Source organism: Amia ocellicauda, unplaced genomic scaffold (assembly GCF_036373705.1).
Source record: "Amia ocellicauda isolate fAmiCal2 unplaced genomic scaffold, fAmiCal2.hap1 HAP1_SCAFFOLD_46, whole genome shotgun sequence".
Taxonomy (NCBI): Eukaryota; Metazoa; Chordata; class Actinopteri; order Amiiformes; family Amiidae; genus Amia; species Amia ocellicauda.
The window spans coordinates 92689-161342 of record NW_027102982.1 but is presented as its reverse complement, the minus strand read 5'-3'; the positions used below and the strand labels follow the sequence as shown (position 1 = coordinate 161342).

The 68654-nt window shown below is 43.4% G+C and overlaps 4 non-coding genes and 51 pseudogenes across 4 annotated transcripts; all 55 read left to right on the top strand.

The window, feature by feature from the left end:
* The first annotated feature begins 25066 nt into the window (after positions 1-25066).
* LOC136736609 (uncharacterized) lies at positions 25067-25185 on the top strand (annotated as a pseudogene).
* Positions 25186-25403: 218 nt separating this feature from the next.
* LOC136736372 (uncharacterized) lies at positions 25404-25522 on the top strand (annotated as a pseudogene).
* A 219-nt stretch (positions 25523-25741) lies between these two features.
* On the top strand, positions 25742-25859 carry LOC136736546 (uncharacterized; annotated as a pseudogene).
* Positions 25860-26075: 216 nt separating this feature from the next.
* Positions 26076-26194, top strand: LOC136736412 (uncharacterized; annotated as a pseudogene).
* A 216-nt stretch (positions 26195-26410) lies between these two features.
* LOC136736608 (uncharacterized) lies at positions 26411-26529 on the top strand (annotated as a pseudogene).
* A 214-nt stretch (positions 26530-26743) lies between these two features.
* On the top strand, positions 26744-26862 carry LOC136736371 (uncharacterized; annotated as a pseudogene).
* A 219-nt stretch (positions 26863-27081) lies between these two features.
* LOC136736545 (uncharacterized) lies at positions 27082-27199 on the top strand (annotated as a pseudogene).
* A 216-nt stretch (positions 27200-27415) lies between these two features.
* LOC136736409 (uncharacterized) lies at positions 27416-27534 on the top strand (annotated as a pseudogene).
* Positions 27535-28092: 558 nt separating this feature from the next.
* Positions 28093-28211, top strand: LOC136736383 (uncharacterized; annotated as a pseudogene).
* Positions 28212-28421: 210 nt separating this feature from the next.
* LOC136736340 (uncharacterized) lies at positions 28422-28540 on the top strand (annotated as a pseudogene).
* A 211-nt stretch (positions 28541-28751) lies between these two features.
* LOC136736567 (uncharacterized) lies at positions 28752-28870 on the top strand (annotated as a pseudogene).
* Positions 28871-29098: 228 nt separating this feature from the next.
* LOC136736381 (uncharacterized) lies at positions 29099-29218 on the top strand (annotated as a pseudogene).
* Positions 29219-29427: 209 nt separating this feature from the next.
* LOC136736300 (uncharacterized) lies at positions 29428-29546 on the top strand (annotated as a pseudogene).
* Positions 29547-29760: 214 nt separating this feature from the next.
* Positions 29761-29879, top strand: LOC136736335 (uncharacterized; annotated as a pseudogene).
* A 226-nt stretch (positions 29880-30105) lies between these two features.
* LOC136736301 (uncharacterized) lies at positions 30106-30224 on the top strand (annotated as a pseudogene).
* Positions 30225-30434: 210 nt separating this feature from the next.
* Positions 30435-30553, top strand: LOC136736509 (uncharacterized; annotated as a pseudogene).
* A 219-nt stretch (positions 30554-30772) lies between these two features.
* LOC136736365 (uncharacterized) lies at positions 30773-30891 on the top strand (annotated as a pseudogene).
* A 216-nt stretch (positions 30892-31107) lies between these two features.
* Positions 31108-31226, top strand: LOC136736628 (uncharacterized; annotated as a pseudogene).
* Positions 31227-31445: 219 nt separating this feature from the next.
* Positions 31446-31565, top strand: LOC136736334 (uncharacterized; annotated as a pseudogene).
* A 209-nt stretch (positions 31566-31774) lies between these two features.
* LOC136736329 (uncharacterized) lies at positions 31775-31893 on the top strand (annotated as a pseudogene).
* Positions 31894-32106: 213 nt separating this feature from the next.
* On the top strand, positions 32107-32225 carry LOC136736114 (5S ribosomal RNA). Its single transcript, XR_010811553.1, has one exon. It is a non-coding gene; the product is annotated as a 5S ribosomal RNA (ribosomal RNA).
* Positions 32226-32434: 209 nt separating this feature from the next.
* LOC136736386 (uncharacterized) lies at positions 32435-32553 on the top strand (annotated as a pseudogene).
* Positions 32554-32769: 216 nt separating this feature from the next.
* Positions 32770-32888, top strand: LOC136736083 (uncharacterized; annotated as a pseudogene).
* A 210-nt stretch (positions 32889-33098) lies between these two features.
* LOC136736343 (5S ribosomal RNA) lies at positions 33099-33217 on the top strand. The gene has a single exon (XR_010811661.1). It is a non-coding gene; the product is annotated as a 5S ribosomal RNA (ribosomal RNA).
* Positions 33218-33426: 209 nt separating this feature from the next.
* On the top strand, positions 33427-33545 carry LOC136736385 (uncharacterized; annotated as a pseudogene).
* Positions 33546-33761: 216 nt separating this feature from the next.
* LOC136736082 (uncharacterized) lies at positions 33762-33880 on the top strand (annotated as a pseudogene).
* A 210-nt stretch (positions 33881-34090) lies between these two features.
* LOC136736472 (uncharacterized) lies at positions 34091-34209 on the top strand (annotated as a pseudogene).
* A 555-nt stretch (positions 34210-34764) lies between these two features.
* On the top strand, positions 34765-34883 carry LOC136736312 (uncharacterized; annotated as a pseudogene).
* A 216-nt stretch (positions 34884-35099) lies between these two features.
* On the top strand, positions 35100-35218 carry LOC136736441 (uncharacterized; annotated as a pseudogene).
* Positions 35219-35435: 217 nt separating this feature from the next.
* LOC136736294 (uncharacterized) lies at positions 35436-35554 on the top strand (annotated as a pseudogene).
* A 210-nt stretch (positions 35555-35764) lies between these two features.
* On the top strand, positions 35765-35883 carry LOC136736249 (uncharacterized; annotated as a pseudogene).
* Positions 35884-36091: 208 nt separating this feature from the next.
* Positions 36092-36210, top strand: LOC136736390 (uncharacterized; annotated as a pseudogene).
* A 210-nt stretch (positions 36211-36420) lies between these two features.
* LOC136736471 (uncharacterized) lies at positions 36421-36539 on the top strand (annotated as a pseudogene).
* Positions 36540-36748: 209 nt separating this feature from the next.
* LOC136736486 (uncharacterized) lies at positions 36749-36867 on the top strand (annotated as a pseudogene).
* A 209-nt stretch (positions 36868-37076) lies between these two features.
* On the top strand, positions 37077-37195 carry LOC136736437 (uncharacterized; annotated as a pseudogene).
* Positions 37196-37404: 209 nt separating this feature from the next.
* Positions 37405-37523, top strand: LOC136736311 (uncharacterized; annotated as a pseudogene).
* Positions 37524-37739: 216 nt separating this feature from the next.
* Positions 37740-37858, top strand: LOC136736510 (uncharacterized; annotated as a pseudogene).
* A 218-nt stretch (positions 37859-38076) lies between these two features.
* On the top strand, positions 38077-38195 carry LOC136736293 (uncharacterized; annotated as a pseudogene).
* A 210-nt stretch (positions 38196-38405) lies between these two features.
* Positions 38406-38524, top strand: LOC136736247 (uncharacterized; annotated as a pseudogene).
* Positions 38525-38732: 208 nt separating this feature from the next.
* On the top strand, positions 38733-38851 carry LOC136736403 (uncharacterized; annotated as a pseudogene).
* A 216-nt stretch (positions 38852-39067) lies between these two features.
* On the top strand, positions 39068-39186 carry LOC136736089 (uncharacterized; annotated as a pseudogene).
* Positions 39187-39396: 210 nt separating this feature from the next.
* LOC136736436 (uncharacterized) lies at positions 39397-39515 on the top strand (annotated as a pseudogene).
* Positions 39516-40069: 554 nt separating this feature from the next.
* On the top strand, positions 40070-40188 carry LOC136736373 (uncharacterized; annotated as a pseudogene).
* Positions 40189-40400: 212 nt separating this feature from the next.
* Positions 40401-40519, top strand: LOC136736088 (5S ribosomal RNA). Its single transcript, XR_010811536.1, has one exon. It is a non-coding gene; the product is annotated as a 5S ribosomal RNA (ribosomal RNA).
* Positions 40520-40728: 209 nt separating this feature from the next.
* Positions 40729-40847, top strand: LOC136736384 (uncharacterized; annotated as a pseudogene).
* Positions 40848-41063: 216 nt separating this feature from the next.
* Positions 41064-41182, top strand: LOC136736081 (uncharacterized; annotated as a pseudogene).
* Positions 41183-41392: 210 nt separating this feature from the next.
* On the top strand, positions 41393-41511 carry LOC136736435 (uncharacterized; annotated as a pseudogene).
* Positions 41512-41720: 209 nt separating this feature from the next.
* Positions 41721-41839, top strand: LOC136736310 (uncharacterized; annotated as a pseudogene).
* A 216-nt stretch (positions 41840-42055) lies between these two features.
* Positions 42056-42174, top strand: LOC136736562 (uncharacterized; annotated as a pseudogene).
* Positions 42175-42393: 219 nt separating this feature from the next.
* Positions 42394-42512, top strand: LOC136736292 (uncharacterized; annotated as a pseudogene).
* A 210-nt stretch (positions 42513-42722) lies between these two features.
* LOC136736246 (uncharacterized) lies at positions 42723-42841 on the top strand (annotated as a pseudogene).
* A 208-nt stretch (positions 42842-43049) lies between these two features.
* LOC136736402 (uncharacterized) lies at positions 43050-43168 on the top strand (annotated as a pseudogene).
* A 216-nt stretch (positions 43169-43384) lies between these two features.
* Positions 43385-43503, top strand: LOC136736087 (uncharacterized; annotated as a pseudogene).
* A 210-nt stretch (positions 43504-43713) lies between these two features.
* On the top strand, positions 43714-43832 carry LOC136736433 (uncharacterized; annotated as a pseudogene).
* A 3913-nt stretch (positions 43833-47745) lies between these two features.
* LOC136736110 (U5 spliceosomal RNA) lies at positions 47746-47860 on the top strand. Its single transcript, XR_010811549.1, has one exon. It is a non-coding gene; the product is annotated as a U5 spliceosomal RNA (small nuclear RNA).
* Positions 47861-68654: the final 20794 nt, after the last annotated feature.

The window sequence follows — 68654 nt, the reverse complement described above, 5'->3', positions numbered from 1 at the left end:
CCCTCATTAACATGCAAATCAATTTATAACTTTTTTGAAATGCGTTTTTCTGGATTTTCTTGTTGTTATTCTGTCTCTCACTGCTAAAATACACCTACCATTAAAATTATAGACTGATCATTTCTTTGTCAGTGGGCAAACGTACAAAATCAGCAGGGGATCAAATACTTTTTTCCCTCACTGTATGTATGTATGTATGTATGTATGTAAGTGTGTGTGTGTCTGTCTCTGTGTGAAAGTGTGTGTGTGTGTCTGTCTGTGAAAGTGATTGTGTGTGAAAGTGTGTGTGTCTGTCTGTCTGTCTGTGAAAGTGTGTGTGTGTGTGTGTGTGTGTGTGTGTGTGTGCGTGTGTCTGTCTGTGAAAGTGTGTGTTTGTGTGTGTATGGGTGTGACAGTGTGTATGAGTGTCTGTCATGTAACTCGCACATCTGTGAGGGCACCATTTTTGCAGAAAGAGATGTACACATTTTGGAGCAACATATGCTGCCATCCAGACATCATCTTTTCCAGGGACGTACCTGCATTTTTCAGCAGGATAACGCCAAACCACATTCTGCCCAGATTTCAAGCGCATGGTTGCATAGGCAGAGAGTGCGGGTGCTAGCATGGCCTGCCTGCAGTCCTGACCTGTCTCCGAATTGAGAATGTGTGGCGCACTATGAAGTGCAAATTAAGACAACGAAGGCCCTGTGCAGTTGCGCAGCTGAGGAAATGCATAATGGATGAATGGGGGAAAATCCCGCTTGCTAAACTTAACCAAGTGGTGTCTTCAGTGCCCAAGTGCTTAATAAGTGTTATTAAAAGAAAAGGTGATGTTACATAGTGGTAAACAGTCGACTGTCCCAACTTTCTTGGTTTCTTTTCACTGCTAATGAGATGCTGTAGAGTGAGTTAGTTATATTGCTTTCAGGAGCTCTAATCGTATTGATGAGTTCATGCAGCATTTGTAATTGAATTTCAAAAAGAAATCTTTGCTGTCTGGCCTGTGTGTATGAGATGTACTCTGTCAATCTTTGGCTAACAACTGAAACATTGGTAGAACAGAAATGGCAACATAAAAAAGAAAAGTACATTTTAAAAGAGCACATTAAATAGGATGAATATACAGTTTTTTACAATCACTTTGTCACTAATTTCAGAACCTTGATGTCATTTTTCAAAACTCTAGACACAAAACTCAAAACGGTCATCACTTGTAACACAGGCTGTCCAATGTTCAAAACATTGCATTGTGCATTCATATCTTTAAAGAAACCTAGCACTTGCAGACTTGTTGGTTCAAATAACTCATTTATCATGAAATACCATAGTAACATAGTAACACAGAAGATACCGATAGTTTCACTGTGTAGTTGTTCGTACAATCATTAAATATTGTAGTACAAAATATGTGATACATGTTTCATTATGGTACTACACATAAATACATCACTGTAAAAGGACTAGTAGAGAGAATACTACAGATTTGATTGAATCATTGTAGCTGCCTCAGTCATGGTCATGCCATGATTTACAACATGTTCTACAACTATTTCTCGGATTTCACTGGACACTATTTGCTGTTGCTGCCGCTGTCTGGTCCGTGGCCTTGTCCTCTACCACGTTCCCCCAACACCTCTCAAATGAGGCCCATGGCTGCCTCTCTGGTGAGGCCTAAGCCCTCCTCTATGACGAGGCCCACGACCACCTCTCAGAAGGGGTGCATGTCCCCTTCCATTCCTTTGACCACCACGTCTTCCTCCTCCCACTGCTTGACCTCTATTGTGACCTGGATGACCTGCCGGCTCCATGTTATCACTGTGTTGCTCGGGTGGATAGCACTCATTTCACTCGATACTCGTACCACAATGTGAAATCAATCATCAATAACCAGTTGGCAGTATTGGAAAAGCAATTACAAGGGCCTGCATACATACAGTAATGTCAAATCTGATGTGGAAGAACAATCATCTTCAACCAGGTTGGAGCGTTAGTTGCAATGCCTTTAATACATGCAGCGTGGAGAGGAACAGTGACTCAAGAAGATCCCAAAGTCGCTCTGCCTTCATTTTAACAGTCAGAGCTTTTATACACAAAAATCAAAGAGCTGGTTATAATCAGAAAGTCATTACTATGTTATCTTAAAAGTTAGCTAAGCAGAATTTATATCATTATAGGACAGAGTTCATAGATCAACACATGGATTAGGGAGCAGGCACTTCAATCATACTGTTTGACATTGTCTCCAAGATTCTCATCGTAAATAACAAACAGAAATCAAACTACCTTCTGGCCTGACCTTCTAGCTTGACCTTATCTTTCTTAAGTATACAAGAGAGAAAAACAGGTATTAGAGAAAGAATTTCTAACTTTCCTTCCACACTGAAAACATGGTGTGGAAAAGTGCTACATGATGATGAATGATGATGAAATATTACATCCATAGATAATGTAGTCCAACTGGTTCATGCTCCTCGGTTATTGGTGTCAATGGATCTCATTATCCTGAAACTTTCATGATCGAAACATGGAATACTGTTCGTCAGTTTCCATAAAACTATGAATTAAGAGTAATGCAACAGTCACTTATCATTTTGAGCAGCTGTATCAATTGATAGTTAGATCTTTGTAATGAAATGAATAGACAGTGATCTCAGATGTAATGTGTGAATTGCATTTTGAAATGGTAATACTTTGACGTTAAGTTGTATCATTTTAGTTCAATGAACAAATGATCTGAGGTTGATGTGTATTGTATCCAAGCAATTGAAAAATGTGCATTTTGATCATCGGGTGTGAGTTTAGTGTCTAGAGTTTTGAAAAATGACATCAAGGTTCTGAAATGAGTGCCAAAGTGATTGTAAAAAAGTGTAATATCAGGGGACAGTGGCTATTACTGATCTGGCCTTCCGTGGCCTCTGTATTAATGTAACAGGTCACATTGTATGTGTACACTGATACTTGATAGTATAATATAGTACAAGTAAAAAACATACATAGGTATCATAGAAGTATTTTGCAGAAATGATTAAGGATACTTATCAAAATGGAGAGGAAATGCTAAATCCAGTCTCCCCAGGCTGAGCTTCTATTGCTACACCTGCTAAGTGGCTGCTGGCCCCACTATATGGATAGAGCCACACCAAGTACAAGAGTCTCCCCATTGCTATTTATATCTCCCTATCCAGTCTTCTATACGTGTCAGGTATACAAGTGTGTGTGTGTGTGTGTGTGTGTCTGTCTGTCTGTCTGTCTGTGAAAGTGTGTGTGTGTGTGTGTGTGTGTGTGTGTGAAAGTGTGTGTGAGTGTCTGTCTGTCTGTCTGTCATGTAACTTGCACATCTGTTAGGGCACCATTAATGCAGAGATGTACACATATTGTTTATTTTCCATATATATGTATGTATGTATGTATGCATGTCCAATTGCTTTGACAATACAAATGCACTGAATTGAGACAGAGAGAGAGAGAGAGAGAGAGAGAGAGAGGTGCTAAGGCACATTTGTAACATAAATTAGGGAACATTTGAAACATGCTTAGGGAACATTCATAAGAACATAAGAACATAAGAACATAAGAAAGTTTACAAACGAGAGGAGGCCATTCGACCCATCATGCTCGTTTGGTGTCCATTAATATCTAAGTGATCCATGGATCCTATCCAGTCTATTTTTAAATGTTCCCAAACTTTCAGCTTCTACCACTTTCCATCTTGAATGCCTTGAAGCCCAATTTCCATTTGTTGTCCCCTGGTGCGTGTGTCCCTGCTGATCTGGAAAAGCTCCTCTGGTTTGAGGAACCTTTCATGATTTTGAAGACTTGGATCAAGTCCCCACGTAATCTCCTCTGTTCCAGGGTGAAAAGGTTCAGTTCCCTCAGTCTCTCCGAGTAGGACTTTCCCTTCAGACCTGGAATAAGTCTGGTTGCTCTCCTCTGAACTGTCTCTAAAGCAGCAATATCCTTCTTGAAGTGTGGTGCCCAGAACTGTACACAGTATTCCAGATGAGGTCTAGCGCATTGTACAGTCTTAACATTACTTCCCTTGTTTTAAATTCTACACTTTTGACGATATACCCTAGCATTCTGTATGCCTTTTGTATTGCTTCCCCACATTGTTTGGATGGAGAAAGTGAATCCACATAGATTCCTAGGTCTTTCTCATGCATTACTTCATCTAGATCTGTACCTCCCATAGTGTAATTATAGTGGACATTTTTGTTTTACTGCATGTATTACCTTGCACTTGTCCACATTGAATTTCATTTGCCAGGTGTCAGCCCACAACTGAATTTATCTAAGTTCCTCTGAATAGCATGTGCTGCCAAGATTGTATCTGCTAAGCCACCTATTTTAGTATCATCTGCAAATTTGACAAGGTTGCTAAGTATCCCAGAGTCCAGATCATTAATATAGATTAGAAAAAGCAAAGGCCCTAGTACTGATCCCTGTGGAACTCCACTAACAACCTCACTCCAGTTAGAAGTGACTCCTCTAATCTGTTTCCTATACATCAACCAGTTCATAATCCATCTACTTACATTACCCTGAATGCCTACAGCTTCCAATTTGAGGATCAGTCTTTGGTGTGGAACCTTATCAAAAGCTTTTTGGAAATCTAAGTATATCATATCATATGCTTTCACGTGATCTACAGCTGCAGTTGCATGTTCAAAAAAATGTATTAAGTTAGTAAGACATGATCTGCCTCGTCTAAACCCATGTTGACTATCTCCAAGAATATGGTTTTCATTGAGATGCTCCTCTATTTTCTGTCTAATCATTTTTTCCAACATTTTACAGGTGATGCAGGTGAGACTGATTGGTCTGTAATTTCCTGGCTCAGTTTTGTCCCCTTTCTTGTGGATTGGTATGAAATTTGCTGTCTTCCAGTCAGTGGGAACATCCCCTGTTCTAAGTGTCATTTGAAATAATCGAGTTAACGGCCTATACATAATTTCCCTCATTTCTTTAAGTACTGTTGGAAATATCCCATCTGGCCCAGGTGATTTGTTTGATTTTAATTCTGCTAGTCCCTTTAGTACCTCCTCCTCATTTATCCTGATCTCTCTTAGGGTTTGACTGGATTGATTGTCAACCTGTGGCATGTCATCTGTTTTTTCTTTTGTAAAAACCTCTGTGAAATACTCATTTAGAATATTTGCCACATCTTGTTCGTTTTCCAAGATACCTCCATTTTTGCCCTTTATCTGTTTCACCTCCTCCTTAATTGACCGCTTGCTGTTGTAATTTTGAAAAAAGCTCATTGCATTGGTTGTAGCTCCAAGAGCTATGTTTCTTTCTATTTCCCTCTTTGCTTTCCTGATCCCTCTCTTAAGATCTCTTTGCAGCTCAACATATTCTATGTATTTTGTTTCATCACCATCCCTTTTGTATGTGCTATACAACATTTTCTTCCTCTTTATATTTTTTTGCATGCCTCTGGTTTGTATGTATGTATGTATGTATGTATGTGTGGAAGGAAAGTTAGAAATTCTTTGTTCTTCTTGTATACTTAAGAAAGATAAGGTCAAGCTAGAAGGTCAGGAGGCCATAAGGTAGTTTGATTTCTCTTTGTTATTTACAATGAGAACCTTGGAGACAATGTCAAACAGAATGACCTACGTGCCTGTTCCCTAATACCATGTATAGACCTATGAACTCTGTTCGATAATGATATATGTTCTGCTTAGTTAGCCTTTAAGATAACATAGTAATGACTTTCTAGCATGTATGTATGTATGTATATATATATATATATATATATATGTATGAATGTATGTATGTCCAATTGCTTTTGACAATACAAATGAATTGAGAGGGAGAGAGAGAGAGAGAGAGACAGACAGACAGACTGACAAACAGAAAAACAGACACACACACAAACACACACACACACACAGCCAGCCAGCCCGCCAGCCAGCCAGCCAGCCAGCCAGCCAGCCAGCTCAGTGATGACATCACGAGCCTCTCTCAGCTGACTGCTATGACATCACAGAGCACGTACATTCCGTTGCTTGCCGTCTGTCAACCACTCAGTCACTGCCAGCCAGACTGGCTGGCTGGCTGGATGTGGGGGCTGCTTGCTGCTGCTGCGTACCTTAGCAAGCTTATTTGCTTGACCGGCCTTCCTACTCCTCTGCCCACATGCCCACCTATGCCTCTACTCCAAGATACTTATACAATAGAAAAACTATGGTAATAATAATATAGCCCAAGACAAAAAATATTAATCTTTCTAGACTGTATTAAAGTTCAGCACTTCGGAAAAATAGAATTATTTTGTATTTCAATAAAACAAAAATTATTACTGGTATCCACACACCCAACCAATGTAAATGTCACGGACGGTGTTAATTAGCTCCTTAATCACCATTACTTATTATATTTATATTTCACTTCACTTTATGCAATATGGCTTGTGTATTTTGTTTGGTTCTATATTGCCATTATTTTGTGTGTTGATTATCTTTCACTTTATTGTTTAATTTGTTATTCACTTAGTATTATTTTGATTGTTTGCACGCGTGCCTTATTATTTTTGTTTCTTCTTTCTTTCACAACTCACCTGGGTCCACCTGCACTCTTCACACGCGTCCCCACTTAATCACCCTGCCCTGGGAGAGGAGAGGATTATCTGCTGTAGTCCACTTTCCAATGTGGGAGGTCTCTGCGGCTCATATCTCATTCAATTATTTATTCATTTATCCTACATCAAGTTTATTTATTTTCCCACGTTTCATTCAATCACCATCAGAAGCTCTCTGTGCTAAAAGTGGCAGCACATTTGTCTCACACACATCAAACTCACCTTTTCCTGCTTCCCAAGCCTTATCAACTTACTCAGACCCTCGTCAACTTACTCAAACCCTCTTCAACTTTGGTTAACATTGCTCTGCATTCTAACAGCTATTCTTTCTCCTATTCTTAATTTCTTACAAGAAATGTATTCAGGTTTTTTTATCAATATGTTTTATTTATATTTATACAGATGTCACTCCATTATTCGTTTATTGAAGTCATATATGTACCTAACAAAATATTAGCCAATAGGCCATTGATCTCAATAATGATTCCCATAATCCTAGGACACCTTCTCTTTTACTCTTCCTTTCCATTCTTACTTTTCTCCTGTAAAGCATTTTATATTACTTGAGCTTACTTATTCTATAGTTGTAATCTTATACTTCTGCGGTATCTTACCCTTTTCCTACATCACTCATCTTAAAACCATGGTCTACTTTGACTTTCATTTCAGGTATTATATGCTAGGCACCAATAACCAAACATTTTCTGAAAGACTGTAACATGTCACCAGACTGTTTACATTCTCCTGCTTTCACAGGCTGTCAGGGCTGCACCAGGCTCTCTTCTAGCCTTTCGTTTCCTTGAATTTGACTTTTGACAGAGCTTGTCCATAACATGATGTTTAACAAACAAATTCTGGTTCTTCTTGTGGAGACACCATGACTATTTATGTATTACTATTATTATCCATCTGTTTATTCAATGTATATTTTGGATTACTTTTCTTATAATAGTCTTTCTTTCTGATTTCTGATGCTTGAGGCACTCTGTATAGAGCCAAAGATCCTCATGAATATGATAAATCTGTTGTTACATTTTTAAATATAATTCTAAAATGATTGCCAAAACATAGACATTTACCTTATATCACCTTCAAACTATACATATTCATAAACACACAAAGCACATACACATTGATATCTAAAGATAATTCAGATATCCGATCTGTGGCATGTTTTATTGACCCTGCAGTGTCTCAAACAGCCCTTATAACTTATTATTTAAGCTTATGATTATTTAGAATAAAATGTCAAATAATCCCACTCGATTATTTCATTATTTCACTATCTCAGTTTTCTTGATCCATTGTGAAAAAGTTCTGTTATTTCCTCCTCATCTGTAGAGGCTACATTAGCCCACTCCCCGGTCTGATATTCTCGTAGTAACTGTATCCAAATGTTGGGCGGACATTTAGCCTTCACGATGATGTGTACATCGTGCGGGTGAAGGAGGTGAATAACCATCTTTTCATCTAGAATATCCCAAAAAGTTGTGTTACCCTGGTTTGGTTTTAATTTTGGGAGGGACACCCATATCATTTCTTTTTCTCCTGGGGAGAAGGGGACATGGGTTTTAGTCGTATAGACTATTGATTGACCTTCCTCTTTACTCTGTCTAGTTTTGACTTGCATGGGTGCAGCTGGGACCGTTTTCAGAGCGGTCAGATCTGGATACAATGTATTATTATAACCAAAATCAGTGATTGATTTATATTCCGGATTATATGGGGGAGGAGCGCTAGCAAAACCTCCTTTTTCATATTCCCATGCTTTGCGATCTAAATCATCCCAATCGGGCATGTCGTCCTAGGAGTGATCTGTGTTCGCGACGCGCTCCTAACATGGCAGCACATCGCGCACCTACACCTTCACCTTTTCTGACCACTTTTCTTGCCCTTCTAATTTGCCTTGTAGTTCTATTAATTCTATCGTATTTTTCACAACTTCTTCTCTCAATTCACATTACTGTTTATGATGATCTTCCATTTCTGTTATTTTCTTTTCTTGATTCTCACCAACCTGACACAATATCACAATTCCTTTCTCTGTCTTATCTGGTTGTTGTTGCTTCCACCAGTCCCGGTGCTCCTTCGGAGACCAGTCTTTCTCCCAACTTCCTTCCAACATTTTCTTCTCTACATTCTGTTTTTTTATTTCTCAAAAAACCAATAATGCTGGTGTCACTCACTGTGACGATTTATCTGAAATATTACATTATTATATATTATATTATGTATATATATTATAGCCGGTGGCTGGGGATGTGGCCGGGGGCTGGGGGGTTTGCTCCTGGTCTCGAGGTGGGGGTGTGTGGGGTTTCGGCCCAGGGTTGTGTCCTTGAGGACCTTTGAGATGATCCTCACACCCGTCTTGTTGAGGTGGACGTGGTCATACAGGTGATGTGGCTGGATGTCTCAGTGGTGTGCCAGGTGGACGTTGGGGAGGAGGGCACATCTTCGGGACACTTCTGCGTTGATGGCCTGGATGATGTGCAGGGGCACGTCTGTGCGGGGCAGCAGTGTGGAGATGGAAATTTTGGCAGTTGGGAATTCCTCTGTGGCTTTCGTTGCTACCTGTCTCAGGGCTGAGGCCACATCGCCCCTGCGGGCACTCAGGTCGTTAGTGCCGGTGTGGATGAGGATGTGTTTGACTTGGCAAAGCCTCCTCTTGGAGAGCAGCTCCAGGGCTCTCTGTGCTGTGGAGCACCAAAGCTTTTTCACTTTTCGCCCAGGGAAGAGGCGCCTCTCAACCAGGATCTTCCCATTGGATTCGCTCAGAATGACCACCTCTGCGTTGACCTGCCACTCCGGGTTTGCGTCGGGAGTGGTGGGGGCAGCGGGTGTGTTTTGGGGGAGTGGCGTTTCAGGGGGTTGTGTATTAGTGGCAGGTCTGGTGATAGTGGGTGTGTCAGGAGTGGTGGGAGTGTGGGTGGATCAGTGGGTGCGTCAGGGGTTGGAGGTGTTGTGGGGTCAGTGCAGTGCAGTCTCTGTGCTCCAGTGATGTGTAGCTCCTCTCTTAGCTCCTCCAGCTGGCTCTGCAGGCTCCTCAGCTAGCTGTGCTGGGGTGTCCAGGTCAGCTCCTCCCTCGCTCTGCGCAGCTCCGTCCTCAGGGTTTGGCTCTGCTCCTCCAGGTCTCTCACTGCTGCTCTCAGCTCATGGATCTCAGCCTTGTGCTGCATCTTTAGTCTGTGCATCTCATCCCGGAGCTGATCACACAAGGAGGTCTGGGCCAGGGTGCTCAAGGTCTGCTCCCTGAACTCCGCAAACTCCAGCTCCAGCACTGATAGGCATTCCTTTAGTGTTTTAATGTTGCTGGAGAGTTTTGGGGAGACAGGGGGGCAGTCTGTGGGAGATGGGGCACTGTCTGGCTCCGTGTGGCTGGGGGCAGACTGCAGGGTGGCCGGCTCTGGCTCTTGTTTCTCTACCTCAGTCTGCTGCTTTGAGGTGTGGAAGCCGAGAGCTAATTGGTCCAGGCTGCTCTCGCTGCCCTGCACCATGATGGTCCCGTTGTGGTATACATTAAAAGTGAGCATCACACTGTCTGTGTCTTTCTCTACCAGCACTGAGATCTGCCTGCCTCTGCTAATGCCCCTCTTGTTGTTATTGGGGTATGTCTGGCACAGGGTTTTGTGAAAGGCGGTGTAGAACAGTAGATTGTTCTTGACCCTGTTTTCTCCTTTACCGGTGTAGTCTAGGATGAGGGTCTCAGGAGATGCTCTCATCACAGCTTGTTTGTAGTCCTTCTTAGCCTGTGCAGAGCGAATGTCTTCAGGGTATCGGATTTCAAAAGGCAGCTCTGCAGTCAGACTGCTGTTCGATAGATTTCTATCAGTCTCAGTGGCAGTTGGGCTCTCTCCTACTGTCACTCTATTCAAATCGGAGCTCTGCATTTTCATTGGCTGAGTCAACTACTGAGAATGCTTATTTATTTTATTAATACATATTTTTTTGTTTAATTATTTGTCTCTTACCTCCAATTCTTGTCTTCAGCTTTTCTTTTCTGACTTTTCTTCCTGAACTGTCTCTCTGCTTTCTTCTTTTTGTGTTTCTCTTAAAATTATTATTTTTTGAATACTTTTTCTTCTGAATTTCTATTCCATGTCTTCTGTGTATGTTTATAGTGCTATATATTCATTTGTAAATGACAAATTAAATCCGCTTATGTATAAAAACAAATGTTTTTTAGGAGCTCATATTCCTCTCTCTCTCTCTCTCTCTCTCTCTCTCTCTCTTTCTCTCTCTCCCTCTCAATTCAATTCATTTGTATTGTCAAAGCAATTGGACATACATACATATACATACATACATACATACATACATACATACATACATACATACATACATACATACATCTACACGGAAAATAAATAATAGAATTATGAATCACAATAAGATGTAATGAAGTACAGAAAATGAAAATGTAAAAAAATGTGATCTTTAATACATACAAATAAAGAAAATAGGTTTACTATTTCCAGATTCCTTTTTTGAAATACAATGACATGCATAACAAACAAGTATTTACATTATATTTACAGCCGGTGCTCGTGTGTCACTGTGTCCCTCAGGCTGTGGTAGGCGCTGACATATTGGGCAGCCAGGGTGGCTGTGTGTCCCTCCCCCAGGAGGACTGGCGTTTTTCTTTTTTCTCAGTTTTGTCACAGGTTGGGTGGGCATCCATTATGTTGTTACAGAATTTGTCCCTTATTTTGGGCTAAAGCTTTCCGTGGAGGGGAACGTGGATCAGTTTGTACCATTTTTGGGAGAATCTGCCTTGTTGGGGCGGAGCTGTGATCCAGGTGAACAGCAGATCGGGCATAGGTGGGCATGTGGGCAGAGGAGTTGGAAGGCCGGTCAAGCAAATAAGCTTGCTAAGGTACGCAGCAGCAGCAAGCATCCCCCACATCCAGCCAGCCAGCCAGTCTGGCTGGCGGTGACTGAGTGGTTGTCAGACGGCAAGCAACGGAATGTACGTGCTCTGTGATGTCATAGCAGTCAGCTGAGAGAGGCTCGTGATGTCATCGCTGAGCTGGCTGGCTGGCTGGCTCTGTGTGTGTGTGTGTATGTCTGTGTGTGTGTGTGTGTGTCTGTTTGTCTGTTTTTCAGTCTGTCTGTCTCTCTCTCTCTCTCTCTCTCTCTCTCTCTCTCTCCCTCTCAATTCAATTCATTTGTATTGTCAAAGCAATTGGACATACATACATGCATAAATGCTAGAAAGTCATTACTATGTTATCTTAAAGGCTAACTAAGCAGAACATATATCATTATAGAACAGAGTCCATAGGTCTACACATGGTTTTAGGGAACAGGCACGTAGGTCATACCGTTTGACATTGTTTCCAAGGTTCTCATCGTAAATAACAAACAGAAATCAAACTAGCTTCTGGCCTGACCTTCTAGCTTGACTCTATCTTTCCGCCTTATATACTTGGTGAATAATTGAGGAAGTAGCACCAAGTGACCACATTAGGCTGCCTGAGGGTTTCTGGGGAGTGTAGTTGTCTAGGGTCGGTTTTCTTCCCTAGAGTGCAGACCTTGCAGCAGACCTGGCCTGACATGTCTGCCATGTATGACCCTGCCCCTTGGTTTGTCCCACATCCTCCCCCCCAGCTGCGACCCCATAGGTCGAGCGACAGCCGCAAAAAAGCATGCACCCGGGACAGCCCATCAACATTCCCCATGGCCTTCCCTGGCCTGTGCTGCAGGGTGAAATGAAAATGTTGGAGACTCAAAAACCACCTCATCACACGGGCATTCCTGTCTTTCGAACGATGCATCCAAGTGAGGGGGGCATGGTCAGTGATCAGGGTGAAGTGCCTGCCCAACAAATAGTATCGAAGACTGTCCAAAGCCCACTTCACTGCCAAACATTCTTCTTCAACTACCAAATAATTTATTTCATTGGATTCCAACTTTCTGCTAAGGAACAACACCGGGTGTTCGTGATCACCCATTCTTTGGGACAAAACCACTCCGATCCCCACCTCAGAGGCGTCCGTCTGGACTATAAATTCTTTCTGAAAGTCAGGTACCATTAAAACGGGGTTGCGGCAGAGCGCCTCCTGTAGGCTCCGGAAAGCCCGGTTTGCTGTATCACCCCATCTAACCATATTGGGTTCTGTAGCCTTAGTCATATCAGTCAGAGGGGCCGCTAAGGTAGCATAGTTGGGAATAAACCTCCGGTAATACCCAGTTAACCCTAAAAATGCCCTAACCTGCTTTTTATTGACAGGCCTAGGCCAAGAGTTTATGGCTTCAACCTTGGATATTTGGGGTTTCACCATACCCCTCCCTACTGTATAGCCCAAGTATTTGGCCTCTTCCAACCCCAAATTGCATTTGGTTGGATTAGCCATCAGGCCTGCTGCATGTATTGAATCCAATACCGCTTGGAGCTGAGACAAATGTGATTCCCAATCTGGACTGTGAATGACCACATCATCTAAATATGCTGCCGCATACGTCCTGTGTGGTCTAAGTATGTGGTCCATCAACCTTTGAAAGGTGGCAGGAGCACCATGCAGGCCAAAGGGCATCACTGTGTAGTGAAACAGACCATCTGGGGTTGCAAAGGCTGTTTTTTCTTTGGCACCCGGGGTCAAGGGAATCTGCCAGTAGCCCTTGGCTAAGTCAATAGTTGAAATATAGCGAGCATTCCCAATATTCTCTAACAATTCATCTACTCGGGGCATTGGGTATGCATCAAACTTTGAAATTTCATTAACCTTTCTAAAATCATTACAGAATCTCCAGGAGCCATCAGGTTTGGAAACCATGACTATAGGGCTGGACCACTCACTGTGGGATTCTTCAATAACCCCTGCCTCCAGCATTTCCTTAACCTCATTTCTAATAGTGTTCCTGCGAGCTTCTGGTACCCTGTAAGGCCTCATATTTACCTTCTTTCCTGGGAGAGACACAATGTTGTGAGAGACTAAATGGGTACGCCCCGGTATGCCTGAGAAAACTTCCCTATTACGTATTATCAAGTCGTTCACCTCCTTCAACTGGTCAGGTGACAAGGCAGCTGCAATATTCACCTTCGGTGTCCCTAGTGGCTGAGGGGGGTAAGTCAACATCAACACTTCCCTGTCCTTCCAGGCTTTTATTAAGTTGACATGATATATTTGTTCTGGGGGTCGGCGGCCGGGTTGCTGAACCTTATAGTTCACTTCCCGTATTCGCTCTATAATCTCATAAGGTCCCATCCACGTAGCCAGAAATTTACATTCTACAGTGGGAACCAACACCAACACCCTATCACCAGGCTGGAACACCCTCAGTGTAGCCTGACGATTATAGGCGAATTGTTGGTGTTCCTGTGCCTGCCTTAGGTGCTCTCTCACAATGGGAGTGACTGTGGCTATTCTCTCTTGCATAGCATTGATGTGCTCGACTACACTCCGGAAAGGAGTGGACTCGTGTTCCCACGTTTCACGGGCTATGTCTAATATCCCCCTGGGGTGCCTCCCATATAACAGTTCAAAAGGCGAAAAGCCCAGGGAAGCCTGTGGGACTTCCCTAATGGCAGACATCAAGTAGGGCAGCATGAATTCCCAATTTTTCCCATCCTTATCGATTACCTTTCTTAGCATGGACTTCAGGGTCCTATTAAATCTCTCAACCAACCCATCTGTTTGTGGGTGGTAGACTGATGTTCTCAACTGCTTAACCTGCAACAATTTACACAGATCGGTCATAACCTTAGACATAAAGGGTGTGCCCTGATCTGTTAATATCTCCCTCGGTATCCCCACCCTACTACACATCAACATTAGCTCTTTTGCAATACCTTTTGAAGCCATGGTCCGCAGTGGAATGGCTTCTGGGTACCTGGTGGCATAATCCAAAATAACCAGTATATACTGATGCCCTCTGGCTGATTTCGGGAGAGGTCCCACCACATCCATAGCTATCCTAGCAAAGGGGGTCTCTATGATGGGCAAAGGGACCAGTGGGCTTCTGAAGGCTGGTTTAGGAGCATGTAGTTGACATTCAGGACATGAGCTACAATGTTCTGTCACGTCTGCATGTACGCCTGGCCAGTAAAACCTCCTCAGGAGTCTATCCTTGGTTTTGTCCATCCCCAGATGTCCCCCCAGGATATGCCCATGTGCCAGATTGAGAACTGTTCGTCTGAATGGGGTGGGAACTAGCAATTGCTCCACAATGTCCACCCCTATCTTATTTACACGGTACAATAGGTCATTTTTTACCATAAAATAAGGATAAGCTGTTGGCGGGTCTGCAGTAGTCATAGGGGTCCCATTTACTACCTTCACATTTTCTTTAGCATAGTGTAGAGTGAGATCTCGCACCTGTGCGCTGCCAAAATCAGTGGGGAGTCCCTCTAACACTGACACTTCTACATTGTCAGCTTCAGGGGTCTCTATGAATGGATTCTCACCCACCCTGCTAGTGCTGGGTTCCTCACCCTCCATAGGGTCATCTACGTCACTACATTCCACCCCTATGTTTTCAGTTTAATTTTCCCCAACCAAAACCTTCACTGTCGACTCAACTGGAACCAGGTCTACTTTTAGCTCTAGTTGTGGGATCGAGGCAACTTCTGGCTTACAGTTTTCAGTGTGCATTTCCAATTTACTATGTTTTCTATCTAGTTTTCCAAAATTAGGAAAATATCGTCCCAGTATCACATCATATGGCATGTTGGGTACCACACCGACTTCGTAATCTAGTTTCCCGGCCTCTGTCTGTATGTTTACAAGGGCTGTGGGATAGGGGCGTGTGTCACCATGTGTGCATGTGATACTGAGCTCCTGATGTCTATCCAGCTTGTTGGTCGCTACAAATTTTTCTGTGACCAGTGTAACCATACTGCCAGAGTCGAGTAGAGCAGCCACTTCTTTCTCATCGACTATCACTGTACACATGTGTTTTGGATTAGGTACTCCGCCTATGAAAACATCCGTCCCAACAGGGCAGGCATAAAATACCGGTTTCTCTTTCCCCATATCACACACATTACATTGCATTGGTTCCTCTCTACCTGGGCAGTGGGCCGCAATATGTCCTACTTTGTCACAATTGTAGCAGACAATTGGTTGTGATGGTGACCCCCTATAACCCTTAGTCTCGGCTTTAGGCCCCACCTTTGCCCCCCCCAGTCTTGCTCTTTTCTTCCAATCCAGCGCGTCATGTTTCCCAGAGTACTTTGGAACCATCTTACCCGGTCCGCTGGTTCGTCATGGCCTGGGGAACGAGTTTTTAACCTCCGGTACGTGCTCTGCTGCTCCGGCTGTATAGAACCGCTCTACAATGGACACCAAGGTGTCAGCGGACAGCACCTCATTCTGGCCAACCCAGCGTCGAACGTCCTTGGGCAAACAGCGTTGGTAGTTGTCAAGGACTATGGCCTCCACCACCTCGGCTGATGAATGGACCTCTGGCTGTAGCCATTTCCTGGCCAGATGGATCAGATCAAACATCTGCGTTCGGATTGGTTGTCCTGGTTGGTAGGCCCACTGCTGAAACCGATGTGCCCTCACTGCGGTGGTCACGCCCAATCGGGTCATTATCTCCGCTTTCAATTTATCATAGTCCTGGGCGTCCTTCAGCTCCAGATCAAAGTACGCTTTCTGTGCATCCCCTGCCAGATAAGGTGCCACAAGCCCTGCCCAGGAATCTTTTGGCCATCCCTCTCTCTGCTGTCCTCTCAAAGGTCATAAGGAAGGCCTCAACATCGTCCTGTTTTGTCATTTTCTGCAGAAAGTGATTGGTGCGGGGAGTGGAATGGGTTGCAGCCCCCTGTGGCCCAATCCTGGTTGCAAGTGCTTCAACACTCTCTTTCAGCTCTTTAGTCACCTTTTCCTGCTCTTCTCTAAACATTTTATTTGTATCATGCTGGACCTGCAGTGCTTCCTGATGCATCCGCATAGCATCCTGGTGAGCCACCTGCTGCACCCTGGTCGCTTCCTGTTGGGCTATTACAGCCTGTAGTTTTTTTTTTTTTGGATAAAAAAATTCACTCAGCCAGTCTGGGTTTCATGAGGTGCTGCCCGCATTCTACACCAAATGTGACAAAACGCCTTGGCTGTACACATGTGCGGGTCTTCTCTGTGATCTTCTTAGGAGTAAAAACCAGTCATGACCCAGGGAGGAGGTTGCAAATACAGGGCTGTGCCTGTATGTTTACTTCAAACAAAACAAATCTGAAAACAAAACCTAACTCACACTGGAGTTGTAACTAATCTTACATAATCATTCTATTTTAAACAAAGTCTGGAATAAATAAGTCTTGGCTTTCTCCTTATGAGCTACCTCTGTTTTCCAGATAACTCACCCTATTGTCTCTCACTTCTCTCTCTCTCAGGCCCGCCTTATATACCTGGTGAATAATTGAGGAAGTAACACCAAGTGACCACATTAGGTGCTAGAATGGCTGCCTGAGGGTTTCTGGGGAGTGTAGTTGCCTAGGGTCGGTATTCTACCCTAGAGTACACACCTTGCAGCAGACCTGGCCTGACATATCTGCCATGTATGACCCTGCCCCTTGGTTTGTCACAATACATACATACATACATATACACGGAAAATAAATAATAGAATTATGAATCACAATAAGATGTAATGAAGTACAGAAAAAGAAAATGTAATAAAATGTGATCTTTAATACATACAAATAAAGAAAATAGGTATACCATTTCCAGATTCCTTTTTTGAAATACAAAGACATGCATTACAAACGAGTATTTACATTATATTTACAGCCGGTGCTCGTGTGTCACTGTGTCCCTCAGGCTGTGGTTGGCGCTGACATATTGGGCAGAATGTGTCCCTTATTTTGGGCTAAAGCTTTCCGTGGAGGGGAACGTGGATCAGTTTGTACCATTTTTGGGAGGATCTGCCTTGTTGGGGCGGAGCTGTGATCCAGGTGAACAGCAGATCGGGCTTAGGTGGGCATTTGGGCATAGGAGTAGGAAGGCCGGTCAGGCAAATTAGCTTGCTAAGATACGCAGCAGCAGCAAGCAGCCCCCCCATCCAGCCAGCCAGCCAGTCTGGCTGGCAGTGACTGAGTGGTTGACAGACGGCAAGCAACGGAATGTACGTGCTCTGTGATGTCATAGCAGTCAGCTGAGAGAGGCTCGTGATGTCATGGCTGAGCTGGCTGGCTGTCTGGCTGGCTGGCTCTGTGTGTGTGTGTGTGTGTGTGTGTGTGTGTGCGTGTGTCTGTCTGTCTGTCAATTCATTTCAATTCAATTCAAAGGTGCTTTATTGGCATGATCTATCACAATATTGCCAAAGCAGATACAAATGTTCTATCAATCAAGACAAAACATTGCAATACAAGATTCAGTGGAACAAATATAGTACACATTGAAATAAAATTAAGTAGGATATAAACCATATTTGTTGTTTGTATCAAAATTTGTGTCATGATATCAGAAAAATCACTGTTTTTATTTTGTTTTGCAAATGGAGTGCCACAGGCTGGTGTCTACACACTGTCTCGCAGGCTGTGGCAGGTGGATACATATTGCGCTGCTAAGAAGGCAGTGCGCTCCTCCTCTCCCAGCAGGACGGGGAGTTTGCAGCAATCGGGGATCATGCTGAACTCAGGGATATGCATTTTTAATATTTTAAAGTATGTCTCCCTGATTTTTGTGTATTTAGGGCAGGACAGCAGGAAATGCGCCTGTGTTTCGACCTCCCCTAGGTCACACTGGCTGCACAGCCGCTCTTCTCTGGCAACCCAGAATTTTCTGTAGCGGCCTTTTTCAATGGCGAGGCTGTGGTCACTGAGCCTGTATTTAGTTAGATTTTGTCTCTCTTTTATATTTTGGATTTTTAAGTATTCAGCCAATGTAATGTTTCTATTCAGGGCCCGGTAGCATTCCAATTTGTTTTGTAATTCTAATTCGTGTCTCTAATCTTTTGTGTATTTGCTTTTCAGGTACATGTCAATTTTCCCAATTGTTGTTGTTTTGGTCATTGTGTGTTCGGGCTCTGTGAGCCTCAGAGCCGTGGGGGCGTTTCTGTGTACGTGTAAGATGTTTTTATTAAATTCTAGGTGGAATATTTCCATGGGGCTTTTGTCCCAATTGTTGTTATTGAGGTTCATGAGGGGACCCCACACTTCGCTCCCATATAGCAGGATTGGTTGGATGATGGAGTTTAATATTTTAATCCAAATAGTTATTGGTATTGTTGTTTTCCCAAATTGTGTCTTTATGGCATAAAATGCCCGGCGTGCCTTGTCTTTTAATGCGTTTATAGCCATGCTGAAGCTCCCTGACGCACTGATGGTCAGGCCAAGGTAGTTGTATCTGGTGCAGTGCTCTAATCCAGTGCTGCCCAGAGTGAAGCGGTACCTGTTTCCCTGAGATGGGGCTTTTTTCTGGAAAACCATAACTCTGGTCTTGTCCAGATTGACTGCCAGGGCCCATTTCTGACAGTACTGCTCTAGCAGCGCCAGGTTCTGCTGAAGCCCCTGCTCTGTGGGCGACAGCAGCACCAGGTCGTCTGCGTAGAGCAGGAACTTGATCTCTGTGTCATGGAGAGTTAGGCTGCGGGCGTCAGACTGCTCCAACACTGTGGCCAACTCGATGATGTAGATGTTGAACAGTGTTGGACTCAGACTGCAGCCCTGTCTCACTCCCCGCCCCTGAGTGAAGAACTCTGTTCTTGAGTTGCCAATTTGAACTCCGCATTTGTTTTCAGAATACATTGATTTAATGATGTCATAAACTTTACCCCCTACACCACTCTGTAGAAGTTTATAAAATAATCCCTTGTGCCAGATTGAGTCAAATGCCTTTCTAAAGTCTACAAAACAGGCAAATATTTTTCCTTTATTGTTTTGGGTATATTTATTTATGAGGGTGTGTAGAGTGTAAATATGATCGGTTGTGCTGTGTTTTGGTAGGAAGCCAATCTGACTCTTATTCAGGACACTGTGCTTGGTAAGGAAGGCCAGTATCTGGGCGTTGATGATACTGCAGAACACCTTCCCCAGGTTACTGCTCACACAGCTGCCCCAGTAGTTATTGGGGTCTAATTTGTCTCCACTTTTAAAAATCGGGGTGATCAATCCTTGATTCCCGACCTCAGGGAAACACCCGGCTCTCAGCACCAGGTTAAAGAGTTTGAGCAGAGCCTCCTGCAGCTGCGGGCTGCTGTGCTTCAGCATCTCAGGGCTGATGCTGTCGGGGCCGCTGGCTTTCCTGGGTTTGAGGATTTTGAGTTGATGTTTTAGTTCCTGTATTGTAAATGGGTTATCTAAGGGATTTTGGTTATTCTTAATGATTTCTTCCAATTTATTTAGGTTTTTTAATATTTTAACCTGTTCTGGCTTTGGATTGTTTTCAACATTTTGGTAAAGTTTTTCAAAGTGTGTTTTCCAGATTTCTCCATTTTGAATTGGTATTTCATTTTTTGTTTTTGGTGTATTTATTCTGCCCATATAGTGGTCTTTTTTCTTACTGAGGAGTTGCTTGTAGTGCCGCAGGGCCTGGCAGTAGCTGAGGCGAGCCTCCTGGTTGTCGGGCTCTCTGTGTTTAGTGTTGGAGAGATGTCTCAGGTGTTTCCTAGAAGTTTCACACTCCTGGTCACACCACTGTTCTTTTTTTCTTTTAGACGATTTCATATTTTGGTTTTTAATTGTTTTAATGTTTGATTTTAAAGCCAGTCTCTCAAATATTTCATTCAGTGTTTTGGTGGCTGAGTTTATTCCGTTTTGGTTTATTTGATAGTGTGAGGATTGATATCTGTCTAACATGTTTTCAATCTCATCACTATTCAGGGCTCTTGTGTAGTTCTCTGTGCTGGGCTCTGACCATCTCTAACTGGGTGGCAGGGAGACCAGTTTTGTGGGAAGTTTGGCTCTGACTTGTGGCTGCGCTGATCTTTTTAGGTAAAGTGTTATTTGGCTGTGGTCTGATAGTGGAGATTGTTGTCTGACTATAAACGCATTGTTGGCTTGTGGGTCCAGGTCAGTTATGGCGTAGTCCACCACACTGCTGCCCAGAGCCGAGCAGTATGTGAATCTCCCCAGAGAGTACCCCCTGGTCCTGCCATTGATGATATATAGACCCAGGCTTTTACATAGGCGCACTACCTGCTTCCTGCTCTTGTTTACCACGCTGTCGTGGCTGTGTCAGTGTGGAGGTGTGTGTGTGGCACAGCGGGGAGTCTCCAAACAGGTGTGTGTTCCCCTCTGTATTGATGTAGTCCATCTCTCTGCCAGTCCTGGCATTGAGATCGCCACACAGCAGTACAGAGCCCAGGGTCTGGAAGTGGCAGATTTCGTTTTGAAGCTCATGAAAGCCTTCCTCATTATAGTAGGGGGAGTCTGCGGGTGGCATATAAATTGCACATAGGTATATATCTGTGTTATTTTGTAGGGTGTCTTTTCTGATTTTCATCCACAGGTGTGTGTCTCCTCTCTGTACTGGGCATAGGGCTGCTCGGAGCTCCTCCCTGTACCACACGATAATCCCCCACGAGGCCCTGCCACACCTGACTTTGGGTTTTTTATAGGAGGGCACAATCAGCTCCCTGTATCCATTGTATCCATCCAGTGTATAGACATATCTGCACAGCACCAAGTCTCTACAAGAATGAAAACATCTGAACTATTTACAGTGTTGATCAGTTCAGGGCCTGTGCTCTTCATTCCAAAAGTTGAGGAGCGTAAACCCTGCATATTCCAACTGCTTATTTTAAAGGACATGTTCATATATTTTATTATACTTGTCTCTTCTACATAAGAAAGTTTAATTTGTGGTCTACAACTGATATTATATTACTATTAATAATTATATATGGATATACATAATAATCACTCAAAGATTTTATCTTTGCATCAAAATATCAGAATAATTAAATCACATTTTTTCTTACTCTCCATCTCCACAACCATATATATGTGTGTTGAGGCTCAGTTAACTCAGCAGTGTGGAACAGATGACACTGAGGAGTTGCCTTATCTGGGCCAGCTGGGCAGCATCGGGCCTCCAGGCTCTGGAAGCCGCTGCTGCGTGGCTGTGTGGCTGTGCTGGTCCCCGGCTGTCCGCTCTGCTGTGCTGGACGGGCCCTCTGGGGATGGGGGGGTGGGGAATGGGGCCGCGGGGTCTCAGGGGCTGGGGCTGGGGTGGAGCCGGTGGCTGGGGATGTGGCCGGGGGCTGGGGGGTTTGCTCCTGGTCTCGAGGTGGGGGTGTGTGGGGTTTCGGCCCAGGGTTGTGTCCTTGAGGACCTTTGAGATGATCCTCACACCCGTCTTGTTGAGGTGGACGTGGTCATACAGGTGATGTGGCTGGATGTCTCAGTGGTGTGCCAGGTGGACGTTGGGGAGGAGGGCACATCTTCGGGACACTTCTGCGTTGATGGCCTGGATGATGTGCAGGGGCACGTCTGTGCGGGGCAGCAGTGTGGAGATGGAAATTTTGGCAGTTGGGAATTCCTCTGTGGCTTTCGTTGCTACCTGTCTCAGGGCTGAGGCCACATCGCCCCTGCGGGCACTCAGGTCGTTAGTGCCGGTGTGGATGAGGATGTGTTTGACTTGGCAAAGCCTCCTCTTGGAGAGCAGCTCCAGGGCTCTCTGTGCTGTGGAGCACCAAAGCTTTTTCACTTTTCGCCCAGGGAAGAGGCGCCTCTCAACCAGGATCTTCCCATTGGATTCGCTCAGAATGACCACCTCTGCGTTGACCTGCCACTCCGGGTTTGCGTCGGGAGTGGTGGGGGCAGCGGGTGTGTTTTGGGGGAGTGGCGTTTCAGGGGGTTGTGTATTAGTGGCAGGTCTGGTGATAGTGGGTGTGTCAGGAGTGGTGGGAGTGTGGGTGGATCAGTGGGTGCGTCAGGGGTTGGAGGTGTTGTGGGGTCAGTGCAGTGCAGTCTCTGTGCTCCAGTGATGTGTAGCTCCTCTCTTAGCTCCTCCAGCTGGCTCTGCAGGCTCCTCAGCTAGCTGTGCTGGGGTGTCCAGGTCAGCTCCTCCCTCGCTCTGCGCAGCTCCGTCCTCAGGGTTTGGCTCTGCTCCTCCAGGTCTCTCACTGCTGCTCTCAGCTCATGGATCTCAGCCTTGTGCTGCATCTTTAGTCTGTGCATCTCATCCCGGAGCTGATCACACAAGGAGGTCTGGGCCAGGGTGCTCAAGGTCTGCTCCCTGAACTCCGCAAACTCCAGCTCCAGCACTGATAGGCATTCCTTTAGTGTTTTAATGTTGCTGGAGAGTTTTGGGGAGACAGGGGGGCAGTCTGTGGGAGATGGGGCACTGTCTGGCTCCGTGTGGCTGGGGGCAGACTGCAGGGTGGCCGGCTCTGGCTCTTGTTTCTCTACCTCAGTCTGCTGCTTTGAGGTGTGGAAGCTGAGAGCTAATTGGTCCAGGCTGCTCTCGCTGCCCTGCACCATGATGGTCCCGTTGTGGTATACATTAAAAGTGAGCATCACACTGTCTGTGTCTTTCTCTACCAGCACTGAGATCTGCCTGCCTCTGCTAATGCCCCTCTTGTTGTTATTGGGGTATGTCTGGCACAGGGTTTTGTGAAAGGCGGTGTAGAACAGTAGATTGTTCTTGACCCTGTTTTCTCCTTTACCGGTGTAGTCTAGGATGAGGGTCTCAGGAGATGCTCTCATCACAGCTTGTTTGTAGTCCTTCTTAGCCTGTGCAGAGCGAATGTCTTCAGGGTATCGGATTTCAAAAGGCAGCTCTGCAGTCAGACTGCTGTTCGATAGATTTCTATCAGTCTCAGTGGCAGTTGGGCTCTCTCCTACTGTCACTCTATTCAAATCGGAGCTCTGCATTTTCATTGGCTGAGTCAACTACTGAGAATGCTTATTTATTTTATTAATACATATTTTTTTGTTTAATTATTTGTCTCTTACCTCCAATTCTTGTCTTCAGCTTTTCTTTTCTGACTTTTCTTCCTGAACTGTCTCTCTGCTTTCTTCTTTTTGTGTTTCTCTTAAAATTATTATTTTTTGAATACTTTTTCTTCTGAATTTCTATTCCATGTCTTCTGTGTATGTTTATAGTGCTATATATTCATTTGTAAATCACAAATTAAATCCGCTTATGTATAAAAACAAATGTTTTTTAGGAGCTCATATTCCTCTCTCTCTCTCTCTCTCTCTCTCTCTCTCTCTCTCTCTCTCTCAATTCATTTCATTTGTATTGTCAAAGCAATTGGACATACATACACATACATACATATACACTCACCTAAAGGATTATTAGGAACACCTGTTCAATTTCTCATTAATGCAATTATCTAATCAACCAATCACATGGCAGTTGCTTCAATGCATTTAGGGGTGTGGTCCTGGTCAAGACAATCTCCTGAACTCCAAACTGAATGTCTGAATGGGAATGAAAGGTGATTTAAGCAATTTTGAGCGTGGCATGGTTGTTGGTGCCAGACGGGCCGGTCTGAGTATTTCACAATCTGCTCAGTTACTGGGATTTTCACGCACAACCATTTCTAGGGTTTACAAAGAATGGTGTGAAAAGGGAAAAACATCCAGTATGCGGCAGTCCTGTGGGCGAAAATGCCTTGTTGATGCTAGAGGTCAGAGGAGAATGGGCCGACTGATTCAAGCTGATAGAAGAGCAACTTTGACTGAAATAACCACTCGTTACAAACGAGGTATGCAGCAAAGCATTTGTGAAGCCACAACACGTACAACCTTGAGGCGGATGGGCTACAACAGCAGAAGACCCCACCGGGTACCACTCATCTCCACTACAAATAGGAAAAAGAGGTGAGACATTCAGATGGTAGAGTCAGAATTTGGCGTAAACAGAATGAGAACATGGATCCATCATGTCTTGTTACCACTGTGCAGGCTGGTGGTGGTGGTGTAATGGTGTGGGGGATGTCTTCTTGGCACACTTTAGGCCCCTTAGTACCAATTGGGCATCGTTTAAATGCTACGGCCTACCTGAGCATTGTTTCTGACCATGTCCATCCCTTTTTGACCACCATGTACCCATCCTCTGATGGCTACTTCCAGCAGGATAATGCACCATGTCACAAAGGTCGAATCATTTCAAATTGGTTTCATGAACATGACAATGAGTTCACTGTACTAAACTGGCCCCCACAGTCACCAGATCTCAACCCAATAGAGCATCTTTGGGATGTGGTGGAACGGGAGCTTCGTGCCCTGGATGTGCATCCCACAAATCTCCATCAACTGCAAGATGCTATCCTATCAATATGGGCCAACATTTCTAAAGAATGCTTTCAGCACCTTGTTGAAGCAATGCCACGTAGAATTAAAGCAGTTCTGAAGGCGAAAGGGGGTCAAACACAGTATTAGTATGGTGTTCCTAATAATCCTTTAGGTGAGTTCATCGTAGCACTTAATACTCTCTTTCTGTCTGGAGGAGATATAATTGAAGTATTGTACACGTACCCGGCTACTTTCAACACCCATTGCTGCACTGATATTTTTCCCTCCATTTTTCTTTATCCATTTTTTTTTTTGCTGGAAGTTCCGTCAATACCCGTCAGCCTTTAAGAGAAATCATGCAGCCAGGCCTCTTGGCTTGCGGCCACACCGTCCTGAACGCGCCCAATCTCATCAGATCTCGGAAGCTAAACGGGGCAAGGGCTCGTCAGTACTTGGATGGGTGACCTCCTGGAGATATCAGGTGCTGCAAGTTATTTCGTCTCCTGGGTAACTTTATCGTAGCTCTAAATACTCTCTTTCAGTCTGGAGGAGATATTATTGAAGAATTCTCACGTACCCGGCTACTTTCAACACCCTTTGCTGCACTGATATTTTTCCCTCCATTTTTCTTTTTTCTTTTTTTTTTTTTTTGATGGAAGTTCCATCAATACCCGCCAGCCTTTAAGAGACATCATGCAGCCAGGCCTCTTGGCTTGAGGCCACACCGTCCTGAACGCGCCCGATCTCGTCAGATCTCGGAAGCAAAACGGGGCAGGTCCTGGTCAGTACTTGGATGGGTGACCTCCTGGAAATACCAGGTGCTGCTAGCTTTTTTGTCTCCTGGGTAACTTCATCGTAGCTCTTAATACTCTCTTTCAGTCTGTAGGAGATATTATTGAAGAATTGTACACGTACCCGGCTACTTTCATAACCCTTTGCTGCACTAATATTTTTCCCTCCATTTTCAATTTTTTTTTTTTTTTTTTTTTGCTGGAAGTTCCGTCAATACCCGCCAGCCTTTAAGAGACATCATGCAGCCAGGCCTCTTGGCTTGCGGCCTCACCGTCCTGAACGCGCCCTATCTCATCAGATTTCGGAAGCTAACGGGGCAGGGCCTGGTCAGTACTTGGATGGGAGACCTCCTAGAAATACCAGGTGCTGCAAGCTTTTTACGTCTCCTGGGTAACTTCATCATAGCTCTTAATACTCTCTTTCTGTCTCCAGGAGATATAATTGAAGAATTGTACACGTACTAGGCTACTTTCAAAACCCTTTGCTGCACTGATATTTTTCCCTCCATTTTTCTTTTTTTTTTTTTTTTTTGCTGGAAGTTCCGTCAATACCCGCCAACCTTTAAGAGACATCATGCAGCCAGGCCTTTCGGCTTGTGGCCACACCATCCTGAACGCGCCCGATCTCGTCAGATCTCGGAAGCTAAACGGGGCAGGACCTGGTCAGTACATGAATGTGAGACCTCCTGGAAATACCTGGTGCTGCAAGCTTTTACGTCTCCTGGGTAACTTTATCGTAGCTCTTAATACTCTCTTTCTGTCTGGAGGAGATATAATTGAAGTATTGTACACGTACCCGGCTACTTTCAACACCCATTGCTGCACTGATATTTTTCCCTCCATTTTTCTTTATCCATTTTTTTTTTTGCTGGAAGTTCCGTCAATACCCGTCAGCCTTTAAGAGAAATCATGCAGCCAGGCCTCTTGGCTTGCGGCCACACCGTCCTGAACGCGCCCAATCTCATCAGATCTCGGAAGCTAAACGGGGCAAGGGCTCGTCAGTACTTGGATGGGTGACCTCCTGGAGATATCAGGTGCTGCAAGTTATTTCGTCTCCTGGGTAACTTTATCGTAGCTCTAAATACTCTCTTTCAGTCTGGAGGAGATATTATTGAAGAATTCTCACGTACCCGGCTACTTTCAACACCCTTTGCTGCACTGATATTTTTCCCTCCATTTTTCTTTTTTCTTTTTTATTTTGCTGGAAGTTCCGTCAATACCCTCCAGCCTTTAAGAGACATCATGCAGCCAGGCCTCTTGGCTTGAGGCCACACCGTCCTGAACGCGCCCGATCTCGTCAGATCTCGGAAGCAAAACGGGGCAGGTCCTGGTCAGTACTTGGATGGGTGACCTCCTGGAAATACCAGGTGCTGCTAGCTTTTTTGTCTCCTGGGTAACTTCATCGTAGCTCTTAATACTCTCTTTCAGTCTGTAGGAGATATTATTGAAGAATTGTACACGTACCCGGCTACTTTCATAACCCTTTGCTGCACTAATATTTTTCCCTCCATTTTCAATTTTTTTTTTTTTTTTTTTTTGCTGGAAGTTCCGTCAATACCCGCCAGCCTTTAAGAGACATCATGCAGCCAGGCCTCTTGGCTTGCGGCCTCACCGTCCTGAACGCGCCCTATCTCATCAGATTTCGGAAGCTAACGGGGCAGGGCCTGGTCAGTACTTGGATGGGAGACCTCCTAGAAATACCAGGTGCTGCAAGCTTTTTACGTCTCCTGGGTAACTTCATCATAGCTCTTAATACTCTCTTTCTGTCTCCAGGAGATATAATTGAAGAATTGTACACGTACTAGGCTACTTTCAAAACCCTTTGCTGCACTGATATTTTTCCCTCCATTTTTCTTTTTTTTTTTTTTTTTTGCTGGAAGTTCCGTCAATACCCGCCAACCTTTAAGAGACATCATGCAGCCAGGCCTTTCGGCTTGTGGCCACACCATCCTGAACGCGCCCGATCTCGTCAGATCTCGGAAGCTAAACGGGGCAGGACCTGGTCAGTACATGAATGTGAGACCTCCTGGAAATACCTGGTGCTGCAAGCTTTTACGTCTCCTGGGTAACTTTATCGTAGCTCTTAATACTCTCTATCTGTCTGGAGGAGATATAATTGAAGTATTGTACACGTACCCAGCTACTGTCAACATCCTTTGCTGCACTGATATTTTTCCATCCATTTTTCTTTTTTTTTTTTTTTTTTTTTTTTTTTTTTTGCTGGAAGTTCCGTCAAAACCCGCCAGCCTTTAAGAGACATCATGCAACCAGGCCTCTCAGTTTGCGGACACACAGTCCTGAACGCGCCCGATCTCGGAAGATCTCGGAAACTAAATGGGGCAGGACCTGGTCAGTACTTGGATGGGAGATCTTCTGGAAATACCAGGTGCTGCCAGCTTTTTACGTCTCCTGGGGAACTTCATCGTAGCTCTTAATACTCTCTTTCTGTCTGGAGAATATATAATTGAAGAATTGTACACGTACCCGGCTACTTTCAACACCCTTTGCTGCACTGGTATTTTTCCCTCTATTTTTCTTTTTTTTTTTTTGCTGGCAGTTTCGTCGATACCCGCCAGCCTTTAAGAGACATCATGCAGCCAGGCATCTCGGCTTGCGGCCACACCATCCTGAACGCGCCCGATCTCATCAGATCTCGGAAGCTAAACGGGGCAGGACCTGGTCAGTACTTGATTGTGAGACCTCCTGGAAATACCTAGTGCTGCAAGCTTATACGTCTCCTGGGTAACTTTATCGTAGCTCTTTATACTCTCTATCTGTCTGGAGGAGATATAATTGAAGTATTGTACACGTACCCGGCTACTTTCAACACCCTTTGCTGCACTGATATTTTTACCACCATTTCTCTTTTTTTTTATTTGCTGGATGTTCCGTCAAAACCCGCCAACCATTAATAGACATCATGCAGCCAGGCCTCTTGGCTTGCAGCCACACCGTCCTGAACGCCCCCGATCTCATCAGATCTTGGAATTTAAACGGGGCAGGGCCTGGTCAGTACTTGGATGGGTGACCTCCTGGAAATGCCAGGTGCTGCCAGCATTTTACGTCTCCTGGGTAACTTCATCGTAGCTCTTAATACTCTCTTTCTGTCTGGAGGAGATATAATTGAAGAATTGTACACGTACCCGGCTACTTTCAACACCCTTTGCTGCACTGGTATTTTTCCCACTATTTTTCTTTTTTTTTTTTTGCTGGCAGTTCCGTCGATACCCGCCAGCCTTTAAGAGACATCATGCAGCCAGGCATCTTGGCTTGTGGCCACACCGTCCTGAATGCGCCCGATCTCGTCAGATCTCGGAAGCTAAACGGGGCAGGACCTGGTCAGTACATGAATGAGAGACCTCCTGGAAATAACTAGTGCTGCAAGCTTTTACGTCTCCTGGGTAACTTTATCGTAGCTCTTAATACTCTCTCTCTGTCTGGAGGAGATATAATTGAAGTATTGTACACGTATCCAGCTACTGTCAACACCCTTTGCTGCACTGATATTTTTCCATCCATTTTTCTTTTTTTTTTTTTTTTTTTTTTTTTTTTTTTGCTGGAAGTTCCGTCAATACCCGCCAGCCTTTAAGAGACATCATGCAGCCAGGCCTCTTGGCTTGCGGCCACACCGTCCTGAACGCGCCCGATCTCGTCAGATCTCGGAAGGTAAAAAGGGGCAGGGCCTGGTCAGTACTTGGATGGGTGACCTCCTAGAAATATCAGGTGCTGCAAGCTTTTTACGTCTCCTGGGTAACTTCATCGTAGCTCTTAATACTCTCTTTCTGTCTGCAGGAGATATAATTGAAGAATTGTACACGTACCTGGCTACTTTCAACACCCTTTGCTGCACTGGTATTTCTCCCTCCATTTCTCTTTTTTTTTTTGCTGGATGTTCCGTCAAAACCCGCCAACCATTAAGAGACATCATGCAGCCAGGCCTCTCGGCTTCCGGCCACACCGTCCTGAACGCGCCCGATCTCTTAAGATCTCGGAAGCTAAACGGGGCAGGACCTGGTCAGTACTTGGATGGGAGACCTCCTGGAAATACCTGGTGCTGCAAGCTTTTACGTCTCCTGGGTAACTTTATCGTAGCTCTTAATTCTCTCTTTCTGTCCGGAGGAGATATAATTGAAGAATTGTACACGTACCCGGCTACTTTCAACACCCTTTGCTGCACTGATATTTTTCCCTCCATTTTTCTTTTTTTTTTTTTTTTTGCTGGATGTTCCGTCAAAACCCGCCAACCATTAAGAGACATCATGCAGCCCGGCCTCTTGGCTTGCAGCCACACCGTCCTGAACGCCCCCGATCTCATCAGATCTTGGAATTTAAACGGGGCAGGGCCTGGTCAGTACTTGGATGGCTGACCTCCTGGAAATGCCAGGTGCTGCAAGCTTTTTACGTCTCCTGGGTAACTTTATCGTAGCTCTTAATACTCTCTATCTGTCTGGAGGAGATATAATTGAAGTATTGTACACGTACCCAGCTACTGTCAACATCCTTTGCTGCACTGATATTTTTCCATCCATTTTTCTTTTTTTTTTTTTTTTTTTTTTTTTTTTGCTGGAAGTTCCGTCAATACCCGCCAACCTTTAAGAGACATCATGCAGCCAGGCCTCTCGGCTTCCGGCCACACCGTCCTGAACGCGCCCGATCTCGTCAGATCTCGGAAGCCAAACGGGGCAGGGCCTGGTCAGTACTTGGATGGGTTTCCTCCTGGAAATACCTGGTGCTGCAAGCTTTTCAAGTCTCCTGGGTAACTTCATCGTAGCTCTTAATACTCTCTTTCTGTCTCCAGGAGATATAATTGAAGAATTGTACACGTACCCGGCTACTTTCAACACTCTGTGCTGCACTGGTATATTTCCCTCTATTTTTCTTTTTTTTTTTTGCTGGCAGTTCCGTCAATTCCCGCCAACCTTTAAGAGACATCATGCAGCCAGGCCTCTCGGCTTCCGGCCACACCGTCCTGAACGCGACCGATCTCTTAAGATCTCGGAAGCTAAACGGAGCAGGACCTGGTCAGTACTTGGATGGGAGACCTCCTGGAAATACCTGGTGCTGCAAGCTTTTACGTCTCCTGGGTAACTTTATCGTAGCTCTTAATTCTCTCTTTCTGTCTGGAGGAGATATAATTGAAGAATTGTACACGTACCCGGCTACTTTCAACACCCTTTGCTGCACTGATATTTTTCCCTCCATTTTTCTATTTTTTTTTTTTTTTTTTTTGCTGGAAATTCCGTCAATACTTGCCAGCCTTTAAGAGACGTCATGCAGCCAGGTCTCTTGGCTTGCGGCCACACCGTCCTGAACGCGCCTGATCTCATCATATCTCGGAAGCTAAACGGGGCAGGGTCTGGTCAGTACTTCGTTGGGTGACCTCCTGGAAATACCAGGTGCTGCAAGCTTTTTACGTCTCCTGGGTAACTTCATCGTTGCTCTTAATACTCTCTTTCAGTCTGGAGGAGATATTATTGAAGAATTGTACACGTACCCGGCTACTTTCAACAGCCTTTGCTGCACTGATATTTTTCCCTCCATTTTTCTTTTTTTTTTTTTTTTTTTGCTGGAAGTTCCGTCAATACCCACCAGCCTAAAGAGACATCATGCAGCCGGGCCTCTTGGCTTTCGGCCACACTGTCCTGAACGCGCACGATATCGTCAGATCTCTGAAGCTAAACGGGGCAGGGCCTGGTCAGTACTTAGATGGGAGACCTCCTGGAAATACCTGGTGCTGCAAGCTTTTTACGTCTCCTGTGAAACTTCATCGTAGCTCTTAATACTCTCTATCTGTCTGGAGGAGATATAATTGAAGTATTGTACACGTACCCGGCTACTTTCAACACCCTTTCCTGCACTGATATTTTTCCCTCCATTTTCCTTTTATTTTTGTTTTTTTTTTGCTGGAAGTTCCGTCAATACCCGCCAGCCTTTAAGAGACATCATGCAGCCAGGCCTCTTGGCTTGCGGCCACACCGTCCTGAACGCACCCGATCTCGTCAGATCTCGGAAGGTAAAAAGGGGCAGGGCCTGGTCAGTACTTGGATGGGTGACCTCCTAGAAATATCAGGTGCTGCAAGCTTTTTACGTCTCCTGGGTAACTTCATCGTAGCTCTTAATACTCTCTTTCTGTCTGCAGGAGATATAATTGAAGAATTGTACACGTACCTGGCTACTTTCAACACCCTTTGCTGCACTGGTATTTCTCCCTCCATTTCTCTTTTTTTTTTTGTTGGATGTTCCGTCAAAACCCGCCAACCATTAAGAGACATCATGCAGCCCGGCCTCTTGGCTTGCAGCCACACCGTCCTGAACGCCCCCGATCTCATCAGATCTTGGAGTTTAAACGGGGCAGGGCCTGGTCAGTACTTGGATGGGTGACCTCCTGGAAATGCCAGGTGCTGCAAGCTTTTTACGTCTCCTGGGTAACTTCATCGTAGCTCTTAATACTCTCTATCTGTCTGGAGGAGATATAATTGAAGACTTGTACACGTACCCGGCTACTGTCAACACCCTTTGCTGCACTGATATTTTTCCATCCATTTTTCTTTTTTTTTTTTTTTGCTGGAAGTTCCGTCAATACCCGCCAACCTTTAAGAGACATCATGCAGCCAGGCCTCTCGGCTTGTGGCCACACCGTCCTGAATGCGCCCGATCTCGTCAGATCTCGGAAGCTAAACGGGGCAGGGCCTGGTCAGTACTTGGATGGGAGACCTCCTAGAAATACCAGGTGCTGCAAGCTTTTTACGTCACCTGGGTAACTTCATCATAGCTCTTAATACTCTCTTTCTGTCTGGAGGAGATATAATTCAAGTATTGTACACGTACCCGGCTACTTTCAACACCCTTTGCTGCACTGGTATTTCTCCCTCCATTTCTCTTTTTTTTTTTTGCTGGCAGTTCCGTCAATACCTGCCAGCCTTTAAGAGACATCATGCAGCCAGGATCTCGGCTTGCGGCCACACCATCCTGAACGCGCCCGATCTCGTCAGATCTCGGAAACTGAATGGGGCAGGGCCTGGTCAGTACTTGCATGGGAGACCTCCTGGAAATACCAGGTGCTGCAAGCTTTTTACGTCTGCTGGGTAAGTTTATCGTAGCTCTTAATACTCTCTTTCTGTCTGGAGGAGATGTAATTGAAGTATTGTACACATACCCGGTTACTTTCAACACCCATTGCTGCACTGATATTTTTCCCTCCATTTTTCTTTTTCTTTATTATTATTTCTGGAAGTTCCGTCAATATCCGCCAGCCTTTAAGAGACATCATGCAACCAGGCCTCTCGGCTTGCGGACACACAGTCCTGAACGCGCCCGATCTCGGAAGATCTCGGAAACTAAACGGGACAGGACCTGGTCAGTACTTGGATGGGAGATCGTCTGGAAATACCAGGTGCTGCCAGCTTTTTACGTGTCCTGGGGAACTTCATCGTAGCTCTTAATACTCTCTTTCTGTCTCCAGGAGATATAATTGAAGAATTGTACACGTACCCGGCTACTTACAACACCCTTTGCTGCACTGGTATTTTTCCCTTTATTTTTCTTTTTTTTTTTTGCTGGCAGTTCCGTCAATACCCGCCAGCCTTTAAGAGACATCATGCAGCCAGGCATCTCGGCTTGCGGCCACACCGTCCTGAATGCGCCCGATCTCGTCAGATCTCGGAAGCTAAACGGGGCAGGGCCTGGTCAGTACTTGGATGGGAGACCTCCTAGAAATACCAGGTGCTGCAAGCTTTTTACGTCACCTGGGTAACTTCATCATAGCTCTTAATACTCTCTTTCTGTCTGGAGGAGATATAATTCAAGTATTGTACACGTACCCGGCTACTTTCAACACCCTTTGCTGCACTGGTATTTCTCCCTCCATTTCTCTTTTTTTTTTTTGCTGGCAGTTCCGTCAATACCTGCCAGCCTTTAAGAGACATCATGCAGCCAGGATCTCGGCTTGCGGCCACACCATCCTGAACGCGCCCGATCTCGTCAGATCTCGGAAACTGAATGGGGCAGGGCCTGGTCAGTACTTGCATGGGAGACCTCCTGGAAATACCAGGTGCTGCAAGCTTTTTACGTCTGCTGGGTAAGTTTATCGTAGCTCTTAATACTCTCTTTCTGTCTGGAGGAGATGTAATTGAAGTATTGTACACATACCCGGTTACTTTCAACACCCATTGCTGCACTGATATTTTTCCCTCCATTTTTCTTTTTCTTTATTATTATTTCTGGAAGTTCCGTCAATATCCGCCAGCCTTTAAGAGACATCATGCAACCAGGCCTCTCGGCTTGCGGACACACAGTCCTGAACGCGCCCGATCTCGGAAGATCTCGGAAACTAAACGGGACAGGACCTGGTCAGTACTTGGATGGGAGATCGTCTGGAAATACCAGGTGCTGCCAGCTTTTTACGTGTCCTGGGGAACTTCATCGTAGCTCTTAATACTCTCTTTCTGTCTCCAGGAGATATAATTGAAGAATTGTACACGTACCCGGCTACTTACAACACCCTTTGCTGCACTGGTATTTTTCCCTTTATTTTTCTTTTTTTTTTTTGCTGGCAGTTCCGTCAATACCCGCCAGCCTTTAAGAGACATCATGCAGCCAGGCATCTCGGCTTGCGGCCACACCATCCTGAACGTGCCCGATCTCGTCAGATCTCGGAAGCTAAACGGGGCAGGACCTGGTCAGTACTTGATTGTGAGACCTCCTGGAAATACCTAGTGCTGCAAGCTTTTACGTCTCCTGGGTAACTTTATCGTTGCTCTTTATAGTCTCTATCTGTCTGGAGGAGATATAATTGAAGTATTGTACACGTACCCGGCTACTTTCAACACCCATTGCTGCACTGATATTTTTCCCTCCATTTTTCTTTTTCATTTTATTTTTTTATTTTTTTTTGCTGGAAGTTCCGTCAATACCCGCCAGCCATTAAGAGACATCATGCAGCCAGGCCTCTTGGCTTGCGAGCACACAGTCCTGAACGCGCCCGATCTCGGAACATCTCGGAAACTAAACGGGGCAGGACCTGGTCAGTACTTGGATGGGAGATCTTCTGGAAATACCAGGTGCTGCCAGCTTTTTACGTCTCCTGGGGAACTTCATCGTAGCTCTTAATACTCTCTTTCTGTCTGGAGAATATATAATTGAAGAATTGTACACGTACCCAGCTACTTTCTACACCCCTTGCTGCACTGGTATTTTTCCCTCTATTTTTCTTTTTTTTTTTTGCTGGCAGTTCCGTCGATACCCGCCAGCCTTTAAGAGACATCATGCAGCCAGGCATCTCGGCTTGCGGCCACACCATCCTGAACGCGCCCGATCTCGTCAGATCTCGGAAACTGAATGGGGCAGGGCCTGGTCAGTACTTGGATGGGAGACCTCCTGGAAATACCAGGTGCTGCAAGCTTTTTACGTCTGCAGGGTAAGTTTATCGTAGCTCTTAATACTCTCTTTCTGTCTGGAGGAGATATAATTGAAGTATTGTACACGTACCCGGCTACTTTCAACACCCATTGCTGCACTGATATTTTTCCCTCCATTTTTCTTTTTCTTTATAAATTTTTCTGGAAGTTCCGTCAATATCCGCCAGCCTTTAAGAGACATCATGCAGCAAGGCCTCTTGGCTTGCGGCCACACCGTCCTGAACGCGCCCGATCTCGTCAGATCTCGGAATTTAAACGGGGCAGGGCCTGGTCAGTACTTTTATGGGTGACCTTCTGGAAATACGAGGTGCTGCAAACTTTTAACGTCTCCTGGGTATCTTCATCGTAGCTCTTAATTCTCTCTTTCTGTCTGGAGGAGATATAATTGAAGAATTGTACACGTACCCGGCTACTTTCAACAGCCTTTGCTGCACTGATATTTTTCCCTCCATTTTTCTTTTTTTTTTTTTTTTTTTGATGGAAGTTCCATCAATACCCGCCAGCCTTTAAGAGACATCATGCAGCCAGGCCTCTTGGCTTGCGGCCACATTGTCCTGAACGCGCCTGATCTCGTCAGATCTCGGAAGCTAAACGGGGCAGGGCCTGATCAGTACTTGGATGGGAGACCTCCAGGAAATACCTGGTGCTGCAAGCTTTTTACGTCTCCTGGGTAACTTCATCGTAGCTCTTAATACTCTCTATCTGTCTGGAGGTGTTATAATTGAGGAATTGTACACGTACCCGGCTACATTCAACAGCCTTTGCTGCACTGGTATTTTTCCCTCTATTTTTCTTTTATTTATTTGCTGGCAGTTCCGTCAATACCCGCCAGCCTTTAAGAGACATCATGCAGCCAGGCGTCTTGGCTTGCGGCCACACCATCCTGAACGCGCCCGATCTCGTCAGATCTCGGAAGCTAAACGGGGCAGGACCTGGTCAGTACTTGAATGTGAGACCTCCTGGAAATACCTGGTGCTGCAAGCTTTTACGTCTCCTGGGTAACTTTATCGTAGCTCTTAATACTCTCTTTCTGTCTGGAGGAGATATAATTGAAGTATTGTACACGTACCCGGCTACTTTCAACACCCTTTGCTGCACTGGTATTTCTCCCTCCATTTCTCTTTTTTTTTTTTGCTGGCAGTTCCGTCAATACCCGACAGCCTTTAAGAGACATCATGCAGCCAGGATCTCGGCTTGCGGCCACACCATCCTGAACGCGCCCGATTTCGTCAGATCTCGGAAACTGAATGGGGCAGGGCCTGGTCAGTACTTGGATGGGAGACCTCCTGGAAATACCAGGTGCTGCAAGCTTTTTACGTCTGCTGGGTAAGTTTATCGTAGCTCTTAATACTCTCTTTCTGTCTGGAGGAGATATAATTGAAGAGTTGTACACGTACCCGGCTACTTTCAACAGCCTTAGCTGCACTGATATTTTTCCCTCCATTTCTCTTTTTTTTTTTTGCTGGATGTTCCGTCACAACCCGCCAACCATTAAGAGACATCATGCAGCCAGGCCTCTCGGCTTGCAGCCACACCGTCCTGAACGCCCCCGATCTCATCAGATCTTGGAATTTAAACGGGGCAGGGCCTGGTCAGTACTTGGATGGGTGACATCCTAGAAATGCCAGGTGCTGCAAGCTTTTTACGTCTCCTGGGTAACTTCATCGTAGCTCTTAATACTCTCTTTCTGTCTGGAGGTGTTATAATTGAGGAATTGTACATGAACCCGGCTACTCTCAACAGCCTTTGCTGCACTGGTATTTTTCCCTCTATTTTTCTTTTTGTTTTTGCTGGCAGTTCCGTCAATACCCGCCAGCCTTTAAGAGACATCATGCAGCCAGGCGTCTCGGCTTGCGTCCACACCATCCTGAACGCGACCGATCTCGTCAGATCTCGGAAGCTAAACGGGGCAGGACCTGGTCAGTACTTGAATGTGAGACCTCCTGGAAATACCTGGTGCTGCAAGCTTTTACAACTCCTGGGTAACTTCATCGTAACTCTTAATACTCTCTATCTGTCTGGAGGTGTTATAATTGAGGAATTGTACACGTACCCGGCTACATTCAACAGCCTTTGCTGCACTGGTATTTTTCCCTCTATTTTTCTTTTATTTATTTGCTGGCCGTTCCGTCGATACCCGCCAGCCTTTAAGAGACATCATGCAGCCAGGCATCTCGGCTTGCGGCCACACCATCCTGAACGCGCCCGATCTCGTCAGATCTCGGAAGCTAAACGGGGCAGGACCTGGTCAGTACTTGATTGTGAGACCTCCTGGAAATACCTAGTGCTGCAAGCTTTTACGTCTCCTGGGTAACTTTATCGTAGCTCTTAATACTCTCTTTCTGTCTGGAGGAGATATAATTGAAGAATTGTACACGTACCCGGCTACTTTCAACACCCTTTGCTGCACTGGTATTTTTCCCTCTATTTTTCTTTTTTTTTTTTGCTGGCAGTTCCGTCGATACCCGCCAGCCTTTAAGAGACATCATGCAGCCAGGCATCTCGGCTTGCGGCCACACCATCCTGAACGCGCCCGATCTCGTCAGATCTCGGAAACTGAATGGGGCAGGGCCTGGTCAGTACTTGGATGGGAGACCTCCTGGAAATACCAGGTGCTGCAAGCTTTTTACGTCTGCTGGGTAAGTTTATCGTAGCTCTTAATACTCTCTTTCTGTCTGGAGGAGATATAATTGAAGTATTGTACACGTACCCGGCTACTTTCAACACCCATTGCTGCACTGATATTTTTCCCTCCATTTTTCTTTTTCTTTATTATTTTTTCTGGAAGTTCCGTCAATATCCGCCAGCCTTTAAGAGACATCATGCAGCAAGGCCTCTTGGCCTGCGGCCACACCGTCCTGAACGCGCCCGATCTCGTCAGATCTCGGAATTTAAACGGGGCAGGGCCTGGTCAGTACTTTTATGGGTGACCTTCTGGAAATACGAGGTGCTGCAAACTTTTAACGTCTCCTGGGTATCTTCATCGTAGCTCTTAATTCTCTCTTTCTGTCTGGAGGAGATATAATTGAAGAATTGTACACGTACCCGGCTACTTTCAACAGCCTTTGCTGCACTGATATTTTTCCCTCCATTTTTCTTTTTTTTTTTTTTTTTTTTGATGGAAGTTCCATCAATACCCGCCAGCCTTTAAGAGACATCATGCAGCCAGGCCTCTTGGCTTGCGGCCACATTGTCCTGAACGCGCCTGATCTCGTCAGATCTCGGAAGCTAAACGGGGCAGGGCCTGATCAGTACTTGGATGGGAGACCTCCAGGAAATACCTGGTGCTGCAAGCTTTTTACGTCTCCTGGGTAACTTCATCGTAGCTCTTAATACTCTCTATCTGTCTGGAGGTGTAATAATTGAGGAATTGTACACGTACCCGGCTACATTCAACAGCCTTTGCTGCACTGGTATTTTTCCCTCTATTTTTCTTTTATTTATTTGCTGGCAGTTCCGTCAATACCCGCCAGCCTTTAAGAGACATCATGCAGCCAGGCGTCTTGGCTTGCGGCCACACCATCCTGAACGCGCCCGATCTCGTCAGATCTCGGAAGCTAAACGGGGCAGGACCTGGTCAGTACTTGAATGTGAGACCTCCTGGAAATACCTGGTGCTGCAAGCTTTTACGTCTCCTGGGTAACTTTATCGTAGCTCTTAATACTCTCTTTCTGTCTGGAGGAGATATAATTGAAGTATTGTACACGTACCCGGCTACTTTCAACACCCTTTGCTGCACTGGTATTTCTCCCTCCATTTCTCTTTTTTTTTTTTGCTGGCAGTTCCGTCAATACCCGACAGCCTTTAAGAGACATCATGCAGCCAGGATCTCGGCTTGCGGCCACACCATCCTGAACGCGCCCGATCTCGTCAGATCTCGGAAACTGAATGGGGCAGGGCCTGGTCAGTACTTGGATGGAAGACCTCCTGGAAATACCAGGTGCTGCAAGCTTTTTACGTCTGCTGGGTAAGTTTATCGTAGCTCTTAATACTCTCTTTCTGTCTGGAGGAGATATAATTGAAGTATTGTACACGTACCCGGCTACTTTCAACACCCATTGCTGCACTGATATTTTTCCCTCCATTTTTCTTTTTCTTTATTATTATTTCTGGAAGTTCCGTCAATATCCGTCAGCCTTTAAGAGACATCATGCAACGAGGCCTCTTGGCTTGCGGACACACAGTCCTGAACGCGCCCGATCTCGGAAGATCTCGGAAACTAAACGGGGCAGGACCTGGTCAGTACTTGGATGGGAGATCTTCTGGAAATACCAGGTGCTGCCAGCTTTTTACGTGTCCTGGGGAACTTCATCGTAGCTCTTAATACTCTCTTTCTGTCTCCAGGAGATATAATTGAAGAATTGTACACGTACCCGGCTACTTACAACACCCTTTGCTGCACTGGTATTTTTCCCTTTATTTTTCTTTTTTTTTTTTGCTGGCAGTTCCGTCAATACCCGCCAGCCTTTAAGAGACATCATGCAGCCAGGCATCTCGGCTTGCGGCCACACCATCCTGAACGCGCCCGATCTCGTCAGATCTCGGAAGCTAAACGGGGCAGGACCTGGTCAGTACTTGATTGTGAGACCTCCTGGAAATACCTAGTGCTGCAAGCTTTTACGTCTCCTGGGTAACTTTATCGTTGCTCTTTATACTCTCTATCTGTCTGGAGGAGATATAATTGAAGTATTGTACACGTACCCGTCTACTTTCAACACCCTTTGCTGCACTGATATTTTTCCCTCCATTTTTCTTTTTCATTTTATTTTTTTATTTTTTTTTGCTGGAAGTTCCGTCAATACCCGCCAGCCATTAAGAGACATCATGCAGCCAGGCCTCTTGGCTTGCGAGCACACAGTCCTGAACGCGCCCGATCTCGGAAGATCTCGGAAACTAAACGGGGCAGGACCTGGTCAGTACTTGGATGGGAGATCTTCTGGAAATACCAGGTGCTGCCAGCTTTTTACGTCTCCTGGGGAACTTCATCGTAGCTCTTAATACTCTCTTTCTGTCTAGAGAATATATAATTGAGGAATTGTACATGTACCCGGCTACTCTCAACAGCCTTTGCTGCACTGGTATTTTTCACTCTATTTTTCTTTTTTTTTTTGCTGGCAGTTCCGTCAATACCCGCCAGCCTTTAAGAGACATCATGCAGCCAGACATCTCGGCTTGCGGCCACACCATCCTGAACGCGACCGATCTCGTCAGATCTCGGAAGCTAAACGGGGCAGGACCTGGTCAGTACTTGAATGTGAGACCTCCTGGAAATACCTGGTGCTGCAAGCTTTTACAACTCCTGGGTAACTTCATCGTAGCTCTTAATACTCTCTATCTGTCTGGAAGAGATATAATTGAAGTATTGTACACGTACCCAGCTACTGTCAACACCCTTTGCTGCACTGATATTTTTCCATCCATTTTTCTTTTTTTTTTTTTTTGCTGGAAGTTCCGCCAATACCCGCCAACCTTTAAGAGACATCATGCAGCCAGGCCTCTCGGCTTGTGGCCACACCATCCTGAATGCGCCCGATCTCGTCAGATCTCGGAAGCTAAACGGGGCAGGGCCTGGTCAGTACTTGGATGGGAGACCTCCTAGAAATACCAGGTGCTGCAAGCTTTTTACGTCACCTGGTTAACTTCATCGTAGCTCTTAATACTCTCTTTCTGTCTGGAGGAGATATAATTCAAGTATTGAACACGTACCCGGCTACTTTCAACACCCTTTGCTGCACTGGTATTTCTCCCTCCATTTCTCTTTTTTTTTTTTGCTGGCAGTTCCGTCAATACCCGCCAGCCTTTAAGAGACATCATGCAGCCAGGATCTCGGCTTGCGGCCACACCATCCTGAACGCGCCCGATCTCGTCAGATCTCGGAAACTGAATGGGGCAGGGCCTGGTCAGTACTTGCATGGGAGACCTCCTGGAAATACCAGGTGCTGCAAGCTTTTTACGTCTGCTGGGTAAGTTTATCGTAGCTCTTAATACTCTCTTTCTGTCTGGAGGAGATGTAATTGAAGTATTGTACACATACCCGGTTACTTTCAACACCCATTGCTGCACTGATATTTTTCCCTCCATTTTTCTTTTTCTTTATTATTATTTCTGGAAGTTCCGTCAATATCCGCCAGCCTTTAAGAGACATCATGCAACCAGGCCTCTCGGCTTGCGGACACACAGTCCTGAACGCGCCCGATCTCGGAAGATCTCGGAAACTAAACGGGACAGGACCTGGTCAGTACTTGGATGGGAGATCGTCTGGAAATACCAGGTGCTGCCAGCTTTTTACGTGTCCTGGGGAACTTCATCATAGCTCTTAATTCTCTCTTTCTGTCTGGAGGAGATATAATTGAAGAATTGTACACGTACCCGGCTACTTTCAACAGCCTTTGCTGCACTGGTATTTTTCCCTCTATTTTTCTTTTATTTATTTGCTGGCCGTTCCGTCGATACCCGCCAGCCTTTAAGAGACATCATGCAGCCAGGCATCTCGGCTTGCGGCCACACCATCCTGAACGCGCCCGATCTCGTCAGATCTCGGAAGCTAAACGGGGCAGGACCTGGTCAGTACTTGATTGTGAGACCTCCTGGAAATACCTAGTGCTGCAAGCTTTTACGTCTCCTGGGTAACTTTATCGTAGATCTTAATACTCTCTTTCTGTCTGGAGGAGATATAATTGAAGAATTGTACACGTACCCGGCTACTTTCAACACCCTTTGCTGCACTGGTATTTTTCCCTCTATTTTTCTTTTTTTTTTTTGCTGGCAGTTCCGTCGATACCCGCCAGCCTTTAAGAGACATCATGCAGCCAGGCATCTCGGCTTGCGGCCACACCATCCTGAACGCGCCCGATCTCGTCAGATCTCGGAAACTGAATGGGGCAGGGCCTGGTCAGTACTTGGATGGGAGACCTCCTGGAAATACCAGGTGCTGCAAGCTTTTTACGTCTGCTGGGTAAGTTTATCGTAGCTCTTAATACTCTCTTTCTGTCTGGAGGAGATATAATTGAAGTATTGTACACGTACCCGGCTACTTTCAACACCCATTGCTGCACTGATATTTTTCCCTCCATTTTTCTTTTTCTTTATTATTTTTTCTGGAAGTTCCGTCAATATCCGCCAGCCTTTAAGAGACATCATGCAGCAAGGCCTCTTGGCTTGCGGCCACACCGTCCTGAACGCGCCCGATCTCGTCAGATCTCGGAATTTATACGGGGCAGGGCCTGGTCAGTACTTTTATGGGTGACCTTCTGGAAATACGAGGTGCTGCAAACTTTTAACGTCTCCTGGGTATCTTCATCGTAGCTCTTAATTCTCTCTTTCTGTCTGGAGGAGATATAATTGAAGAATTGTACACGTACCCGGCTACTTTCAACAGCCTTTGCTGCACTGATATTTTTCCCTCCATTTTTCTTTTTTTTTTTTTTTTTTTTTGATGGAAGTTCCATCAATACCCGCCAGCCTTTAAGAGACATCATGCAGCCAGGCCTCTTGGCTTGCGGCCACATTGTCCTGAACGCGCCTGATCTCGTCAGATCTCGGAAGCTAAACGGGGCAGGGCCTGATCAGTACTTGGATGGGAGACCTCCAGGAAATACCTGGTGCTGCAAGCTTTTTACGTCTCCTGGGTAACTTCATCGTAGCTCTTAATACTCTCTATCTGTCTGGAGGTGTTATAATTGAGGAATTGTACACGTACCCGGCTACATTCAACAGCCTTTGCTGCACTGGTATTTTTCCCTCTATTTTTCTTTTATTTATTTGCTGGCAGTTCCGTCAATACCCGCCAGCCTTTAAGAGACATCATGCAGCCAGGCGTCTTGGCTTGCGGCCACACCATCCTGAACGCGCCCGATCTCGTCAGATCTCGGAAGCTAAACGGGGCAGGACCTGGTCAGTACTTGAATGTGAGACCTCCTGGAAATACCTGGTGCTGCAAGCTTTTACGTCTCCTGGGTAACTTTATCGTAGCTCTTAATACTCTCTTTCTGTCTGGAGGAGATATAATTGAAGTATTGTACACGTACCCGGCTACTTTCAACACCCTTTGCTGCACTGGTATTTCTCCCTCCATTTCTCTTTTTTTTTTTTGCTGGCAGTTCCGTCAATACCCGACAGCCTTTAAGAGACATCATGCAGCCAGGATCTCGGCTTGCGGCCACACCATCCTGAACGCGCCCGATCTCGTCAGATCTCGGAAACTGAATGGGGCAGGGCCTGGTCAGTACTTGGATGGAAGACCTCCTGGAAATACCAGGTGCTGCAAGCTTTTTACGTCTGCTGGGTAAGTTTATCGTAGCTCTTAATACTCTCTTTCTGTCTGGAGGAGATATAATTGAAGTATTGTACACGTACCCGGCTACTTTCAACACCCATTGCTGCACTGATATTTTTCCCTCCATTTTTCTTTTTCTTTATTATTATTTCTGGAAGTTCCGTCAATATCCGCCAGCCTTTAAGAGACATCATGCAACGAGGCCTCTTGGCTTGCGGACACACAGTCCTGAACGCGCCCGATCTCGGAAGATCTCGGAAACTAAACGGGGCAGGACCTGGTCAGTACTTGGATGGGAGATCTTCTGGAAATACCAGGTGCTGCCAGCTTTTTACGTGTCCTGGGGAACTTCATCGTAGCTCTTAATACTCTCTTTCTGTCTCCAGGAGATATAATTGAAGAATTGTACACGTACCCGGCTACTTACAACACCCTTTGCTGCACTGGTATTTTTCCCTTTATTTTTCTTTTTTTTTTTTGCTGGCAGTTCCGTCAATACCCGCCAGCCTTTAAGAGACATCATGCAGCCAGGCATCTCGGCTTGCGGCCACACCATCCTGAACGCGCCCGATCTCGTCAGATCTCGGAAGCTAAACGGGGCAGGACCTGGTCAGTACTTGATTGTGAGACCTCCTGGAAATACCTAGTGCTGCAAGCTTTTATGTCTCCTGGGTAACTTTATCGTTGCTCTTTATACTCTCTATCTGTCTGGAGGAGATATAATTGAAGTATTGTACACGTACCCGTCTACTTTCAACACCCTTTGCTGCACTGATATTTTTCCCTCCATTTTTCTTTTTCATTTTATTTTTTTATTTTTTTTTGCTGGAAGTTCCGTCAATACCCGCCAGCCTTTAAGAGATATCATGCAGCCAGGCTTTTTGGCTTGCGGCCACACCGTCCTGAACGCGCCCGATCTTGTCAGATCTATGAAGCAAAACGTGGCAGGACCTGGTCAGTATTTGGATTGGTGACCTCCTGGAAAAACTAGGTACTGCAAGCTTTTTACGTCTCCTGGGTAACTTCATCGTAGCTCTTAATACTCTTACTTAATACCAGCAGCCACTTAGCAGGTGTAGCAATAGAAGCTCAGCCTGGGGAGACTGGATTTAGCATTTCCTCTCCATTTTGATAACTATCCATAATCATTTCTGCAAAATACTTCTATGATACCTATGTATGTTTTTTACTTGTACTATATTATACTATCAAGTATCAGTGTACACATACAATGTGACCTGTTACATTAACACAGAGGCCACGGAAGGCCAGATCACTAATAGCCACTGTCCCCTGATATTACACTTTTTTACAATCACTTTGGCACTCATTTCAGAACCTTGATGTCATTTTTCAAAACTCTAGACACTAAACTCACACCCGATGATCAAAATGCACATTTTTCAAAACTCTAACACTTTTTTACAATTGCTTGGATACAATACACATCAACCTCAGATCATTTGTTCATTGAACTAAAATGACACAACTTAACATCAAAGTATTACCATTTCAAAATGCAATTCACACATTACATCTGAGATCACTGTCTATTCATTTCATTACAAAGATCTAACTATCAATTGATACAGCTGCTCAAAATGATAAGTGACTGTTGCATTACTCTTAATGCATAGTTTTATGGAAACTGACAAACAGTATTCCATGTTTCGATCATGAAAGTTTCAGGATAATGAGATCCATTGACATCAATAAACGAGGAGCATGAACCAGTTGGACTACATTATCTATGGATGTAATATTTCATCATCATTCATCATCATGTAGCACTTTTCCACACCATGTTTGCAGTGTGGAAGGAAAGTTAGAAATTTTTTCTCTAATACCTGTTTTTCTCTCTTGTATACTTAAGAAAGATAAGGTCAAGCTAGAAGGTCAGGCCAGAAGGTAGTTTGATTTCTGTTTGTTATTTACGATGAGAATCTAGGAGACAATGTCAAACAGTATGATTGAAGTGCCTGCTCCCTAATCCATGTGTTGATCTATGAACTCTGTCCTATAATGATATAAATTCTGCTTAGCTAACTTTTAAGATAACATAGTAATGACTTTCTGATTATAACCAGCTCTTTGATTTTTGTGTATAAAAGCTCTGACTGTTAAAATGAAGGCAGAGCGACTTTGGGATCTACTTGAGTCACTGTTCCTCTCCACGCTGCGTGTATTAAAGGCATTGCAACTAACGCTCCAACCTGGTTGAAGATGATTGTTCTTCCACATCAGATTTGACATTACTGTATGTATGCAGGCCCTTGTAATTGCTTTTCCAATACTGCCAACTGGTTATTGATGATTGATTTCACATTGTGGTACGAGTATCGAGTGAAATGAGTGCTATCCACCCCAGCAACACAGTGATAACATGGAGCCGGCAAGTCATCCAGGTCACAATAGAGGTCAAGCAGTGGGAGGAGGAAGACGTGGTGGTCAAAGGAATGGAAGGGGACATGCACCCCTTCTGAGAGGTGGTCGTGGGCCTCGTCATAGAGGAGGGCTTAGGCCTCACCAGAGAGGCAGCCATGGGCCTCATTTGAGAGTTGTTGGGGGAACGTGGTAGAGGACAAGGCCACGGACCAGACAGCGGCAGCAACAGCAAATAGTGTCCAGTGAAATCCGAGAAATAGTTGTAGAGCATGTTGTAAATCATGGCATGACCATGACTGAGGCAGCTACAATGATTCAATCAAACCTCAGAATCAACTCAGGATCAACTGTGGCCTCAATCATCAGAAATTTCCGTACTGAGAAGCGGCAAGTCTTCAGCATGCACTAAACATTAGGCTACTCTCAATTGTCAAATGACTGTATACTGCATACCAATGTGTAGCACAGAGTATAGTGTGCCTTTTGAAAGAAATGCAGACAGAGTGAAGCAGCTGATGACTGAGTATGTTCAGGTATGTTCAGTTTCAAGATGCCTCTTGTGAAAAATGGTTGTGAGAACCTGAACCTGAACACAGGGCTGATGGAAATTTAGAAGTACAGTAATCAATCCTTTGTTTTGCTTTTTACACTAAGCCAGGTGAGGAACACTGCAGTTGACATTTTACTGTAGTTTTGTTCTTTTTTGTAGCTAATTATTGTTGCATGGATTCAAAGAAACCTATGGTGTGATTTGATTGTATTGCATCAATACATTTCAGATTTTGTTCAATGATTCCACTGTGTCTGTAGTATTCTCTCTACTAGTCCTTTTACAGTGATGTATTTATGTGTAGTACCATAATGAAACATGTATCACATATTTTGTACTACAATATTTAATGATTGTACGAACAACTACACAGTGAAACTATCGGTATCTTCTGTGTTACTATGTTACTATGGTATTTCATGATAAATTAGTTATTTGAACCAACAAGTCTGCAAGTGCAAGGTTTCTTTAAAGATATGAAAGGCTGTCCAATGTTCAAAACATTGTATTGTGCAGTGTTACAAGTGATGACCGTTTTGAGTTTTGTGTCTAGAGTTTTGAAAAATGACATCAAGGTTCTGAAATGAGTGACAAAGTGATTGTAAAAAACTGTATATTCATCCTATTTAATGTGCTCTTTTAAAATGTACTTTTCTTTTTTATGTTGCCATTTCTGTTCTACCAATGTTTCAGTTGTTAGCCAAAGATTGACAGAGTACATCTCATACACACAGGCCAGACAGCAAGGATTTCTTTTTGAAATTCAATTACAAATGCTGCATGAATTCATCAATACGATTAGAGCTCCTGAAAACTCACTTTACAGCATCTCATTAGCAGTGAAAAGAAACCAAGAAAGTTGGGACAGTCGACTATTTACTACTATGTAACATCACCTTTTCTTTTAATAACACTTATTAAGCACTTGGGCACTGAAGACACCACTTGGTTAAGATTAGCAAGCGGGATTTTCCCCCATTCATCCATTATGCATTTCCTCAGCTGCGCAACTGCACAGGGCCTTCGTTGTCTTAATTTGCACTTCATAGTGCGCCACACATTCTCAATTCGGAGACAGGTCAGGACTGCAGGCAGGCCTTGCTAGCACCCGCACTCTCTGCCTACGCAACCATGCGCTTGAAATCTGGGCAGAATGTGGTTTGGCGTTATCCTGCTGAAAAATGCAGGGACGTCCCTGGAAAAGATGATGTCTGGATGGCAGCATATGTTGCTCCAAAATGTGTACATCTCTTTCTGCAAAAATGGTGCCCTCACAGATGTGCGAGTTACATGACAGACAGACACTCATACACACTGTCACACCCACACACACACACACACTTTCACAGACAGACACATGCACACACACTCACTTTCACACAGAGACAGACACACAAACACAGAGACAGACACACACACTTACAGACACACACACACACACTCACTTTCACACAGAGACACACAAACACATACACTTTCACACAGACACACACACACATACATACATACATATATAAGGAAAAGAAACAATACATTTAAAAATCACAAAAAGATGTAATAAAGTACAGAAAATCTAAATGTAATAAAATGTGATCTTTAATACACACAAATATGTATGGCTGGTCGGATGCGTCTTGGACTCGGGTTCCTCTTCATTACGTATAATGCTTTTGCCTTTTGCTATAGCTTTCCGTGGAGGGGATCGTGGGTGAGTTTGTACCATTCTTGGGAGGCTCTGCCTTGTTGGGGCGGAGCTGTGATCCAGGTGAACAGCAGATCGGACATAGGTGGGCATGTGGGCGGAGGAGGAAGGCCGGTCAAGCAAATAAGCTTGCTAAGGTACGCAGCAGCAGCAAGCAGCCCCACCATCCAGTCAGCCAGCCAGTCTGGCTGGCAGTGACTGAGTGGTTGACAGACGGCAAGCAACGGAATGTACGTGCTCTGTGATGTCATAGGAGTCACCTGAGAGAGATGTTTGTGATGTCATCGCTGAGCTGGCTGGCTCTGTGTGTCTTGCTGGCTGTGTGTGTGTGTGTGAGAGAGAGAGAGACTTTTTGACTTTTATCAGACTTCATTGCCTGTTTGCAACACGCAATAATTCATACAAAAGAAAATAAATAAATAAATAAAAAATAGTGTTCCCCTTTGTTTGTCTCCCCCCAACAAGCATTAACTCCGCCACTGATCTGTACACTTTTAAAGAAAGCAACCCAATACACACAACAAAACAACCATCAAATACTAAACCCTATAAATGAATTACATAATAAAAACCAACTCCCCGTCATACAATTCACAAAGGGCATCATTAATACACCAGACCTGTTCAAAACTCTCCAAATCATTCATCAGCCTGTAATAGTTAAACTCTAGTCTGACTCTGCACTTGACCAGCATGGCAAACACTCTCACTGCATCCTCACTGCCCTCCCCACACACTCTGTTCTTCCTAGTCTTATAGACGGCCATTTTAGCCTGGCCCAGCAAGAAGTTTACCAGCTGGTCCACATGTTTGGTCTTTCTGGTGTATCGCGCCCCTAAAATAAAAACCTTTGTGTTAAAAATCAGGTTAAGATCAGTAAAAAGACGAGTTAAAAGACTAAAAATGGGTGACAACCGAGAGCAAGTGCTGAAACAGTGAAACACGGTCTCTCTCTGAGCACAGAATGGGCAGGCGTCGGACACAGCAGGGTTAAGAACAGTAATAAAAGAATTGACAGCAATAATGGTGTGTAACACCCTCCACTGCAGATTGCCAGCTCTCTTATTGAGGGGGGCTTGTACAGGCTTCTCCAGGCGGGCGCAGTGTCTTCCCCCAGCCCCAGCCTGTAAAGTAATTTTAGGAATCACAAAGAAACAGTTGAAAGTGCTAAATAAGTATTTTGATGCACTATATTAATTTAGGAAATTTACATGTTGTTTTTCATCAGCTTCTGTATCTGATGGCTCCACATCACTGGCTGGATTGACAGCAACGACACTCTAAAAAAAGAAGTGTTAAGTTTGAGCATTCAGGACTTGTTTTGAAGATCCTGAATATCACTGGTCCACAATTTATCTGTGAAACTATGGGTTAATCTCCATATACAAAATACTTTTCACACACACTTTAAATTTACAACTAAATTTACATGTTGATGTCTTTCGTCAGCTTCTGTATTTGATGGCTCAATATAACTGGTTGCATTAACAGCAACGGCACACTACAAGAAAATAACATTATATTTAAACATTCAGGACTGGTTTAGCATCACCTCGAATATCCCTAGCCCTTGAGGTCGATTGTTATTGTGGTCTTCAAGACCAGTGCTTCTCAACCTTAGTCCTGGAGGAGGCCCACTGTCTGCTGATTTTCATTACAACAACATTGTAGGTTATATCAGTGACTGTGGTCCTAAAGTACCCCTATGCCTGCTGTTTTTTTTTCCAGTTGAGCTCTTAATTACCTAATTGGCTTAACTGAAGCCATTTAACCCTTTTCCCAGGTCTTTGGTTGTTGATGAGTTACAAAGAGCTGGATTGTGGCCCGCCATGACTGGAAGTGAAGAACACTCACTCTAGGCCTTTAACTTAATGTTCATATGTAGGGGCCTATCCATCTGATTTGTTTTTGCACATTTATTAACAGAAAAATTGATGGTACGTGAAATCATCTGAGCTGAAAAATATAATGTTCCACCAATAATAAAATAAATGTATTAATTACAATTATAGAGATAATAGAATGTTCACAGATTATTAGTTCAGAAAACAAAATATTTTTTTATATCTTAAATAGAATTAACACTCAAATCAGTTGTAGGGTAAACAAGGTCTATGTTTTGGATTTGATTTTATAATTATACATGTATGGCTGCATGAAGCTTACCTGAGAATCTGATATTTTAGTAACTTTGTTGCTTCTTGTTGGGTAGTCCACGTTTGCCGCCGTTCTTTTTCTGTAAATGTAAATCAAAAGGCAATAATTACATACTGTAATTAAAATACAAAAAGTATAAACATTGTATTATTATTTTTGTATCCTGTTTCTCCATCTCGATGCTGTTCTTTTTGGAATAGCATATCTAGGTTTACTTAAATACTGTTTATAAGATTGTAAACTCATCATCCAAATTTCTTCATTTGCCAAACTTTATGTAGTGCGCTTGCAGTTTCAGAAGAAGAAAAAAAACTGTAACAGATGGGATATGTAGTACTTTATACTCGAGTGGTCTATGCGATTACACCCTGTTGGTGTTATTAAGAACGCCAAGTACCAGAATGCAGAGCGGGACTGTTTTTTGTGCCGTGACTTGTCGGGGGAAAAAGGCGCAGAAAAAACGGACGAGAAGGTGAAGGTAGTATGGCGGTGATGCACGCGTTGGTGAAGTGGGAAAGCGGGGTCGACAAAGACTCTTACAGCGTGATTCCCACTGCTTGCTTTCGCAATTTTGATTTATTCAGCATTGCTGATGATGACGAAGAGACGACTCGAAACTTCAGAGCAGAGTGGAGAGACACGAACAAACCTCCAAAAGGTGGATGGCCTGTCCATGAAGCGCAGATCATTATGACTGGTAACAATGTTTATTTAAAAAAAAAAAACATTAAAGTCTTTACATGCTATTTGATATACACTCACCTAAAGGATTATTAGGAACACCTGTTCAATTTCTCATTAATGCAATTATCTAACCAACCAATCACATGGCAGTTGCTTCAATGCATTTAGGGCTGTGGTCCTGGTCAAGACAATCTCCTGAACTCCAAACTGAATGTCTGAATGGGAAAGAAAGGTGATTTAAGCAATTTTGAGTGTGGCATGGTTGTTGGTGCCAGACGGGCCGGTCTGAGTATTTCACAATCTGCTCAGTTACTGGGATTTTCACGCACAACCATTTCTAGGGTTTACAAAGAATGGTGTGAAAAGGGAAAAACATCCAGTATGCGGCAGTCCTGTGGGGGAAAATGCCTTGTTGATGCTAGAGGTCAGAGGAGAATGGGCCGACTGATTCAAGCTGATAGAAGAGCAACTTTGACTGAAATAACCACTCGTTACAACCGAGGAATGCAGCAAAGCATTTGTGAAGCCACAACACGTACAACCTTGAGGCGGATGGGCTACAACAGCAGAAGACCCCAGCGGGTACCACTCATCTCCACTACAAATAGGAAAAAGAGGCTACAATTTGCACAAGCTCACCAAAATTGGACAGTTGAAGACTGGAAAAATGTTGCCTGGTCTGATGAGTCTCGATTTCTGTTGAGACATTCAGATGGTAGAGTCAGAATTTGGCGTAAACAGAATGAGAACATGCATCCATCATGCCTTGTTACCACTGTGCAGGCTGGTGGTGGTGGTGTAATGGTGTGGGGGATGTTTTCTTGGCACACTTTAGGCCCCTTAGTGCCAATTGGGCATCGTTTAAATGCCACGGCCTACCTGAGCATTGTTTCTGACCATGTCCATCTCTTTATGACCACCATGTACCCATCCTCTGATGGCTACTTCCAGCAGGATAATGCACCATGTCACAAAGGTCGAATCATTTCAAATTGGTTTCTTGAACATGACAATGAGTTCACTGTACTAAACTGGCCCCCACAGTCACCAGATCTCAACCCAATAGAGCATCTTTGGGATGTGGTGGAACGGGAGCTTCGTGCCCTGGATGTGCATCCCACAAATCTCCATCAACTGCAAGATGCTATCCTATCAATATGGGCCAACATTTCTAAAGAATGCTTTCAGCACCTTGTTGAATCAATGCCACGTAGAATTAAGGCAGTTCTGAAGGCGAAAGGGGCTCAAACACAGTATTAGTATGGTGTTCCTAATAATCCTTTAGGTGAGTGTATACAATCACAGTATATTTGAAATGAATGTTTAAGTTATTAATGTGTTGTACTTCTAACATACTCTTATAACATGGTAGGTGGTGGTGAGGGCACTAAAAACTCGTCATACATGACTGGCATTTGTAAGAACGATTTATTGTGTGTTGTGCTTTACAATAAAATCCCCCAAATCACAAAATAAATTAAACCAGATATAATTTAACTTCAGTTTTGATTCAGTGTTGGCTGTTCATCTTAATTTGTATGGTCAAAGCACAGTATTTTTATGACAAATAAATATAATCCCCAAATATCTGTGGACATAATGCAGGGTTTTATTTATTTTATTTTTATTTTAGGAAAAGAAGGCGAACTAAGAAGAAAACTTAATGACCTAACAAAAATGCCCTGTCCTAAAATGAAGACAGTACCTAAACCAAACAAAAAACTTCAAATTTCAGATGATAGTGACCTTGATGAACCACAGTTACCGGTGAGATAATTACTGCAAATATTAAATAAATGTATTGCAGGATTGTGTTTTTTAAATCATTTTCATATATATATATATATATATATATTCATTTTAAACTCTTTTTCTCTCTGAATACAGCACAAAATAAGAAAGAAAACCGATGGAGCTTCAAGAATTAGATCCCGTCATATTCTACAGACATTTAAAGAGTCCAGTGAAGTTGAGCTACAGCAAAACGTTAAGCAGCTCGAAAAGGAAAACACAAGACTTAAAATTGAAAACCAATGTCTTCGAAACCGTATGGTTGATGGTAAGTTTTTTTATTTATAGCAAATAATTCCTTACCTTGATAAATGTTATTCTTCAGTAATTTAGATTCCAGAGTAATGTATTATAGTTGATCATACTGAAGTAATCTAGAACCACAATACAGACTCTTAATGTGCACTGTCTAATAGTTTAATAATACTGATTATTAAATAAAGTTTTTCAACATAACTTCATAATCCTACATTAATGACTATATGCATTACATTAGACCTGGTAATTCTTGTATTTTATCTCTTTTATTTTTTTCGTAGCTAATGTTAATGACCCACAAAAAGGTCAGTTTGCCAATAACATAGAGCAAGTCTCTCAAGTATAATTGCAGGCATTGATGGTTTTGTTTTCACTTTGTATTAAATATATTACTAGAAATGATTATCATTTAATACTAAGGTTTTTTTCTCCAGAGATTCCAGACCTTTTGGACAATCTGAAAAAAATTGTAACAAAAGCCACATTTATCAGCAATGAAGACAAAAGTGTGTCACCATCAAGTGGTTCTGACAGCCCCACAGCAAATTGTTCTGAATCTGACAAAGAATCACCAAAACAGGTATAACACTCTTGGTCTACAATATTACAAAGACAAGGTAAAAATATATATATTGAAAACAAATATTGGTTGTAAACAATCTAATGATGCTACATTATCAGTTATATTCATAGTTATAGTTGATAATAAGAATGTAATTGAATTATGGGTGTCACAGATTCACTGACTTTATTATGTCTGTAAATTAATAAACTTAGAATTGAGACATACTGTGGTCTTTAATAACACATTTCTGTAACAAAATCACAGCCTTACTGATAATGTATTCCACTTAACATAATATAAGAATAGTTTGGGGATAAACTTGTTTTTTATTTACCATTGTCTTTTAGGTGGAAATATTCCCAGGCACTGGAGTTTACATTGACAAACTGTCCTGGATCCTTGCAGAGAGGTGCAGCACGAATACGTCATATGCAAGAACCCTGACGGTTGCTGTCTTTGACTTTCCAACATTACTAAAGAGCAATCTTCGTGGTGGTGGCAGCAAGAGAGATCCAACTTCGGAGACATTAAGATCCTCATTGATGTTATTGAGGATCATATACAGCTGCCTTCGGAAGGATACGACGTGTTTCAGTTGCGGGGCTTTGCAGCCCAGCGGGACCCTCTTAATGCCGGACATCAGCTGCCCGAGCCGGTGCGGATGAACGGAGGGACGTTAGACAGCGTTACCTTCCGGGCAGGAGCAGCGAGCGGCAACACCGGGGTGAAAGTGTCGTCTAACACTGTGCCATTAGCCACTAGCTGATTGAGCAGATCAGTGGTTTTTAAGAAGATAACAATGGCAGCAGACTTGATATTTTCACACCCTGCTACCTCCCCAACCGCTAACACACACTGCTCTAGGGGGCAGAACTGCACCGGAGCGATCTTGACTCCATGGCGTCGGGTCAGTTTTTCAAAAGACGCATTCAGGGGGTCCGACCCCCCGACCCGGGAAGAACTACCGGTACTCCCCCCTCCCCTCCCCTGTTCCCCCACAATAAGAAAAGCACTGAAAACAGAAGACAAAATAAACAAACTGAAAAAGTAAAGCAACAAAAAAACGCAGCCAAAGGACAGAGCTCTCAGCAGCACTCCCGCTCACTGCAGACCCCTCCCACACATTTCCAGCTGAGAGAGAGAGAGAGAGAGAGAGAGAGAGAGAGAGTGTTAGTGTCTGTCTGTCTCTCTCTCTCTGTAGATGCATCATAGGGAACATATGTAACAATCTCTCTTTTTGTTTACCAAAAATGAGAATGAACGTATTTCAAGTGGGTGTTGCCTTGGTTGGAAACGTTTTAAGATTATTTATGAAGTGTAAAGTGGATTTGTCTCAGTTCTCCGTAGTTTTCAATGTATGTGCCATTCAGTAGCGTTCATGTTACAGATGTGCCCTATGCAGTGGTAGGGTCAATAAAATGTCAGTAAAACTTTATTTTAGCAATTATGGAGGGGAAGAACTGCAAATAGAGGGTCCCCACTAATTATCTAACTTACCAACAACGTTTCAAATTAGGTCTTGCGAAGCTGCCAAATAATGCTGTATAATCGTATGTGTCTTCATACACCGGCTGCTATAGTCTGATAGCTTTGATTATATATATATATTTTCTCGTGAACCACAAATGCTATTTGCTTGATTTTTACAGAGTATGTTATAAATACCATTGTTATGAAGCCTGACAAATTGTATGCTGTAATTATGAATATTTTCAAATCATTTGTTTGTTTTTCCTAACATGTTACAAATGTTCCCTATGTGAAAGATGCATTATATCTTAATAACGTCTAAACAATTAAAGATATACAGATTATTATTTTCGGTAAAGTTATAACACATTGCTATTAACTATGTGTGTCAGTAAAAGTTTAAAAAATCCTAATAATTTTTTATTGATCCTGCAAAATAGGTGTTTAGGGAACATTTGTAACATTAGGGTTACGATTTGCCATAGACGTGGAATGAGTTTGATTGTGATGTTAAATGGGGTTTAAAGACGCAGTCGCCTCGGTGCTGATTACTATTGCTGTGTTTCTCCACTTCTACTCCATGCTTGGGAACGCCCACATCCAGTGACGTCAAAACCGGTGGAAAAGCGGGCCGGTTCAAAAAAGATCAGCTGGATCCCAGGCCGAGCAGCAGCTCCGGCTCCAGCACCGGCACCATGTCGCTGGAAAAGCGCTAAGTGAGCTCACAGTGAGCTCAGTGTAATGTCTGCTCTGGTGAGCTCACAGTGTGACCTAGTCGTGAGTTCACGTCTTCACTGGGTAGTCCATGACAACTTAATTGACTCAATTCTTGGGCTTAATTGGTCAAAATGACCATTGGTTGAAGGTACTCAGGGACTGATGTGTAGAGAGACTTATTAAACCTGCAGGATTGTGGTTTTCCCAGAACAGAATTAACCAGTGTAGCGTTATGTTGGGTGTATTCTGATAAGAGCATTTTAGCTCTGAGCTGAAGCACTGATCTAAAGAAGACCTCTCCCCCCCAAATTTATCAGATTTCCTTAACTCATCAGCATGTGAACTGGTTTACATCAAAGTGACAGTCTTGGGAGGATGGCACCAAGAATGGGCCAAATAGCTTGGAATCCCTGCTGTGAGATGTCTGGGGAAGGGGGCCTGTAGGAAATAAAAACTCTTTGAAATGGACGAGAGCCGAAATCCCGACACAGAGCTACGAACCCGTGCCAACCGGCATTTCCAAAAGATGGCATGGATTGACATCAGTCATAAATCAAGCCCCCCTCCAATAGGACACTGGGGGCTGAAGCCGAAATCCAATCTCACAAACTAAAGAACCAATCACCTATTGATCTGACAGGCGTATAAAGGGTAACGCACGGCATCTCTCTCTCTCTCTCACCTAAACCAGTAACTCGCTGCCACAGCTCAACTTGTATCTCTGTTGCCAGAACCGGAACCAGAAACCAACTAAGTCTTTACCAGCAACAGAAGGGATAAACTGGGAGAAGGAGATTGAGCCGTACGAAGAATTCTTTTAAAGGACTTTATTAAATAAAGAACTTTACAGACTGCGCTGCCCGCCTGTGCCCAGCCATCCAGCTGGACAATTGACTAAGTCGACTGAATACGAAAGTCATTTAAATAGCTATTTGAGTCTTAAGAAACTTGACCCTTGGAACGAACAGGGCCCTGCTTTCCTCAAAGACTTTGTCTTCAAGTAACTACAGTGGAACCCTGCTTACAAAGAAGATTTTGTGCACAACCTTGGAGCCTTCAAACCAGTGGAAAATCTGTTTGGAAAAGACTCTACATTCGCGAAACCCCAACTTCCAGGTGCATCGACTGAGTGGAAGTTCTTGGACAAAGCCGAACCGGACTGCCTTTGTTCCAAACCACACGGACCTCGTGCCGTGTGCTGTTATCTGAGCCCGAAGCCAGAGAGGCCTCTCTGCGACGAAGTTCACATAAGTTTAACAGTTTGGAGTTTGTGATTCATGACATTTGAGAAATCAATTAGAAATGTTAATCTGTGATTCATAACTCTAGAATGTGTAATATCATTTAGTTTTCTTAAATATAAATGTGTGTTGCATTAAACTGTTTTGTTGATAATTTTAGAAATAAAATCTGTCAACGCCGAGAAATATCTTCTCATTCCTGTTTAACTGTTTAGTCTGAAATTGACACAAGTTAATAGACACCAGATTATAGGTGGCCCTGCCTATCCTTAATCATTGAATAATAATCAGTTAAGGGAAATTGTGGTAACAAGTAATGATAGGATCTTTCTCTCCACCTAAACGTTAATGAGACTGATATATATATAACGAGAAGTTACCTGACATAAATACTAACCTGCATAGTTATTGAATGTCTGACTAACAATACTAATGAGAGACTCACCTTCGTCTTACTAACCGGTATTGTAGTCAATGTGTTTATAACCTTTTTTGTTTAATGATTTGTGTGTTATCATATGCGATCCCATGGTCTTTGATTTGGTCACGGAAGTGATTTGTCTTTGATTTGTTGATCTAGAGTTGAATTTTAATTAGTTTTTCCCTTTTGTATAATTAGTGTAGTGCTACATTTAGTCTTTGTTTTTGAATAAATTTGACAATTTATATCTTTGGAATTGGTGTCTGCATCCAATTATTACAGAAAATGAGTTCTACAAGATTCCAGGATTCGTGATAAGGTGATACTATAAATTCACTTCTTTAATTGAATTTTATAAGTGTACCTTACGCTACACCTTTGACCACCACGTCTTCCTCCTCCCACTGCTTGACCTCTATTGTGACCTGGATCACCTGCCGGCTCCATGTTATCGCTGTGTTGTTGAGGTGGATAGCACGCATTTCACTCGATACTCGTACCACAATGTGAAATCAATCATCAATAACCAGTTGGCAGTATTGGAAAAGCAATTACAAGGGCCTGCATACATACAGTAATGTCAAATCTGATGTGGAAGAACAATTCCTTTATCCCTCTGTTCTCCACCAGGGTTGTGCTGATCGCCTCGATTGGCAAGTTTGCAGTGTGAGGAGTGGATCCATGTCGTCGTTCCTAGGCACTTCACAGCTGTGTGGGTGGTCAGGAGCACCTGGTAGGGCCCTGTCCACCTGGGCTGTTGGGAGGACTTTCTCTTGTGTGCTTTGATATACACAGTCATCTTGCTGGAAGGGGTGGTAAACCTGCTGGGATGGTTCAGTCTGGGCGGCTTTCATCTGTGAATGGACAGCTTCGAAAGCACGTGTTAGTCCCATACAAAAAGACAACATAGCATCATCCATCAAGTGGATGTCCATTTCCCTTACAGACAATGGAGGAGTGATGGAGAGTCTCATAAGTCATCCCATAATAATCTCACACGGAGAAAGACCTGTATTTCTCAATTTGCTGACGATTTCATTGTCATTAGGACTATAGGAAGGGGATCTGGACGTTTGAGTCCTGTTTGTTTGCATATATTAGACAGCTTATTCTTTAATATCCCATTTTGTTTCTCCACTGCTCCAGCTGACTGAGCCTGATGGGGCAGTGAAAATGTTGTTTACCTCGCAGGGCTTTGCATAGTTCCTGCACTATTGTCCCAGTGAAGTGAGTGTTCCTATCACTGGAAATTTCCCTGGAATGCGAAATCTACATATAACATCCCTTAACTGTATTTTTGCTACTTTTACTACTTCAGCCTTCCTACGGGATAGGCTTCAACCCATTTAGAACACCTATATATTATTACAAGTATATATTCATATCCACAACATTTAAGCTTTTGAACACAATCTATTTGCATATTGCAGGATTATGAGCTTGACAAATGTGGCAAGTTCTACAATATTGCTAAGCTGTTACTATAAAACCTGGGGCAAACCAATTTAAAAGACTGATGCACACATCCCCCCTTTGCCCGTGTGGCCAACACCATGCGCCACATGGGCAAACCAGGGAAAGAGTGCCTGTGAGGCAACCAATGCATTAGCAAATGTTTGAGCTCTCTTATGGAAGGTGCAGTGGCCAGTTGCAATTTCCTGGAGCTTTTACAGTGCATCTCAAATTAAATTTCATCCAGCCCCAGGTCATAAAAGTCAAACCCTAGTTACGACATACATAACACATACATTTTGTTGCTTCAAAGAGAATACAAAAGTCAGCAAAACATTCTTTTTTACAAATTCAGTTTGTAAACTGTATTGTACATATATTTGTTGCGTTTTGATTTATAAACATTATACATTGTACAAATCTTAAGTGAAGGGCAATGGACTGATTCTGACTTCATGGCTGTCATTCTATTCATTTGAATAATGTGACATCTCCACTAATAGTACATTATAAATTAAACTATCAATAGAAGAATATGTGCTACTGCGGACGTCATCTGAGCAGTTTCACAATATATTGTAGATTCCTATAATCTGGAAAACCTTTAATTATAGTATTTTAACTTATTTCTCCACTGAGTCAAGCATCACTTCAGCGTAGTGGACCTCAGCATTGGTCTGTTCAAGTTGCTGTGAGGCTGTCTTTAAAGCCGCGCCCTTGGCCTACTGTGTCTCAACAAGAACACCAGCATCTTCTCCATATGGGTCAGACATCGGTTCCTTCAGGACACGATTCATAATATGCATATCTGCCATGTGGAATAAATCAGTCTGAAGACACAATGTGTGGTTCACACAACATCAGAGATCGTCCTTATAAAAGGCATCTCTATCACATTAGTTGACATTCGCACAATCTATAAGGTTTCTAGTAAAGGGACAATTCAAAATAATAATAATCTTGATTCCAATTTATCTCATTTATCAAATTATTTCAGTACAGCACTCAGCTGTCGTCAGCAGCATCATATCTCCTGTGTTTATTGAATCAGCTTTACTTCCTAGTGTAGATACTCTTTTTGTGTGGAGTTGTCAAAGTTTCAAAACAATGTGCTTATCTTTGTCCTTTTATCTAACTTAAATACCTGAGACCATTACAATAACTATTACAGCAGCTCCTTCAACACCATAGTTAATAGTAGTTGGGTAAATGATGGCAGTTATTAATCTTTGTTTCTCAATTCATTTTTTACCAATAAACCATAATTTGAAATTATTTCCATACTCCTATTATTCCTATTTTCATTATTATTAGTTTTATGCGGTTGTCATCTAGTATGTGACGTATTCGTCTGTATCAACATCAATATTATTATCATTATTAATACAAGCAGTGTAAATTACCATTCATTACACTCTTGCTCTGTTTGTAATAAGTTATGAACCCTTACACGTACTTACAGTCTCTGCCTTGTCTCTGACTTCTCTCTCTCTCTCTCTCTCTCTCTCTCTCTCTCTCTCTCTCTCTCTCTCTCATCTCAGGCTGCTTGTCTGCTCAGGCGAACAGGGGGAGCAGAGGAGCACATATGGCCCTTGCCCCCTGCCCCCCTCTTCCTAATTGATAGGGTATTTCTGTTTGTGAAAGGACTATTTCCAAACAGTTTTATAACTTGCCATGACTATGTTTCATTAAATTAGTTATGTTACACCTTTAGTTATACCTGTAGTAACTTCATTATTTTCCCTCATATTCCAGTCAATCACCATCAGAGTCTCTCGTGGCAGTACATTTGTCTCACACAGAACAAACTCTCCTTTCTCAACCGCTTTCAATTTTGGATAACATCGCACTGCATCCCAACAGCTGTTCTTTCTCCTATTCCTAATTTCTTACAAGAAAATGCAAGTTATATTTGATCGATTTGTATTATTACTATTTATATACATTTCACTACATTATTGTAGTTAATGAATGTATTTAATCTTTGGAAAATAAGCCTTTTCATTGATCTCAATAATGATGTCCAGGTACTTCAGGAAAGCACATTTTCAAAAAATGTGTCCAGTCAATGATTTCCCCAACTAAGAACCTGCGTGGGCACTAAGACTGTCCTCCTGCGCGGCTCATGTCTTTATTGTGACACTTCCTCCTATTGAAGTCCAATCTACACCAGTACAGGTTCAGAAGAACTGTTCCCGAATCCAGATTGAACTGATCAATAGTTAATTTCTTACCTACACATTGTATTTAGGGATCTATTACTAGGGATTTAAAAACTCTTCATTGTGGAACTCATAGCTTCCAAATGAGCACATCGTTAATTTCCTGGAGTATCTGGTTATCTATTTATCAATATGTAAGAAACCTTCACCGAATGTTTGTGGTTGCCTCGGATTCCTATTTCTAAATTTGGCTCTAATTCCATTTCTAACATGTTACTTTTAACTTCTGTATTCGTAAGACCTATTTAAATAACTTAATTTTGTATTATTATTTCTGTTTGCAATAGCATTCTGTGTACAGTTAAATGCTGACTTTCTTGTAGGTCTGTTATTACAACATATTTAACTGGCGTTTTTTAGCTATCATTCTGTAACTATTTGTGACTTATGACTCTCTTAGTCATATTCTGGACTATACAGTACATGAAAAAGTCAAAATATGGACATTTACCTTGCGCAAACTGAAAACGTACAAACATACAAAGAGACACATATTAATTTATATCCATAGTAAATTCAGATACCATGGTTTTGGTTGGCATGTTATATTGACCTGCAGTGTCTCAAACTACCCTTATTTATTACTTATCTAGTAATTTTCCTTCAGTATCTTGAGGACTGTCATTTATACTGAAAAACATATATATATATATTTAATTTGTCTTCGGGGCATTCAGATTGAATTATGCCTGTTGTCTTTTCTTTCTTTTCTCTAACAAATGTTTTAAGATAGCTAGCTTTGGTTTCTCATTTCTTAATGCTTTGTATTCCTATTTTGCAAAACCGTTTTTAGGTGCTCAAGTCTATCTGAATCAAAAGTCCCATCTTCTGGAAACCTTAATTTTCTGTCACCTATTGTCCAGTCAAACGCACCGCTTCACTCCATAGTTATCATACATGTACCTTACATGTGTACCTTTAAGTGGCGGGTCGCCCGTCTTACTAGAGCTGTTCCCACACAGTAACACGTTTTCCCATTTTCTATGTATCGTTTTGTACACAACAACCAAGGCGTGCAAGCCCGCAAAATAACAATAAACGACAGGGGAGAAAACATAGCAAAAAACAAGAAAACACAAATAATACTAAATCCTATATAGGAATAACAACAAACATGCTTTTCAATGTTTGCATTTATAGAACTTGTATATAACTTAATGACTTTTCTTCATTTACCATAAACACTATAAACTTCTATAAACTATAAACACGTTATTTTATATTATCACCGGCGTATCAGATATTGAACAATTAATTAGCGCTCCTTTTTTTTTTTTTTTTCTAATAGTAGGTCAAACCCACTTAAGCCTGCGGGAACCCAGACAGGAAAACGCAGTCCTGTTCCTTCACAAACAAGAAGACACAGTCAAGTCTATGGTAACCCTAAGAAACCATGCTCCTCGGTTATTGGTGTCAATGGATCTCATTATCCTGAAACTTTCATGATCGAAACATGGAATACTGTTTGTCAGTTTCCATAAAACTATGCATTAAGAGTAATGCAACAGTCACTTATCATTTTGAGCAGCTGTATCAATTGATAGTTAGATCTTTGTAATGAAATGAATAGACAGTGATCTCAGATGTAATGTGTGAATTGCATTTTGAAATGGTAATACTTTGATGTTAAGTTGTGTCATTTTAGTTCAATGAACAAATGATCTGAGGTTGATGTGTATTGTATCCAAGCAATTGTAAAAAAGTGTTAGAGTTTTGAAAAATGTGCATTTTGATCATCGGGTGTGAGTTTAGTGTCTAGAGTTTTGAAAAATGACATCAAGGTTCTGAAATGAGTGCCAAAGTGATTGTAAAAAAGTGTAATATCAGGGGACAGTGGCTATTAGTGATCTGGCCTTCCGTGGCCTCTGTATTAATGTAACAGGTCACATTGTATGTGTACACTGATACTTGATAGTATAATATAGTACAAGTAAAAAACATACATAGGTATCATAGAAGTATTTTGCAGAAATGATTATGGATAGTTATCAAAATGGAGAGGAAATGCTAAATCCAGTCTCCCCAGGCTGAGCTTCTATTGCTGCACCTGCTGGCCCCACTATATGGATAGAGCCACACCAAGTACAAGAGTCTCCCCATTGCTATTTATATCTCCCTATCCAAACTTATATAAGTGTCAGGGTGGGGTGCCTATTCCCCTGCATGCTTTGAAACCTATAGCACCTGGGTCGCACACTTGGGATCCGGTTCCTCTGCCCCTCACATACACATGAGGAATCCTAGGTGCTCAATACGTCATACTGTCTCGTTCATCTCATGTGTAAACTATGGACAAATACATGACTAAACGTGTTTAGTTGCTTTTCCCAGAATGCAAATATATGCAAATAACGGGGACTATGATTGGCTCCCTGACATTACCCACACTGCGACTGATGCTACCCATTTCACTACCCAACAAAGACCCATAATATGCATGTGTCTGTCTGTCTGTCTGTCAAAGTATGTGTGTCTGTGTCTGTTTGTGTGTGTTTGTGTGTCTGTCTCTGTGTGAAAATGTGCCTGTCTCTGTGTGAAAGTGAGTGTGTCTGTGTCTGTGTCTGTCTGTCTGTGAAAGTGAGTGTGTGAAAGTGTGTGTGAGTGTCTGTCTGTCTGTCTGTCTTTGAAAGTGTGTGTGAGTGTCTGTCTGTCATGTAACTTGCACATCTGTTAGGGCACCATATGCAGAGATGTACACATATTGTTCCTTTTCCATATACACTCACCTAAAGGATTATTAGGAACACCATACTAATACTGTGTTTGACCCCCTTTCGCCTTCAGAACTGCCTTAATTCTACGTGGCATTGATTCAACAAGGTGCTGAAAGCATTCTTTAGAAATGTTGGCCCATATTGATAGGATAGCATCTTGCAGTTGATGGAGATTTGTGGGATGCACATCCAGGGCACGAAGCTCCCGTTCCACCTGTAGCGTAAGGTACACTTATAAATTTCAATTAAAGAAGTGAATTTATAGTATCACCTTATCACGAATCCTGGAATCTTGTAGAACTCAATTTCTGTAATAATTGGACACAGACACCAATTCCAAAGATATAAATTGTCAAATTTATTCAAAACAAAGACTAAATGTAGCACTACACTAATTATACAAAAGGGAAAAACTAATTAAAATTCAACTCTATATCAACAAATCAAAGACAAATCACTTCCGTGACCAAATCAAAGACCATGGGATCGCATATGATAACACAAATCGTTAAACAAAAGAGGTTATAAACACATTGACTACAATACCAGTTAGTAAGATGAAGGTGAGTCTCTTGTTAGTATTATTAGTCAGACATTAAATAACTACGCAGGTTAGTATTTATGTCAGGTAACTTCTCGTTATATATATATATATCAGTCTCATTAACGTTTAGGTGGAGAGAAAGATCCTATCATTACTTGTTACCACAATTTCCCTTAACTGATTATTATTCAATGATTAAGGATAGGCAGGGCCACCTATAATCTGGTGTCTATTAACTTGTGTCAATTTCAGACTAAACAGTTAAACAGGAATGAGAAGATATTTCTCGGCGTTGACAGATTTTATTTCTAAAATTATCAACAAAACAGTTTAATGCAACACACATTTATATTTAAGAAAACTAAATGATATTACACATTCTAGAGTTATGAATCACAGATTAACATTTCTAATTGATTTCTCAAATGTCATGAATCATGAACTCCAAACTGTTAAACTTATCTGAACTTCGTCGCAGAGAGGCCTCTCTGGCTTCGGGCTCAGATAACAGCACACGGCACGAGGTCCGTGTGGTTTGGAACAAAGGCAGTCCGGTTCGGCTTTGTCCAAGAACTTCCACTCAGTCGATGCACCTGGAAGTTGGGGTTTCGCGAAAGTAGAGTCGTTTCCAAACAGATTTTCCACTGGTTTGAAGGCTCCAAGGTTGTGCACAAAATCTTCTTTGTAAGCAGGTTTCCACTGTAGTTACTTGAAGACAAAGTCTTTGAGGAAAGCAGGGCCCTGTTTGTTCCAAGGGTCAAGTTTCTTAAAACTCAAATAGCTATTTAAATGACTGACACTTTCGTATTCAGTCGACTTAGTCATTTGTCCAGCTGTAAAACTCCACTGATCAGGTGGGCACAGGCGGGCAGCGCAGTCTGTAAAGTTCTTTATTTAATAAAGTCCTTTAAAAGAATTCTTTGTACGGCTCAATCTCCTTCTCCCAGTTTAACTCTTCTGTTGCCGGCAAAGACTTGGTTGGTTTCTGGTTCCGGTTCGGGCAACAGAGCTACAGGTTGAGCTGTGGCAGCGAGTTACTGGTTCAGGTGAGAGAGAGAGAGAAAGAAAGGCCGTGTTTGTCCTTTATAGTCTATCAGATCAATAGGTGATTGGTTCCTGAGTTCTTGAGATTGGATTTCGGTTTCAGCCCCCAGTGTCCTATTGGAGGGGGGCTTGATTTATGACTGATGTCAATCCATGCCATCTTTTGGAAATGCCGGTTGGCCTGGGTTCGTAGCTCTATGTCGGGATTTCGGCTCTCATCCACTTCAAAGAGTTTTTATCACCTACAGGCCCCTTTCTCCAGACATCTCATAGCAGAATAACAAACTATTTGGACTCTTCTCGGTGCCATCCTCCCCAAAACTGTCACTTTGATGCAAACCAGTTCCAAGCTGATGAGCTAAGGAAATCTGATAACTTTGGGGGGGAGAGGTCTTCTTTAGATCCGTGCTTCAGCTCAGAGCCCAAATACTCTTATCCAAATACACCCAACATAACGCTACATACCCCCTTTCTTGAATGGGACTGAGGTCGACTAGGGCGTTATCCCCTTCAAGACAAAATAAGACGTTAAGCATTTATCTCAAAGTTATGTAACAGAATTCAACAGTGGACTTCACCATTCATGACCCCGAGAAATCAAAGAAAACAAACTAATAGTTCATTATTTAAGCAGAATGTATTCCAATCAAATTGACAATCCTATACTAGCACATATACAGGTTACATATTATAACACAAGTACATTAAAACAAAAAAACAATTGGTATTACTCAGTATTGAGTATGGTTACTGACGGTAACCAATAGGTGGAAGTTGATTAACAGAGGGAGGTGACTGGGAATTCAGGTGTTATTCAGGCACCTGACCTTCACTATGTCTATAATAGTTGGTAGGGACCTGGGTTCGAATGGTTGGCTTACATGGTAAGCCGGTGCCCCCTTTAGGGACATGCACAAAAAATGGTCTCATTGGGAAGTTGTACCTTGGTGGCTGTATCATATCTGTCATTCAATTCCACAGGCTTTGGTGATTCAACTTGAGCCCACAACCTGTTCAATAGATCCTGACCAATGATCAACTTCTCTGTTTCAAATTTGGAAATATAAACTGGATGAACCAACTTAATCTTCCCAAAGGTGAACTCTAACAATGCCTTTTGAGTGAGCTGTGCCTTAGTCTCTGTGTAACTTGTAATGTTCACACTACAAGCTTCCACTTTCAGTCGTTGGTCTGAGGTTTCCATAATTTGTTTCAGGTTGCCCATTGTGGTGGCAGACATTAAACAAATTTCAGCCCCAGTGTCCAACAAGGCTCCTCACTCCCACACATTCTCAATGGTCACTTCTATGTAAACTTGCTTGGCTCTGCCTCTCTGTGTCAGATCACCCAGTAACATCACCAAAGGTTCAGCTTGCCTGCAGGCAACTTCCCCCACTGGGAGGTCCCAGTGGGCTGATGTGTCAGAGAAACCCCCCTGCTGTTCCTCACATCCAATCAAAAACACAGAGGCGGGGACAGGGGGTGGTTCCAGAGCTAGTCATTCCTTAGGTGGCGAGTCCGGCCCTTTACCCTGGCTACTAACTTCCAGTTTGGGAAGAGGGGGCAAAGGGAGCAGAGCTAAGCGTAGCAGTAGCTCAGAAACTGCAACATTGCTCAGAGACTGAGTTAACCCACCTAGGCTAGGAGCAGATTTCTTTTTTTTATTGTAAGCCTGGGTGTCTTGGATTCCATCCTTGGGAGGTTCTTTCCTTCTTTGAATCTCTGTCCCCTCTAACTCCAGTGGAGAAATAGGGCTCTCAGAGCGCCTTGCCAGTACTTGGGTGCTTGAATCTTTACGATCAGAAGTGCTATTGTACTTGCTTTCCCAAGCTTTCTGTGCCATTTTTTCGAATTTCAGCTATGTTCATATACGTTGCGTCTGCATGTAATATGACCATTTCCTTAATCGTTGGGAACAAATTAGCAACAAACAACCCTTTAAAGCTCACCTCTTCCTCGGCCCCGGGTCGATCTTGACCCGCAAAATAGGTTTTCCTAAGCTTTTCATAGTAATCACGGGGGGACTCATGCTTACCCTGTTTGATCTGGTGTGCGGCAGTCACTGCTGCCACTGGATCAATGAACCTGGAATAGTCCCTAACTAATGCTCTGCACAAGCGTTGAAACCTATCGCAGACCATGGACCCTTGCCTCTCCATCCAAGAATGGACTTGGCGAGAGGTAGTTTTGCGGATTAGGAGAACCTTTTCCTTCTCCGTAGCCTCAGGATAGAAACTCAAAGCATACTTAATGTCCTTAATATACGCTTCCACATTTCCTTCCTTGTCTGCTGGGTTAAAGGTTTCACAATCTTTAGCCAGTTCTCTCAACTGGCGCATGTTAACCTTTCGGTCTGGACTCTCGGGAGAGGAAGTTCGTCTGTGCGACGAGCTTCTTACCCTGGATGGAGAAAGACTACAGGGAGGGGTACGATCAGGACGAGGCAACCCGGGGCCTAAATGTGGAGACGGTGTGCGACTCCGTGCATTGGCCGGTTCCGGCTGTTCCTTTATGCTGTCAGGTGTCAGCTTTGCAGCCCACCAAGAGGCAGCTTTCAGGGCCCCTATTTGTTGCTTGAGACGCTCATTTTCAACTTCAGTTGATTTGAGTTCTCCCCTAAGCACCTGATTTACTCTCCTCATTTCTTCACTGTCCCTTTTTAAATGTATGACCTCGCCTTCGAGTATCTCCATTTTTACAGTGCCCAAATCTTTCTCCCTGACTGTTTTGCAAAGACGCATTTCCAAAACATCCCGGTCCTTCAAAACTATCCTTTCATTTTCAACCGCTTTACATCTGTCATTTTGCAGACCTTTTACTTGGATCAGAGTTGTTTCCAATTCAACTTGACATTGTCTTAAATCATTTCCTAATTGCTCTCTCTGTTCAATTAAGTCCTCTTTTTCAGCATTCAACACAATGACTTGTTTTCCACAAGTATCTAGCTTTCCTTCAAATTCTAAAACCATTCCATGCCGTTTGGCTCTTTCTTCTTTCGCTTTAGCATACTTTTCTCCTAGCTTTTTCAGTTTTTCAAACTTGCTTATGATCCAGTTCACTACCCTTGAGCTCGCAAGTGCTAAGCTAGCCATAACTTTCATCACCTCTATCGACTCTTTTTCGAGTTGCGTCGTAGTGTCGTTTACCAACTGAGTTCGACGCGACTCTACTTCAAAGTCCAAACTGCCTAGGCGTCCAAGGAATTCAGGAATCTCTGTTCCTGGTACCTTAACAATCAATGCTTCACATGGGGACATTTGGGTAATCATTGTTTTGGCTATTCAGTAACAACCCAACAGAACAGTACTCGATTAATCACCTAATGACTCTAATGCCAACGCTTAGGATATCAACAATTTATCACAAGTAACTAAAACAGACTTAATCTTTTGTGACTTTGGATTTATGACTGATGTCAATCCATGCCATCTTTTGGAAATGCCGGTTGGCCTGGGTTCGTAGCTCTATGTCGGGATTTCGGCTCTCATCCACTTCAAAGAGTTTTTATCACCCACAGGCCCCTTTCTCCAGACATCTCATAGCAGAATAACAAACTATTTGGC